We start from the raw sequence: 72089 nt of genomic DNA, 5'->3' as shown, positions 1-72089 counted from the left end.
GCGTGCAGTCTATAGCACCCACCACCTCAGGGTATTCTGCTATTTGGTGGAAGAGATGCATATTGCTGGCCAACATCTCATGGGTGCTGGGGAAATATACATGCTCACTGGCATGTGCTGTCATGGCATCCAGGAACTGGTGGAGTACCCTGGATGCTGATGCCTGTGAGATCCCCATGATATCCCCAGTTGGCCTTTGGAAGGTACCTGTAGCTAGTAATCTTGGGCCTACACAAACCTTTGTGTCCGCTGGGATGAGTTCCCTTTTGTTAGTTCTGTGTGTCAGGCGTGGCCGGCACAGCTCAACAATTTGCTGTAGGAGGTCCTGTCCACCCTATAGTGCTCCACTATCTCCAGCACATGTAGCCCCTGGTAGGTTACCCTGGGTCTGTACACTCTTCTCCATCTCCTCACTGTGGGTTAGACGACAGCATTCACATCCTCACCACCCTCAGCCTCTTCCACATGTTGTTGTATGATAACTATTGCAGCCCTTATCCTTTAGCTGTTTTGTTTATTAAAAGTTCCCTGCTTGTATAAACTGGTGGTGTAGAGTATGTGGGAAAAAACAGAGGGAAAGGTGTTTGCATAGTTTATAGTGGTGTTCCTGGCTGGGCTGGTCTGCTGCCTGTGTAATTGGCTGATTCTGATACATTTCACTTGACAGCTATGCTAGTTCTCATAGATTACCTTCCTATAGCTGTTTTCCCTTCCCATTGCCTTCCTGTTTAAGCCTGTGGGCGCACCGTGCAAACACAGTGCTCAAATGTGCACAGAGATGCTATTTCCTGGTTTACTTTTTTTTCCCTTTAAAACCTGGTGCATGGAACACACACCTGCTTAGGCAATGTAAAAAGTGCTAGGCAGCCTCAGACACACCCTCTTGCTTAGCTCTGCTAAGATAAGGGCAAATCCGAGCCACAGGGCTCCAATCCACTTACAGTATGCCTGACACCCCGCTATGATGTCAGCTAACTCCTAGGCTTGCACCAAGCTATTCCTGCTCTTACACTGTTGTGTGCTGACTAGCATGCAGGGGAAATCTGGGATTCAGTATCATTCCCCTCATTTGCATAGGATTGCCTGCTGATGCATAGTTACATGTCCCACACTGAGCGTCCCCCCTTAGCAACCACTATTCACTGGCCATGTTGTTTTCTGCCTGCCATTGAGTATAATGGCAAACTAGTGATTTTGGTTAGAATGCTTATTTTAGTTTTTTTTCCTTATTTTCTGATCAATCCGTTTGCGCGCCGCTGCCCTATGCTTAAATAGCCAATATTGGCTAAAAACAATAAAAGTTGATTTTTTTTTCTTTATGCAACTGTTTTCCATGCCACTGGCCCTATAGTTGGCCATTGGCATCCTTTCTACATGATATCCACCCTTTATTTGGAGCTGTCATGGCTCCATTTGGTAGTTTGCAGAAATGTACTTCGTTACTGGCGGAGTACATTTCTGCTGATTACACTAGTCCTGCACGGCCGGTTTCCAGCTTCCTGGATCACAAATTCACCTCATTTGCATGGATTTCTCCTGCAAATGGGGTAATTTGCATACAGGGGCTGAGTCTGTGCAGAACTAGTGCAGGAGCTCTTGTGCACTTCCATACAGGTTATTCCTGGATTGCACGGCAGACATATTGCCTGCTGGAGCTCCTGCACTAGTCCTGCATGCTGTGCAGGGCTTGGTGAATCTGAGGGCAAGTTAAAAAAAATCCCAACTATATAGTATATTTTCCATTCCCAAAGTATTTGTCAAGTTTATATTTGAAACATTCAATATCTGGAGCAATGTTAACACTCACTGGAGGCATATTTCATAAAGTCAATATAATTTTCTTAGAGAAAATTCTAGGGAATAACTTTTTGCCAGGCAAGGTTAAAAATCTGCTAGGACAATGAATGGATAAAGTATAACTCCTAATAATTCACAGAGAAATGAACCCTTACTTATTCCATAAGTTGCAATCAAGTCATCTGTACTCCCATATTTCCGTGTGTGTAAATCTAGATGCCTCAAGCTCTCTGAATGCAATAGGGACTGTAGACCTTGTGTTTTCTTAGTAAATCTCTTATGTACCTGATCCAGCACTTTAGTGTGTTTAGATCTAGTAGGATTCAAGACTAGCATAACCCATTCCATCTTAGGTCAAACTAATTTAGCATATAAAGGTGCAAGGATATCACTGTACTTGGTTCATAGGCTGGTACTAGGCTATTGTCCCTAGGCCCTATACAAGCCTAGCCATAACAATTCCCTGGCTATTTCTTCCCACACTATTTACTTCCCTTGGACTTGATATATCTATTTATGCAGCAAACAAAATTTAAACTGTCTTGATAAATATAATTTATATTATGTTCAAAAGATAAGTTGTCTGATTCTCTACCCCAAGATCTATAAAGAAAGAAACTTTCTCAATTTTAATACTCTTAAGAATATAACAGGTATCAACATTTGTTTCAGAATTCATGTTTGGCTTTATTACACTTAGTGTAGAATGATTTCACTCATCCAGACTAGCCTATACACTATATATATCAGATTTATTGAGTATTTTCTCATGCTAATACCATTATTTTAAGAAGAAAATATAACCCATCTTGGAAAGTGACAACTATAAATTGAATAAGTATGGTCCCAGGTTTGAATCCTGGGGAACCCCTGTACCAGGTTTATTAACCTTAGGAAACATTAAATAGTAGTCAGCACAAATTAGGTCCTGTCTTCTCTTTAAACTGAAATATATCTGAAGTAATATTACTCTATGGATTATGTGGAATTTCGTGAGGAATCATGACATCTTTGTAGTGTTGGTGATATGTGTTATACATTGGTCAGTTCTTTGCAATCAGTCAAATATCTTGTGACGTGTTTGGCCCTAATAAGAACTGCATGTCTTTTATTTACACGTAATAATTCTCAAATTAGCATCATGCATTTATCTAACATGTTTATGAAGTTGTGCAGATGAAATACCTGCTAGACTTGAACATCAGACCTTGTGACTCATGAATTTCATCATGATAGGTATAACAGACTTGAAATGGTGACAGAAATGTTATGCTGTCATCTGGACAACCAATGAAAATCAAATTTCTCCATAACTGCGTCTTCAAGTTTTTTTCACTATGCTGAAGAAATTCTGAGAATTTTTCGGAAGAAATAGTCTAATTTTGCTGAATGTTTTGTAAGTTATTATAGATTTCTTGATGGCATATTGATTTTATGGAAAGGTGATATGGAACTTATCGATAAATGTATTAATCATGTAAACAGTTCTACTACTATTTTAAAATTTACCTATAGAGTTGATTGGTATCGTAGAGATATTTTGGGCATATGCCCATACAATGATTTACCTCATGCCTGCTGGGGTTCCACTATATACAGGAAGAAAACATACTCTAATTCTTTCCTCCATTACAAAAGTTGTCTTCCTGCATACCAGAAAAGAGGGATAGTGAAAGGTCAACTTGTCCGACTATCTAGAATTATTAGTGATGACATTAATTTTGCAAAGGAAGTTGATATCTTGTTAAATATGTTTAAAGAAAGAAATTACCCACAGAAATTATTAAATAGGGCTAAGAATGAGATTTTTATTCTAGGAAGAATAGATTTCAACCTCTAATGTGTTATGGTGGCAATGATTTCAACATTCCAGTTACACAAACTACCCTAGAGAGGTCTGATGACAAAATAGGAGCAATGGTTATTCCCTATAATCACAACACACAGGGTTTAGCTAACATTTTAAAGGACACTTGGAGTACAGTTTTTCCACAGGATGTTAAAAGTTGTTTTGGTGGACTAGCATGCTAGAGGACAAAATATTAAGGATTTGCTTGAATCCACATATCAACACAAGACAGTGAATTTTAAATCACGAATGAGTAAATGTGGTGCTTGCAAATTTTGTAAATTCATCAACGATGGTTTCTACGTTACAGTCACCCATTTCAACATGGCGATTGCTTGACCCAGAAGAATGGATTGCAACATTAAACTAGTGGTATATGTAAAAACATGCATATTATGTAATGCATTTTATGTAGGGAAAACATGCAGACGTTTAAAAGAACATATTAGTAAGCATGTAAGAGGCAAGAAAATAAGAAAGCCACTAATGCACTTTATGTACATTCTATTTACTGTCCCACTTTTAAGAAATGTCTTTTCTTTCTAGTGGACAGAGTGATAGACAATGGAAGGGGTGGTGACTTTGACACTCAAATAAAACATAAGGAAGTCCTGTGGCAGCTGAGACTAAATGTTAATTCTAAACTAGGGCACAATGAAGTAATCTCTTTTTATCCTATTTTAAAATTGAGAGCTTGTCAAATATAATTATTTTAGTGTTTTAAAATAATTAAAATATATTTATATGTATCTTTGGCTTTTTAATTGTTATAATGTTGTGTACATGGATATATTTGTAACATTTTATGTGGTTTTGAACTTACTAATTGTTTTTAATTGGTGGGTATGCTGATGTCATTCTGTTCGAGAGATATTTAAATGTATTGGGGTTTGAGTGTTGTTATCTCTGAAGAAGCCTTGCATTGTCTTGGTGAAAGTGGTCAGGTACTTATTAAATAGCATTTTAGCCTTTACATTGACTGTTGGTCCTCCTTTAGCCCTTTTTGTTGTTTTGTTACAGTTTTCTGCAGTTGTTTACTAGTTTTCGTGAAAGCCTACAGAGAGTTTACATGTCTGCACAGTGGTGAGTGGTGAGCAGCAGCACACAATGCATATTCATTCTGTGTACCACATTTAAGTGAGGTTTCATGGCTGGCAACAGTGTTGCTGACCAGGAAACCATGTAAGCGAACATGGATAGCACTCCTGTTTAAATAAGAGCACTGATAGTCCACGGTTTTGTGCAGAATGCCACAATGATCACCAGGGCTTGACAGATAGCTCTCAATCTTTTAGTGCAAGACATGTGGACAAAGGCCAACATAATGGGGTGACAATGACCAGGAATTAGGGACATATTTGACATATTTGCCCTATAAAAATGTGCTAGAATAACCAGGGATTTGTGTTAAGATGCATGTTTTGAAGGATATGAAGTATGAAACTCAAATGTATGTAATATTGAGTTACATCAGTCCAGAGATCATCCCAGTGATATGGCAGAAAGCTGCAAATTTGATAAGGAACACGTCTGGACATTCTGTGAAAATATGGACAGCTGAGAGGTATGAATGCTAAGTATATGGTCCAAAGTCCAAACATAGTACCAACAGTGTAGAATATTGTGATATCCCATTCCTGGCATGATGTACTGAAGTTGTGTAAATGATCTGTAATGGTACATGGACTGCCATATAAATTAAACACTTAGGGGAAGTGTGTGCATTGAATAGGCATGCACAGATGAATTTTAGGAATTAAGAAGGGAAAGAGGACAGATGAAACAACCTAATGTTCAGCAGTTGAGGGCATGTCAATGGAAGATGGATGTAGCAGCAACATCAGTCACATATCTATATAGTGCAGTACAGACTACACTGTGAAAATATGTATTATGTGACTGTCACACAAGGTGACATAACGATCAGGAGGATGTCTGTGTGAGATAAGCATCCTTACATGAATAAAGCAGAGGACTGCTATCAGGGATCTGACATACGGTTGGAGTAGGGTGGATATTATGAAGCTGTGCAAATTGATTTGCCTGAATATGAGTGTAATCTCAGTAGAGGTCACCAGCAAGTGGGACACAGGTAAACTCTCATGGAAAACATTAAAAGAACCAACCACAACCATGGACAATATCAGAATAATGGGCAATTATAGGCCCATCAGCCTAACTAACCTGATCTGTAAGTCCATGGAATGCATTATCATGGCCCTTTTAAACAAGGACATTGGCAACCTCCAAATGCTTGACCCCACACAGTTTGGTTTTGTCAAAGGGAGAGCATGCCTGTTAAACTTGGCCAACTTCTTCGAAACAGTCACCGAAGCCATGGACAAGGGGAAGACGGTGTACACCACTTACTTTGACCTAGCAAAAGCCTTTGACACTATTCCCCACTCAGGCATAAATGATAAACTCTCCCAGGTAGGCATCAACCCGTATGTTACCAGATAGGTAGTTAACTGGCTCACTGATGGAACCCACTCAGTCAAAATAGGGAAAGCCACCCTCTAGTAGTAGACATGTAATGAGCGGTGTATCCCATGGATTGGCCTTGGGACCTTTACTGTTTGGGATATACTTTTCTGAGGTGCAAGCCAAAACCAGATGACTGCAAGCTGGGTGCTGTCTTAAATTCCCCTAGTGATGTGAACGTCCTTAAAGAGGGCCTTACCTAAACTAACAACTGATGCTAGTAGCATGGCCTCAAACTGAATGCCAAGAAATCCATCATTATCCCCTTTGGGAAAATGGCATCCCCACTAATTATCACATTAATAACAATGTACTAAGCAAGCAATCAGTGGTGAGGGACTTGGGCACCCAGGTTGCTAGCAACCTGACTTTTGACCACCACATTGCATTCATTGTATGGAAGGCTTTCTACATGGTGCAGCTCATAAATTATGGAATTTCATCCAGGAACAAGGAAGTCATAACTTCTCTGTACTCCTCCCTTATTAGACCCATTATCAAGTACAATGCCCCTTCGACATTTACCTTGCCAAGCACATGCAGCAGCTGCAGAGACCACAGAGGTTCCTGACCAGGAATATTCCAGGGTCTCAAACATCTGTCCTATACAGATAGGCTAAATACCTTGTCCCTCTACTCTGTCTCATTCAGGCTGCTCAGAGGTGAGCTGTGTCTGGCATACAAGACCATCTGAGACTCAGCCTTGATGGAGTTTTTGCATATCCATAAGTCAAACTCTTGCATGCAACCCACATGCAAGGCCTAAATCTGGTCTGTGACATTAATAGAACTTGTTGGCAGGATGGATTTGTGTACCAAAGACTCCCCCATCTGTGGAATAGACTCCCTGTCCATGTCAAGCAGAGTACCTCTCTAACCCTCTTTAAGAGGGACCTGAACGACTGGATGGGAAACAGAAGATACACCCCTGGGATCCCTCTTGTGTCCCTGCTGGACAGGGGAAACAGGTGCTGACTTTGAGGGAACATGGGCAAAATTCTTGGCTAGGCTTATAAGGGCCTCCTGGCCAATAGACTAGTATCATCCTATGAACCTATGAATAATACCACCAGAAATCCTATGCATCTCATATAACATATGTGATTTAGAGTGATAAGAGATAATTCTGCACAAACAAACTTGTACAAGTATTATGATACGTGCACACTCTGTGAGGGTAATAACACATACTGTCCTGGCACATTAGCATCTTCTAGAGGTGTTAGAAGGGACACTGCTATAACTGTATGTGACACTATGAGCAATACAGGCTAGATGACTGGTTTGCATGGCATATATATATATATATATATATATATATATATATATATATATATATATATATATATATATATATATCATCAGACAGTCATATTTATGCCACAAAAAGAATACCTAGGTATGGCTAATATGGTGAGTGACAGCTCACTGTGACAAAGGTCGTACACTTCAGTTACATATCAGTGGAAAATGTTTAGGGAGGTACATGAAGAAGGGTGCATTGCACTCAGTTACTATAATGATGATGACTGTGAACTATGGGGGTATTATGGCCTCTGATGTGGATGTCCTTCACATACTCAGTAATTGTGTTACATACAAGAGAGTAGTCATCACTGTGACTACATGCTGATGGATGTTCCACTTACCATCTACCCCTGGACACAGGTCACATACCTGTTGGTCTGATAACAGGGTATGATGTCCATGTTATACTGTCCACATTATATTTGGGTTGTGTGTTTGTTTTTCTGATGAAACAAATCCCCCCATGTTTTCTTGCCATTGCAGGTGTTGTCATGGCTGTGGCAGTGATCTTTGGTATGTGTTGATACTGTCTGTTTTATACTAATATCACAGCTGGAGTCAATGATTGCCCACAATCTGTAGTCCTTCAGTCACCTGTTTGGACACATGATGTGTATGTCATCTGTGATATCTATCACTTAAAGAATGGGCAGAAAAGGGCCTAGCAGCCAGCCCTGATATTCAGACCTGATCACTGGACCTGAGATATAGGTCACTTCACACATTTCAACATAGTGAGATGCCACGTATGTGATATACTGGTCTACCCACTTGGTGATATAGCTGTTTATGGCCACATCTGACAGTGTTGATTGAATACCTCAGTGTGGATTTGTATCAAATGGCTTGGCCTGGTCAAGTTCCACAAGATGATTGTGTTGTCATCATGCATGACCTCTCTGAGGAGATCTATCAGATATTACAGACATAATGTAGAATTAACAACTCACACAAGTCTGTTGCACACAACTGGGATACTACTAGTGTCCATTTAGAAAAGGGCCATGAAGACATGTTGGTCTACCTCACAGCTGAGGAGAGTCAGGATGTATCTATACATGCATGCATCAGGTGCTGTCTCCCTCAAGATGGATGTATGTTGATGTAAACACTTCAAAGCCCATGTGGAAGGTGTGTTGAAGTGTGCATTCAACCATATCAGGAAGGTGTATGTCCTGAGTCACACCATAGGTGATCTGTGATGTCATAGGCCTGGATGAAGGTAAGATAGTGCATACTGCCCATCACGATCTGGCCTGGGGTTTTGACACAATCCCTCATGCAGGTATCATTGAGAAACTCTCTCAGCTAGGGATTAACCCTTATGTTATTAGATAGGTAACCAATTGGCTCACTGACAGAACACATTTATTTATTTTATTTATTTATTTTATTTTACATTTGTTAACAGGGGGTGTCTGACTGAGCCAAAAAGGCCCTTTTTCAGCAGAGGCCCGGGGAGAAAAGCTCCACAAAGAAAAATTTCAGACACATTTAGTTATTTAGACATGATCAGTATAGCTGTTATATCACATACTGTGAAAGTTGGTGAATCAACCTGTGCCACTAGAGTTGTTACCACTGGCAAACCCCAGGGATCTGTACTTGGCCCTTTACAGTTTGGAATCTATTTTTCAACAGTTCAGGCTAAAGTATATAGCTTACTGATTCTTTCATACTGAGTGCAATCATTGAGTCCACCAATGATGATAACATACTACAGGAGGGGTCAACACAGACAAATGATTGGTGACAAAGCCACAAACCTACAAATAAATGCAGAAATGTGTCTTTATGTTGTCCTTCTGAAAACTGGAATTACATGCTAACTACAGCATTGACAACAGTTCTGTTGTGCTGAAACCCAGTGATGCAAGCACTACAAACACATGTAGATAGCAATCTAAACTTTGACCACCAAGTGTCCACATGGGTATTGAAAGCTATGTTGTGCACATCATAAGTCATGCCATCATATTCAGATCTTAGGATTGTATGACAGCACTGTACTCAAACGTTATCAGAAGACTAATAGAGTATAATGCTCTGTTTTGCATGTACCTCACCAGACACATCCAGCAGCTATAGAGACCACAGGGGATTCTCATCAAGGGCCTACAAACCATGCCATAAGGTATTTGGATAGACTGAAAGCCATGTTACATTAATCTGTATCATATAGGATGAGGTAACTTCTGCCTGGCCTCCAGTCCACAGTCATTTTTCTTTACCAGATTTTGTGTTAACTATTGAACCTACACGTTTTGGAACCTGGGCTTGTGGGGGTTGTTCAATTTGTAAACATATAGTTAAGTATTTTAGTAATATTCATAATGTTGTGTATAAACCTAGGGATACATATTGTTAGAGTCTGAGGGCATTATTCATGCCCTGAAATGTTCATGTGTTCTTTTTAATATAGGGGAGAGCAAAATGACTTTCAAAACTAGGATACAAGAGCATTTAAGGGATATAAAGACTAATAAAAGTAAAATCCTTTAGTTGTGCATTTTAATTCAAAACATGGATGGAATAGCAGTTCCTTAGATGCCACTTTTTGGAAAAAGTTAAAGCACAAAATAATTTGGTTTTAAAAAATAAATTGTTGTATAAGGAGACTGTGTTTATTTTAAGGTATGGTACACTGACACTTGCTAGATTTGCTGGATTGAATGTAGAGTGTAATTGGAAAGTTTTATTATAATATTGTATAAATAATTTCATTGGCTGATTTTTTTTAATTGAATTCAATTGTTATAGTATCCAATGATGCAATGGATTGTAATTCATTGACTTCTTGAAGGCCAGTGGGTCGAGCTGTTAGAGACTATTTTGTTTAATAAAAGTTTTTGGATCACTGGCTTACATGTTTTTTTTTTCTATTTTATGGTTCTGGTTTTTGTGGTTGTGCAGTCTCTGACCCTGCCCTGCTGGGAATAGTGAACGTCCATTAGTCAGATATAGCTGATGACATCAGCAGAGTCTTTTGAGGAGAATATGGCAATAACAGTGTCCCACATGCTGGTGAAAAAATCTCTCTGTAACATCAAGCAAGAGCACATACACACACAGACCCAGTTGACTGCAGTGAGACTAGAACCCCTACCTATCTAAGAAAAACAGACTATGGACCTCTGTATTTAAGGAAAGCAACACAGCTCAAGTGTGACTTGGAGTGTCTCAGACAACACTTTATAGCTGATGACATCAGCAGTGTCTGTTGAAAAGAATATGACAATAGCTGTGTCCCATATGCTGGTGTAAAATGATCTCTGTAATGTCAAGCAAGTGCACAGACATGCGCGTACGTGCACACACACACACACACACACACACACACACACACACACACACACACACACACAGTTGACTGCAATGAGAATAGAACCCCTAGCTATCTAAGTATGCAGACTAGAGACCTCTGCATTTAAGGCAAGTGGCACAGCTCAAGTATGACTCAGAGTGTCTCAGACAATGCTTTATAGCTGATGAGATCAGCAGTGCCTGTTGAGGAGAATATGGGAATAACAGTGTCCAACATGCTTCTGTAAAAGGCTCTCTGTAATGTCAAGCAGGAACACAAACACACACATCAACACCCAGTTGACTGCAGTGACAAGAGAACCCCTACCTATCTAAGTACACAGACCACAGAACTCAGTACTTTATGCAAGAGCCACAGCACAAGTCTGACTGTCAAAAGACTGCAGGTCAGCTTATAGCAGATGACATCAACATGACATTTTGGAGAGAAGAGAGGCCTGCATGAAATGGATTTGTAGCATGTGCAAGTATCAAAATGCTGTCAGTCTATTGCATTGGAGCAGTGACTCTAGGATACATACTTTTCCTCTTTGGTCCAGACACACACACACACACACACACACACACACACACACACACACACACACGCACACACGCACACACACACACACACACACACACACACACACACACACACACACACACACACACACACAGCTGACTGTAGTGAGAACAGAACCCTTACCTATCTAAGGTACACAGATGACAGAACTCAGTACTTTATACATGCTCCACGGCACAAGTCTGACTCTTGCCAGACTTCAGGTCAACTTACAGTAGATGATATCCATAGGCTATGTTGGAGAGAAGATGTTGTGAGGCCTGTATGAAATTAATGTGTAGGCATGTGCAACTATCAAAATATTGTCAATCCATGCCATTGGAGCAATAACTGTAGGATACACACTTCTACTCTTCTATCTAGACATACACACACAGACACACACACACACATGCACACACACACACACACACACACACACACACACACACACACACACACACACACACACACACACACACACTTGACTGCAGTGAGAAGAGGATCCCTACCTATCTACGTACACAGACTACAAAACTCAGTACTTTACGCAAATGCCATAACACAAACAAGACTGCAGGTCAGCTTATAGTGGATGACATCAGCAGGCCATGTTGGAGGGAAGATGATGGAAGGCATGTGTGAAATGGATGTGTAGGCACATGCAAGTATGAAAACACTGTTAATCCATGGCATTGGAGCAGTAACTGTAGGATACACACATCTGCTTTTCTTTCCAGCCCCACACACACACACACACACACACACACACACACACACACACACACACACACACACACACACACACACACACATACACACACACATACACACACAAAGAGCTGACCAGTTGACTGCAGTGAGAACAAAACCTCTACCTATCTAGGTACACAGACTACAGAAGTCAGTACTTTACACAAGTGCCATGGCACAAGTCTGACTTTTAAAAGACTGCAGGTCAACTTATAGTGGATGACATCAGCAGGTCATGTTGTTGAGAAGATGTTGGGAGGCCTGCATAGGTTCATAGCTTCATACGCTCACAGGAGGTTACTAGCCCAATGGCCCTAGGAGATTTACAAACCAATCTGTGTAAACATTGAGCATAGTTAAATGGTTGTTGTTAGCAGAAAGATTTTGTGATCAGCACCAACTGCCCTGTCCATGAGGGACATAGGGGCCACCGCAGGGGTAAATTTACAATCACCCATCCAGTTGTCAATGTTGCACTTGAATAGGGTCATTGAGGAGCATTGCTTCACACTCAGTGAGAGCCTATTATAGAGGAGTGTCAATCACTGGGAGATATATCTGTCTCCCCAGCATGTTCTTTGTATGTCACAGGCTAGGTTGAGATCCCTGGAGCAAGTTATTCTTGTCCCATTTGATTTGCAGATGTCCAACATTTCCAGTAGGGCAGAGTGTGAGACTCCTGTATATTCCAGGTATAGGTCACCTCTCAGCAGCCTGCATGATACTGAGTGCAGTGATAGGTCTTTAAGTCTTTCCATGATTGTCATGTTTTGGAGGCCCTGGATTCTCCTGGTCACAACCTCTGTGTTTCCTCCAGTTGCTACAAGTGTCTTGTGAGGTACAGACAGAAGGGAGCATTGTACTCAGTTAGTGGTCTGATAAGGGTAGAGTACAGAGGAGCTATGACCTCCCTGGTCTTGGTTGTGATGGCCATATTTATGAGGTGCACAATGTAGAATGTGTGGCTCACCACTATGGACACATAGTGATTGAAGCATAGATTGCTATCAATGTGTGCTCCCAAGTCTCTCAACATTGTGTTTGAGCTTAGAGGGGTGCTATATATATATATATATATATATATATATATATATATATATATATATATATATATATATATCATAATTAACAGGGGTACTTCATTGCCAAAGGGGACAATGAGGCATTGTTTGCTTTAAAGGCCAGTCCGTGAGTTTGGCACCAATCATTTTTGTCTGTGTCAGCCCCTTCTGTAATATCTTACCATCATTGGGGGACTCTATATGACTGGGTCTAGTTGACAGCCATCTGAAAACTTGGTAAACCACAAGACATTTACCTTTGCCTGGGCTTCAGAAAAATAGTTTCCAAACAGTTGAGGGCCAGGCACAGATCCTTGTGATATTCCACTGGTAAGCGGTGTAATGGTGGAGGTGCAGTACCCAACTTTGATAGTGTGTGTTCTGTCGGTGAAGGCTATCCATCTAGTAATGTATGGGTTAATTCCCAGATGGCAGATTTTCTCTATGATACGTGAATGGAAGATAGTGTCAAAGGCCTTGGATAACTCATTATAGGCAGTATGTCCTGTTATCCCTCATCCACATCATTTGGGTCAGTATCAAAGAAGTCCACTAGGTTTAATAAGGAAGATCTACCCTTAATAAAACAAAAATGGATCAGGTCAACTGTGTTGCAGGTCACCTATGTTTCTGTGGATAAGGTCTATGCTGATTCTTTCCCTAGCCTTGTAGGTAAGGCTTTTTTTAGGCTTATGGATCAATAGTTCAAGTTCTGCATGTTACCACATTTATGTACATTGAATATCACACAACATTTGATATTAATTCTGTAGTGTATGTGATATTTGTGTGGAAAAAGTACTGAGACACCAGTGTTGCAGTGCGTTGGGTGAGGCAACAAAAACATATCTATATCATAAATATGTGACATATTGTTAGATAGGGCCTTCAGTTTGTTATGTTTCCACATGAAATTTCATGTCATATACAGGAAATGGACAGTAAACAGCAGTAATACATAATAATATTTACTTTTCCATAGCAAGGTGAGCAGCAGGTTGCAGGACAGTTGGCAAAGTGTTTGTGCATGTGAGATACACATTTCCTATACTGTTCATGTTTTGAGTAGCTAAGCAGTACACAAACATGAGCTGCATTCTTAAAGTCTGAGAGTTAGTATTGAGTCTATGAAACACACCTGCTGCTTAACTGACTATGTGGCAGCAGGCGTAAATGCACTGACACATTTCTTTTTGAGCCCAGATAATACTGCGTTTGAATCCAATACTTTCAAATACTTCTAAATAAACAATGATAATGCAATGACATGAATTCTTTATAGTACATGTTTCTGTGTGTGTTGGTATAGCACAACAGGGTTCAGTGGCATTGCATAAAGGTAACTGCAGCATTTTTCAGCTGCTCACTACTGTTGTGCATTGTTGTGTAATGCACACCTCTGCCTGAGTATATTACCTAAAGAGTGAAGGAATCCATTGCTTTTTCTGCTACTTATGTGTGTTGTGTGTGATTCTATGTTTTGATCAGATTAAAAGAGTTAAAATGGGGTACATAGGAAACTGATGAAATGGGGAGCAAGCAGGGGGAAGAACAAAGGGAATGTAGTACAGTAATGTGCAGAAGAGAGGTAGGAAAGAACCATAGCTATCCATTTTTTAACAGAGTAAACTGAAAATATGTGCAGAATATTAACTGACTTTGGAATTTCACCTCCACAAAGAGGGGTGACCACAATGCAATCGTGTTGTACAGCCAATTGGACCAAATCAAGTGTATCAAAAAGACCTGTGTACTAAATGGAGAGCTATTTATGGGATTATTTATTTATTGTTTTTGTGGGACAGGTGCCCATTTTTTTCAGTAAGAGGAATGTTGGAGAAGAGATGTAGGTATGTCTGGGTCAGGTAAGTTAGGTAGGTGAGGAAGCAATTGCAAACATACAAGACAAACAAGACAAGAGACAGGGATGGTGATAGACACAAAAGGTTGGGGAACACCATGACTGGAATGAGGGAGGGGACAAGATAGTTCCATGCCCATTAAGCTTGGAGACAGTGAGACTCAAGTCCTCTTCCACTGGACTGTCATCACTGTCACCTTGTTTTCCTCATGGCTGTAGTGCTTGACATCATTTCCTCCACCTCCTTGTATAGACCATGAGGAAGAGCAACCTCACCATCTGGGATAGGTGTACATCAGTGGTGCAGCTCATGACCCTATGCACCATCCCTGGCAACTAGCTGCGGGTGATGAAATCACCACCTCCACCACTGCTCCCAGAAGGTACCACTGCAGTAGCTTCTGGAGCAGGACCACCAGAGAACACATGTAGTGCAGGGGTAGCAGAGGCAGTGCTGCCAGGTTGGATCCCAAATGTGTTGGAGGTCGGTACTGGAGCAAATGGGGGGACAGCCTGATCCACTGTGGCTTGCCTACCTTGCTATTCAGTTGAGCATTTAGTGATGTAGTACACAAGGATGACATTGAGACATTTTGATGACACATAATAGAAAATAAAAAAAGAGAGATAAGGACCGGGGTGAGAGAAAAAAAAAATAAAATTAGTACCATATGTGACATACAATGCATTAATACAACTATGCAACTCTTTTATCTTAAGTATTACATTTAGGTAATACCTCCTAATAGATACATACTGTACTACAGATTGCTGAAAGTAATCCTTGGAATGTGCATATACTGCACATATGTGTGTTCCAATTGTACAGATTACAGTTTACAGCAGGGATTTGTGCCACTGGTACAGAGTTTTTAATTTAATGCAAATATTATTGAGGAAATAACAGTATTGTATAGTTGTGAATTGTGGTATTTTAACCCATAACCTCTGACTGCAGTCTAATACCGGACTCTTATAATTGGTTTGTGCTACAGACTAATGCATGCATACTTGCCTTTACAGTTGTGATATGCATGGTCAATTTGATACAACTCTATAAAATACCAAAAAAGCTATTTTTAACTTTCAATGCTACAAATAACACTTGTCTTTTACTGCATACATAGCACTTGCTTTCCTCAGTCTCTCTAATTGAGCAACATGGGCCTGCACATTGAGCTCATGATCCCTGACAGTTGGGAAAAAAACATAAAAGAGCATTATGCAGACCAGTCTTGCCTATATTAAGCTTCATAAGTCTTACAAGTGCTCCTTAATTTCATACTAACACAGCTGTGGGATGTCTGCAGTCTCAAATTCCTCCAATCAACTGTTGACAGTATCGCCTTTTCTCCTCTCTAGGTTATTAAAATGCTGCTTTCATTGCTGTCCAGTGCACAGGATATGAGTGGCGCTGGATACAGCCTGGGCCAATGTATTCCACACCTCAGACTTCTACTGGGAGTCAGAATAGTCCCCTTGCAGAAGCCTTTGGATGTGGTGCTTTACCAAAAGTCCAATAAAGATCCTTGAGGTCTGGACACCCAACCTCTGTGCCCTAAACCTGACACCTTCCCCACTAACACCAGCCATGTCTACCAGCAGAACTAGAGCAATTGAGACTGATACTTTCCCACCAATTCCAGTTACTGCACTTACTGGTAGTGTACAAACCTGCGCAATGTGTTTGCGTGATGTTAAGCAGAGAACAGCGGTGCCAACCAGGGAAGAATGGAATATTTGCAATTGGAAGGTTTATCTGACACTTGGCCTTCGTTTAGGGGTGTCTACTGATATAGCCTGGAAATATATATTGGAAATTGGAAGGTAACGGTAAGTTGGGTTTGCAGACATGGACTTGGAGCATAAATGTAATGACCTGACACATTTGTTTTAATCTTTATATACTGAAAAAAAATATTTTTACACTGTGGGACTCAAACCTAGGCATAAAGGACAAAACATTTTCTTCCACAATGTTGATTTTCCATCTTTGCCACAGTAGAAGTGCTGCTGAGACATAGTCAGGCATCATACATAAATACAGGTGACCGTATGAGCTATTACACATGTATGTGTGTGTGACCTGACAAGGTTATTGGACATAGATCTACTTGTGTATATGTCTTACGTAATTGTAAAGGCCATGCAAGTCCACATAGCAAAATTATCCTTACAGAACTGTAGTACACAGTATAACTACAGTCATACATCTGAAAACAAAATAATGGTGTCTCATAACTCATACATATAATTCATATCAGCTCCACTATCTAAAGTGTTATAAGTGATAGTGAATTTAATGGGAAGTGGAGCAATAGTAAAAGTGCATGAAATATTATGTATTAGAACCCAGGACCATGTGTATAGCAGTCCTACACTTACACCTATTACCACAAGAATGTTGAAATAACACTTATCTATTTTTCAGTTCATTGCTATAAACTGCACTGTCACAATAATAACAAAAAAGGTTGTACACCCTGTACTAGAACCCAGAACCATCTGTACTCCAGCCCTATACTTACTACTGTTGCCACAGGACTAATTATATGACATTCCCTAATTTACTGAACATTCTTAAGGTCTATGTGATACACTCCATGCGATGCTGCTTAGTGGGTTTGTGCAATGCACAATAGAATTACTTGAATGTATCCAGTTTCTATTGTTAGCTGTCTGGCTCCTGTCTGCAGGTGTTCTGTCTGCTTCCTGGGTGGTTCGGTTGTCCAGTTTGTGTACTGTCATGTTTCATGCAAACAAGAGAAGCACAGCCAAACCTGCCATTTATTTTCCTCCTTTTCCCATGATTGTGCTAAGAGGCACATCTCACAAACATTGGTCCCCAAAAAATAAAAATAAAATAAAGAATAAAACAAGAAAGAAATGAAAAAAGAAAAGGACACATCGTTGAAATTAAGAAAAAACAATCTATGGCATACATACTAGAAAATGTTGGTTCACATGAATATTTCTACATAGATCTGGATTTGAACTCTTACTTCAATTAATCTTCAAAACACAGGAAGGGTGCCTTATCCCTCTTTGCAACACAAACAGCTTTCCAGGAAGGAACTGACGTAATTCTTTATACAATCAACTACAGCATCATCTACAGTAACATGAAAGCATACAACTGTTATTTGTATATTTATTATTTTTGGATGTAGTGCACTAAGTGATCACACAATCATTTATGACTATTGCTTGCAAATATACATCTCTGTCTTACATCTCTGTGTTTGCTGGTCATTCTTCTTTTATCTGAAGAGTAATCTGAGACATGTAGTCTGTAAGCCATTCTATATCATTGGCCTTAAAATGTGTGAGGATATTAAATGGAAATAATATCATATGCAGTTGCCAACAAATGAAGGGGAGGTTGAATGTTAGTGAACAGAACTTGTGAATTGTGTGCTGCTTACTTGAATTTCAAACCTTGCATCTGACACTTTGTAAGTGACACGCCTACTGGATGTTGGACAGCCTGCAGTGCTTTTGTGTTTTCCTTCTTTCAACCAGCAATCTTCACAGAAGCAATCCATTAAAAACAAACACTGAGGGATTGCCTGCACTATGTTTACATGAGATACATGGAGCTAAGTATTTGGAATTCAACAATTCTAATGAGTTCATCCCTCATTTGCATCTTCACTGTGCTGACAGTCCTGAATCTCTACCATGTAAAAAAGCAACCATGTAGCTAGAAAAACTGAAGGTGGGGAGACTTGTTATATGGAGAAAACAGAACAGAGGCTATTACTTTGGGATAGATCTGCACAGAGGATTACTGAACTTGAGGAGCTATGCTTGCATTTTGTCAGCTACATACTGCATATGCTGGAATGTAATTAAGAAAAATCTGAAGCAAAGGCTTTTACACTTTTGTTTGTATGCATTACTTAGTAGTGTACCAATGCCGTGGGCATGTTTATCAAAGCATTTCACAGGTATACATGACTGGCAATTCTTTAAAATGGAATGTTCTGTGATAAATCTGTAGACATGTTTCAGGGACAGTTCATTTGATAGCAGTTTTAGCATTTCAAAGATGGATTGTAAGCTAAATGTGTCATCTACCTGTTCTTTTGTGTGTGTGTGGGGGGGCAAAGCTGCATTTCTGTTATGGCATGAAAAATGATAGGTTGTTATTGTTACACTTCTTTCTTTGCATTCAGCCTGTTGTTTATATTTCAAATCTCTAGACTGTTTTATATCTCTCCAGTGGATAATACTGAGATCCTACCTTTTCTGTTTTACTTGGGAAGAGTTATTTTGTAGTAATGTGATGCTTATGTGTATTATCCATCTGTTGTCTTTTAGGACACCTAGGATTATGCCAACCAGGCATCTCAATCCTCAAAGATTACCCTTCACTAGTGCTGAATACCAGCTTATCATAGATGCTTTTAGGCAACATGGTGTCTTCCTGCTTGAAAGAGGATAGGGAGATATGTCACACAGACTGCAGATTTAGCATCCAATTGTTGACTATGTAAATGCCATGGGTGGCCATGGCAGAACATATGAGCAGGTGCTTCACAGGGCCACTGACATGATCACATCTGCATGGGGCACAGCAACTGCAGTGGGCCGTGATCAGAAGGGTACTGGAGGGGGGCTGCTACAGACCCAACACTAGCACTAAATAAAGAGTTCCTGTCCACTGTCAGGGATCCAGACAGCTCCCAGAAAAGTGCAGAGCAGCATGTCCTTGACATTGGTGCAATAGTTTCAGGGACAGGAATCATGTCCCAGGAAAAGCTTCCACGTAGGCTTTTGTATCTCAGCTGTTGAATACTGTTGAATAGCAAAACAATTAAATGAATATGTTACTTCTGTTTCACAAGAATTTATTTTTTTTGGTGGGATTGAAGATTGCTACAGTTAACATATTTTGATTGATTAGCTTAGGCTGGAGTTGTCATCCAAGTTCTTCTTGAAAGTATACTAACTGTACATACAAAGGGGTAAAAGTATTACCCCTGTGTTACTGTTAATTGTGATGATGTGTTTTCTTATCTTTTGCTTAACTTCTTCCAGGACCATCTGGTTTGCATAGGACACCCTCATCTGCAGATGGTAAGCCAAGTATTTTTATGTCAGTATTGATGAGCAATTGAAAGACATATTTTAGGGGGTGACTTTGATGTCAGGACTTTTACATGTATTGCTGTCCTGTCTAATAGTGGTAGCACTGTTGTTTTGCTAGCATATATTAGACTGTAGCAGTTTAGGTATTAATTGTTCCTGTGTTTGCTGCTTATTATTATTATTATTATTATTATTATTATTATTATTATTATTATTATTATTATCCCCTTTGGGGAAAATATCATCCCACTAATCACATTAATAACAATGTACTAAGCATGCAATCAGTCGTGAGGTACTTGGGCACCCAGGTTGATAGCAACATGATTTTTGACCACCACATTGCCTCCATTGTTCTTAAAGCTTTCTACATGGCCCACCTCATAAATAAGGATATTTCATCCAAGAATAAGGAGGTCATAACATCCCTATACTCCTGCCTTATCAGACCCATTATCGTGTACAATGGCCCCTTCAGCATGTACCATGCCAAGCACATGTAGCAGTTGGAGAGACCACAGTGGTTCCTGACCATGAAAATTCAAGGCCTCAAACACCTATCCTATACAAATAGGCTAAACGCCCTGTCCCTCCACTCAGTCTCATACAGACTGCTCAGAGGTGACCTGTGTCTGCATACAAGCCTTGATGGAGTTGCTGCATATCCGTAAGACAAACTCCACATGCAATCCACACGCAAGGCCTTAACTTGCTCTGTGACATTAATAGAACTTGTTGGTGGGATAGATTTGTGTCCCAAAGACTCCCCCATCTGTGGAATAGACTCCCTCTCCATGTCAAGCAGAGTACCTCTCTAGCCCTCTTTAAGAGTAACCTGGATGATTGGATGGGAAACAGAAAATATACCCCTGGGATCCCACCTGTGTCTCTGCTGGACAGGAGAAACAAGTGCTGACTTTCATGGAACATAGATGAAATTCTTGGCTAGGCTTAGGAGGGCCTATGGGCCAATAGCCTAGTATCATCCTATGAACCTATGAACCTATTATCACAGGTGATCCTGACAGTGGAAGTGTGGGACTTCTACCAGCTGATATCAGTGCATCAGCAGACTCTGATGATGATGATTACTAAACAGAGGCACAGTTGGTGGGTGCAGAGGTTGAATCTGATGCTGATGTTGACAAACAGCCATCCCCTGTAATTCCATCTGAAACAGCCAGTAGGCATATACCTACCCATTCAAGTGAGCCCTCAGATATTGGAAAGGTGGAGGGAGAGGCAAATGATCAGGGAAGTGTGGTTACTGCAGCTTCAGTGCCTGTTGATTCTGGACATAGCCAAAGTGTGGGCAAGGTGCCACATAGTATTCAATGTATTCCTAACATTGTATAACAGTATGTGATGCTGAATTTTTTCCTTTCGCTGTATATATTGTAAATATGTTAAATTAGTAAAAATGTTCTTAAAAAATATTTTAGTTAGGGGTAGCTAAAGAACAATTATGTGTTTGACTTGCTCATAAGGAGACTTAAAGCTAGTTTTCATTATGAAGTAAAGCAAGTAGAAAATACACTTCATAAAGCAGATTTTCATGAGGAACATTGTGTCTACTTTTTATCACACTAATTCTACATAAGTGTACCAGATAATGTATATTTTGGAGTTGCATTATGGCTCCTCTCAGTACAGAGTGTAAATTCCTGCCCCCATCCCATTAAATGAACCTTTAGTGGCATACTCAGAGTAATAATTACTTACAGACAGAATAAGGATATGTTTATAGAAATTGGAGATGATGAGAATGCTATTCAGTTTGTAAGGTCCAGCATTTAAAAGGAAACAAGTAAATAGCAACATCAGCCAAAACGGGCAACATCAGAAGCTCCAAACAATACTGTCCAAAAGGTAAGTATACACCGTTATATAAGGAAAACTCTGTGTTCAGTAGTGCTGGCTATTTCACTGTCTGAATTCAGTCACAGCTGTATCTTAATTAGTGATCTTCACCATTTTGGATTCTCCATTCCAGTGGTTTTCAGCTTCTGCAGTAATTCATTGGATGTCAACTACCAAACCCACAATGCAACTCTTTCCAAAACTGCCCTAGAAGATGGTTGAACTCTTTGAAGTGCTGGACAAATACAGCAAGGGGGTAAGGGCAAAAGTCAATAGGGTTATTTGGATTTAACACCAAATATATTTGAATGATAGTAGCCTGGCATAATTCAATAATCATAGCTGCCAACAATGCACTAACTGTGATTAACTTTCACAGTTACCTCGGGTGGATACTGATCATCCTGGGGGCAGCTTGTGTCTGCACTGTCTTGACATCAGCATGTCGATTCCCCAAAACTGCATATGAATCCTTTATGTTTTGGAGACAGCAGAAATGTATGTGGACTTTTTGTGTCTCTCTCTGCATTTTGTAGTATTAGTGGCACTGTTTGCTTTAGTTTGTATAACACAATAAAATGAAACTTTTGCTAGTCAAACACCAGCTTTCATCACTTTAGAAGAAAATTGTCAAAGTCCATTTACTAATTTCTGCATTGCAGTGGGTAATCAAGGCTAGGATGTGGTGGCATTGCAGCTTTGAAAGTGAGCTATTGCGGTCAAGGGTAGTAATTTGTAAAGTTTCTGTTGGTCATCATTGCAAAACGTGTTACAGATTTTGAAAATGTGAGCCTGATACAAGTTTGTGTTTTTTTTAACTTCCAGGCTGCACCTCAACTGCATTAGTTGCAAGCAACAGGTCATCTCCTCATATATTTAAGATCAATTGTTGAAAACTATGTGCCCAAACTCTGGAAAATATCCTATGTTACACCCATACATAAAGGTGGGACCTTCAATGAACTTAATAACTACAGACCCATTGCTTTACTCTCCCCCCTGGCCAAAATCCTAGAAAAATGCATCCATACCCAGATGCTAAACTATCTCCTAGACAGCAACATCCTGTCACCTACTCGGCATGGTTTCAGACCTGCCCATAGTACCACTACAGCCCTCCTCTGCTTCACAGACATAGTAAACCATCTTAAAAATGAAGGCCTACAAGTGTCAACTCTTTTTTTGGATATGTCCAAAGCATTTGACACAGTCTCACACCAAATCCTGCTAAACAAACTAAACCAATATCATCTATCAAATTCCACTCTTACCTGGTTCCAAAGCTACTTAACTGACAGGTGCCAAGCTGTGAAATGGGAAAATTCTCTCTCTCCTTAGCTGCCCATAACTATAGGGGTCCCACGGGGTTCTATCTTAGGACCACTACTATTCACAGTCTTCACAAATGACCTCCATACCTCCACACAGCATGCATCTATAATTCAGTATGCAGATGACACTACCTTAATCTGTGCTGCACAAAACATTCCCACCCTCCTGCAAACAACTCAACTAGTATTCTCTGATGTTGAAAACTACCTTACCAAAGCCCGACTTATCCTCAATCCAAAGAAAACTCAGCTTATGATTATAACCAGTTCTAACAAAAACACTAACAGTCAATTCACTATCTACTCCACAAATGCTACTCCAATTGCTCCAGTGGCACAGGCTAAGCTATTGGGAAAAACCATAGACTCCCACCTAAAATTTGATAGTCATTTCAACTTAACTATTAAAAAAGTACATGCCAAACTGGGGTCACTTCTATCCACCCTACTCTATGCATCTCCCATTCTGACTAATCTCAACAAAACTGAACTAAGCAAAACGGAAGCCTGCTATAACAGAATTGCTTGCTTTGCTGCAAATTGCTCATATAGAACTCATCACTGTACTGCTTTGAAACAGCTCCACTGGCTTGAACTACCCAACCTCCTAACCTACAATCAGCTCTGCCTCTGTCATTCTATTTATTACCTCCCCAATAAATGTCCTGCCCTCAAAAACCTAGTACAACATCACTCAGCCAAAAGGCCTCTTATATCATCAAGCAAACTACTACTAGAAGTCACTAGCAGCTACAATAGCTTTGGAGATGCACTATATAGTAGTTCAGTGGCTAAAAAAATGGAACTCTGTCCCTACTAGCATTCAAAACACATCATCCAAAGCCTCCTTTAAAGACCTCATCAGGCAACATCTCAAGCAAAGTTGGCAGTGCCATGATTGCTCCCCAGGCTAGTAAAAGCGGATAACATATACATACTAAATCTAGAGCACTTGATAATAGTTTTCAGTCTTAATCACAAACACTGGCTAATCTACAATGTATGTACTGTATCTGTGTAGTATGTATGCATTCTACCTATGTTCCAAATTTGAGCTGTACACCACAAATCTATTAATTACCTTTATTTTTAAAATTAATATTTTTTTTGTTTGTTCTCTCCACTGTAACTGTTTATGTGCCGCATACTGCTGTAAAAACATGCCTCTTGTAATTTGTGTGCATACTGATCATGTCTAAATAACTAAATGTGTCTGCAATTTTTCTTTGTGGAGCTTTTCTCCCCGGGCCTCTGCTGAAAAAGGGCCTTTTCGGCTCAGTCAGACACCCACGGTTAACAAATGTAAAATAAATAAAATAAAATAAATATTAGCCCACTTTTACTCCAGTGCACAAACCCATCAACATCTATTGATCCACAGCTTGGAAGTTTATTACATTATTCTTAAACTTCACCATCTTGTCCTCCACCATGGTGGTACTGTGACTGTGTAAGTGAACATGCATTAGACTGAAACTGTTCCCTCTGTACTTTTTGGATGATTAGTTCTTACTAATTTATGTTGCAGGTAAAGTTAACAAACTTTGGATGATACAGATATAGTCTATAAAACTTGCAGATGATACATGTATACTTTAGTCATTATATGTGTTTTACTCCACCCCTTTTATCCTTTTAGGGTATGAGAGCTGTTGCCATTTGTTTTTTCCCTTCCTACTACTGAGGCCAATAACTATACTCGCTGAAAAAAAAAAGTTTCACATACTACTTAGTATCAATAAGCAATTATATAACACATCGATAACAATAATAACAAGTAATATCAAACAAATAATAGATATAACAAAAATAAGAGCAGAAAAAAATTAGGAAAAAAAACAGAAAAAAAATATGCATAAACTGTTTAAGCAATAACCCATGCCTGGGTGTGGGTAATGCTGGATTTACCCACGGTTGGTGTGGTTTGGTCAGGAGGGCGAAGGCCAAGCTGTCCAAAAAAATTTACATCGTGATTTATAACGTGCACGCTGACCAATCAGCGTGCACTTTTTGGAATATTAATGGGGGGGGAGGTCATTGTATAATTGCATATATTTGACAATATGACTGGAATTTGTTAACTGAGTTAGTAAGTGTAGGTTCAAGAAAACAATAGAAAGAATGTTAAAGTATCCATTGTCTCTAAAGCATTTGTACTTATTTTCTTTAACAGATACGATTTTAATATTTTCTTGAATCGAGCTAAGTCATCAGTTTGCTTAATTTCCTTGGGAATGATTCTTGAAGAATCGCTTATGTTATAAAGACATGAAATGTGTTGTTTGTAGTGTTAGTAATAAATGTGGAAACTTCCTTTGCCATTACTGTTGTTGTTGTGAATTTATATGTACACAATGTTTTCAGATGTCCACAGACAGGGAAAGAATTTGCATTTAAGTGTTTTGCAACATGTAATACTTTTAATATTATTTATCTTGTGACCTTTAAAAAATGTCCTGCCTTTTATATAAGCAAAACACGTAGGAAACTGAAAGAGTGCATAACAGAGCCTAGGTCTGAGACACGTAGATCTGTTCAGATCAATGCACTAGCAAAACACTATTTGAGAAATGGGAACGGACACCTGTTTGTTTTTAAGGTTATAGAGGTTATTAATAGTGGTATTAAAATAGGTTATTTGGATAATAGACTTGAGATGTCTGAATACAAATGGATTATCACTTTTCATGCTGATAAAAATCCTGGTATCAATGCCAATATTAGTTTGAAACCAGTTTTAAAACATAAACAAATGTGTTTAAAGTAAAAGATGTGGTTTTATGTGACTTATAACTTTAAACATCTTAATTAATTGTGTTTTCTGATTGATGGGCAGTTTTAATTGATTTACGGAGAATGTTATTTAATGAACACTTGTAGTTTGAAGTCGTTTTAGCACTGAATAAGGATTATTTGATCTGAAAGCTTTGTGATTAAAGTTTTATGGCATTTGCAGAGTCTGTGTTGTTTGTTTTTAGTAGGATTGGATATGTCAGATTTTTCAGAGCTCCATAGTAGCAATAAATGTTGTACAATAGCTGATGGTGAATGAACAAAGGAATTTGAGATTTGTGAGGTGGGAAGGAGTTAGTAACTTTTGTGGGGTATTTTGAAAAGTAGATAGTATGTGAGGAAGGTAGTAGGTTTGTAGGTTCATAGGTGTGTACTAGGCTAATGGCCCTGGAGCCTTTGCAAACCTAGCCCATAGGATTACCCTGACATTGTGCCACTCGACCTTAGTTCCCAGTGCCTCTGTTGAGTAGAGCCACTTGAGTGATCCCCAGGGTGAATTTTCTATTTTCCATCCACTCATCAAGGTTTCTCTGGAAGAGGCCAGTGAGGTGCTCTGTTTGACATGTATAGGAAGTCCATAGCAAGGGCAGTCTCTGGTTTATGAATCTGTCCCTCCAGCACGCTCTGTTGATTGTAGTAATGAGGTTGAGGTCACTGGATCATGTGGTGTGGAGGGATTGGGATTTCTTTAGATGTAGCATTTCTAACAGAGCTGGATCAGACATGGCTTTGTATGTCAAGCAGAGATTAAGTAGGTGACATAAGACAGAGAATAGTTGGGTTTTTTTGAGTCTGTCCATATAGGACAAGTGTTTAAGGCCTAGGGTCCTCTTTGTGAGGCACTTTTGTGGCCTCTCCAGTTGTTGCAGGTGTCTAGTGAGGTACATGTCAAATGGGGCATTGTACTCGATGATTGGCCTAATGAGGGTAGAGTAGAGGGAGACAATGACCTCTTTCTTCCTGGATGCAAAACCCTTAGCAATGAGATGTGTCACATAGAAGGACTTTCTGACTACAGTGGCAATGTGGTGGTCAAAAGAGAGGTTGCTGTCAACCTGCATTCCCAGATCTCTTATAACACACTCTGTGTTCAGTGAACTACCATTGATGTGGTAATTCATGGGAACCGTGTTTTTCCCAAAGGGAATGATGACACATTTTTTGGCATTGAGCTTAAGGCCATGGTTCTGACACCAGTCATTGGTCTCTGTGAGGCCTTTCTGTAGGATGTCAACATCACCTGGGAAGTTAATTATAGTTCCCAAATTGCAATACACAAGCACATGAATGGAAGGTTTAGTGTTATGGAGTTTATAGAGAAACGGCAGCATGGGACAGAAGGGCAATATTTTGCAAAGATAGGAAAGGGAGGAGTTGATTAGACTATAAAACTTGGTCAGCACTAGAAATGAGGAGTTTCTTGGAATTTATACTATAAAGGAGTGATATAATTTAGGGATGGGAGAGTGGTTAGAGCATAGGCAGATAGAGGGAAGACTATAACAGGTTATAAAGTAAACAGGAGAAATAGGAAGGAAAAGAAATGAAAGTATGGCTGCAAGAAGATATTGTGAAAGGAAAGTAAGTGATAAGCAGGAGTGTTTTATGAATTTTGGGGGTAAAAAGGGGCACTGAAGGCTATGAATAAGATAAGGGAACAGTACAGTACAGTACAGAAAGAGAAATCTGTCTTGGGGAAGAGATATGTAAAGTTGCAAAGTAACTGAATCATTTGGCACTGGTACTGGTTGCATCCTGGGGATTACTATATAGATAGTATAAATCACCTCTGAGATTGAAGTATGAGGACTGACAGGTTGAGAGAAAGTATTGGAGATGTGAAGAAATGGAAATCGATCAATTGTATATGTAGTGTATTTGCCTGTGATGGTGACTTTAAGAAAGCAGGCAAGTGAGATGTAGAGGAAGGTGTATGAGAAGAAAATCATACAGCACTGGAAGGTCTATCTTTTGGGGGTAGAAGTAGAGGCACTATGTGAGAGGAGTAAAAAAGATGACCATTTAGGCCAGAAAGAAAACTGAACTTACAGATTTTAATGGGAGGATACATAGGAAGGGGAGTACGGAGATATAGAGAGAAACAAAAGGAATGGGTGTTGGAGGTTCAGAGAGAAAGGTGAATTTTTTGGGGGTATGACAAGAGGGAAGGACAAAGGGAGGAAGGGAAGCAGTGACACTGAATTAGAAATGGGAAGGGTGTTTGGAAATTGGGACTTCACAGTCCATGGACTGCAACTGTGGAATTCTCAAATCTGATATTTTTCTGATGGGGCTAAGAGTTTTATAGAGGAAGTAGGTTTTGTAAGCTCTTCATTACTGCACTTGTTTTATGAGTATTTTGGTTGGAATCCTATAAGTTACAGCTACTCTGTGATGCATAAAACGCAGTATGAAAAAGAGAACATTTGTGACAGAAAACAAGATTATAATCGTAAGGATACATAAATGTAACTGTATAAGATTTTTTGTATTGACAAAATGTGAAATTGTTACTAAAACCAAAAAAATATATTGGCAAAATAATATTTGCAGGACATCACCATTCTTTGTAGTCTTATTAGAGTTTTATGGAAAGAGTTATGGAATATACTTGCTGACTAATACCATGCTTGGGCTTGAAAGTCTGACATAAACAGGTTAGACTGCAGAGATCCAGTCAGAACCATGAGGAGCCCCACCTTTACCTTCTTCTCCTTTGATAATATATTTTCACTTTTTATCTTAATCATCTACTGGACACATAGTTATCAACCCACATTTATAATATATTGATTAATACCAGAATTAGCCAAAATTGTCTTAATTTCTACATGGGGAACAGAATCAAATACTTTGGCCAAGTCCTAGTAAATTGCATCAGAAGATAAATCTGCATAACTGATTCCTAAATATTTTGGTAAAAACTTATTAGGTTAGTTTGATGAGATGTACCCTATATAAATTATTTATTAAAATGCCTATGGCAGAACTTTATTTATCATATATCAATAAACATAATACTCTTTCATGTTGTAGCTAACCTAAATGTGGATCTAACTAGTGCTACAACATCAGAGTCTCCAAGTGAATGAGTTTGACAAAGTTGAAATAGTCTATTTTCAAGAGGGGGGCTGTATCTTTCCTGTAGTAATTTAAAAGTGAAACTATTTAAAAGTAATAGGGTCCTCACTTAGACTGGGATCCAATTCAACTTGAGCATTGTGGTATAAAGGTGTTCATTTTTTTTTTTTTTTCAAATATATTTTTATTGAATTTTTCAAACTTTTCAAACATACAAAGGAAAAACTGTAAGTCTTTGCGGGAAGCAGTAAAGTATAGGTATATATGTAACAGTTAAAACTATGCATTTAGAACACAGCAGTTATCTTACAGGGAAGCTTACATCTTAGAGACCAATATAAGCAGTAAAGACCCCCAATAACCTATTACAGTCAAAGTCTAGGGATACAAATGGAAAGTGGCTTGGAAGGAAGAATATATGACTGTCTTAAGAAGAAAGAAAAGCGGTAAGGAGTGAATAACCATAAAAAACAACTATTTACACCATGTACTTCTATTTATACCATATTTACAACATATTTACATCATGGATGCCAGAGGATAACAAAATGATATAACAAAATATTTAGTAAAATCAAAAGTTACCGTGTGATGGTAACAATGTCTAATAGTTATAGGGCCAGAAATTATACTGATGGAGGTTTTCCTGGAATGTAGTGTTAGAGACCCACATTTTGGAAGATTATTTAGTTTGGATTAGGTCAAAAAGTCTACACCAGTAATTCTGAAAATATTCTTTTTTCTTTTTGTTATTATTGCATAACTTATGTGCAGATATATATTTGATTGCCATTGATGTAAAGTTTTCCCAAGCTATTGTTGAGGGATTGACCCAGTTCTTGGCTATAAAATATTTGAGAAGGGCACAGGCTGTAACACAGATGTGGCAATGGATACCCTTAAGAGATTTAGGAATAATATTTAAAATCATAGTTTGCCAAGAGAATGTGTTTTTTTTTGTATCCCATTTTTTCCAACTGAGTTCTGAGAGAACACCAAAGTTTGTAAATATTCTTACAGCTCCAAAAGACGTGAAGTATATCTACATGTGGGAGGGAACAGAACGAACAGGTTAGGTTTTTATTGTATCCGAATTTCAGTAAGACTGCTGGGGTATAGTAGGAATTGTTGTTTATCATAAGCTGAGTGTAAATTAGGTTTTTGAAGGGGGTTAAATTCAGGGTATTATTAATTGCTTCGCACTTAGACTCCATAGAAATTTCTCCTTGTATACCGTCCCAATATTTGGAAAATAGAAGTGAATGATTATACTTAATGCTTGACACAAGTTTATAGGTGTTCAAAATCATTTTGTTCCGTAGGGAGAGTGATTTAATGATAGATTGTGATACTGTAATGTCTTGCTCCTTCAATCTATAGTAAGAGAATTTTTGTTTTATAAGTGAGCTAATTTGCCTTAAGATAGGATCATATTTGTTAGGAGCACCAAATAAAGCTTTGATCTCGGCAACATTTTTAGAGTTATAGAAGTGCCAAACTATGGCTTTCTTAACAATAGGGAAGTTTGTTAGATCAATCATTTTATTATTGATTTTTAAGTTAGGGTTTAGGTGAATAGGTTGGAGAATGGGAATAGTATTGTGTAAATTTAAGGAGGTCATCAGAGTTTGAAAGATGCAAATTTTATTCTTTAGTGTAGGCAAGATCTTGAACTTGTAGTCAACATCAGGTGCGAGAAAAGGGCCAGCATATGGATTGAGTTTTAATGAATATATATAGTTGCACCAGATTTGGATCCAGGTTGGGTACCAAGTTATAGCAGAGGGGTCATAGCAGGCTATTTGAATTAGACGGCTAGCATTAATGATGTCGTAATATAAATTAAAATCCGGGAGACTTAAACCGCCTTTGTTCTTTGGGGTAATTAGATTCCTGTATGATATTCTGGTTGATTTAGGGAACCATAAAAACTTTGAGATTGTGGTTTCCATTTTTCTGAAAAAAAATATTTGGAATGTTTAAGAAGATGGAGTTAAGATGAAAAAGGATTCTAGGCAAAATATTCATTTTAATGACAGCAGATTTTGATAGCAAAGAAAGACTGATGTTTTTCCATCTAGTTAGATCGTTATTTATCTGATCCCAGACTCTATATAGGTTTGCTTTTATTAGTTCTTGGTGAGGGTGTGTGAAATTTATTCCTAGGTATTTAATTGTATATTTGAGAGGAATGCCAGACAAGGGGAAGTAATATTCTAAATGGTTTGCAGGGTTTAATGGAAAAATATATGATTTAGCAGGGTTTAGTTTATAATTAGCAGCCTCAGCAAAAAGATTAATAGAATTTTGAATTTTATGAAGATCGGTGTTGGGAAGCTCAAAATAGATGTTTAGGTCATCTGCAAATGCAGAATAATTTATATTAATGTTGAAGACTTTTGGGATATGGTGATAAGTCTTTTGTTTAACCCAGAGAAGGAAAGGTTCCAGATATAAATTAAAAAGATAAGGTGAGAGTGGGCAACCCTGCCTAGTGCCATTGGTAATTTTAATAGGGCGTGATAAAGTTTTATTTATATACAGGGAAGTAGAGGCATTGTTATAAAGCATCTTAATAGTGTTGATAATCAGATCAGGAAAGTTAAAGAATTTCATGGTTAGGTAAAGGAAGTTTAGATCAACGTTATCAAAGGCTTTGGTAGCATCTAAGGTGAGTGCATAACGCGGGTGGTTATCACTTTTTAGAAACAACATTAATGCGTTTAAGGTAAGAGTATTGTCACACAGCTGCCTCTGTTTCATAAATTCCAACTGTTCAGGAGAAATGACTGTAGCTATAACTTTCTGAAGTCTATTAGCAAAAATGGTAGATAAGATTTTGATGTCAACATTAATAAGGGCGATGGGCCTATAGCAGAGAGGGTTGCACTTGTCAGAGTTTGGTTTTGGGATGAATATTGTTTTCAAATTGTTCATATACTTATCAGTAATCCCTTTCGAGATGATAAAATTATACATAGCAAGGAGAGTTTTAGAAAGGTGACGACTAAAAGTTTTATAAAATCTCCTGTAAAGCCATCAGGACCTGGCGCCTTATTTGGTTTAAGCTTTTTAATAGCTAGCATTATTTCATTCAGTGTTATGGGGCTGTTTAGAAGGATGTTTTGTGTGAAGGATAATTTTGGAACAGATAGCTCATTTAGGAATTTTTTGTGCATTTCATTTGGGGTCTGGTTTTGGGGATTATAGATTTCCGGGAAGATATTTACAAAAGAGTTAACAATATCTTCATTACTGTATAAGTTTTTCCCTTTGTATTTTATTTCATTAATATAGTTTGGTCCCTCTTTGATGTTTATGAGTCCAGCTAGTGTTCTGTAGGGGGTTTGGGCCCATTCCGAATATCTGTGAAGGAGTTTGAGTTCTATCAAGGATTGATTTTGTAAGTGAAATGAGTAAATTTTTTTTTGTATCACATGTAATTTCTTTTCCAGTTCAGGAGAAAAATCCTTTTGTAGTTGTGCATCAGTCATCTTTTGCTCATTGTTCAGGTTATTGATGTACATTTTCTCTTTTTTTATATAATAAGATGATTTTTGTATGAGTATTCCTCTGATGACCGCTTTGGCCGTAACCCATTGGATATCTAAGGGGATGGTGGATAAACAAGATTCTGCATCAGATTGTTTCAGATAATCATTAATTTCCTGCAGAACATCTTCTTTTTTAAGAATGTTACTGTTTAGTGACCAAGTGGGACTACTAACATTGTGATTCAGGTGGTGAGTGGGATTAATACAAAGTGAGACATTCGAGTGGTCGGATATACATCTAGCCTCAAGGGCAAAGTTTGTAATTTTGTTTGAAAAGATATCAGAGACCAAAAAAGAATAAATTCTGGACCAGACTTTATGCAAAGCCGAATAAAACGTGAACTTATTAGCTCTCTGTCATGGTCAAATATTAAAAAAGGGTCAACTAAGTTGAAGCTATTTATCAAATCCTGAATAGATGCAGTTACTTGCGAGGGCTGTTTCCTGTTTTTATTTGAACTATCATTCAAGGGGTCCATGAGTGCATTCCAGTCACCACCAATAATGAAAAGATGATTGGAAATTGAAGTAGTAGATTATGTATTTCATAGAAGAATAAGTTCTGGTTTGTACAAGGGCTATATAGGTTTAAGAAAAGTATAGGGTATTTTACCTGAGGGTATGAGCAGGAAAATAAACACCATCTACCATTCGGGTCAAATTTAGTATTTAGCACTTCACCAGGAAAGGATTTTTTAATTATTATTACAGTGCCTTTTGATGCAAGACTATTCCCTGCTGATATCACAAGTTTAATCCAATTTCTTTTTTTAATATTATCCCATTGAACATTTGTCATATGGGTCTCCTGTAAAAAGACAATGTTGGATTTATCCTGAAAAATCAGGTGCATAACTAGTTTCTTTTTATTGATTTCTTGAAGCCCATTTACATTCCAGGAATTCACACTAATCATCATAATTAGATTCAAAACGTAGATATATGCTAGGATAAACTAAAAAAAAAAGCCCTACCAGGGACGATGCAATTAATAAACACATTTTTTATATATGACAGAAAGTGTAATGTGGTAGTAAATCGTATTCTGGCATCCATGCTCCTTACCATAAACCTCGTGCCTAACCACCTGTCTCCCTGAGTCATTTTTGAAAAAGTTTTAGATAGATACAAGTGATCTGTTTTTAAATATTTTCCCTTATGAAGAATAACACAAGAACAGAGCAGGGAGACATAAACTAACATCAATAGTCCAAGCGCCAACAAACATTGGACAACTACACCATCATGCCACTCCCAAAAATGTTAAGGAATATTGAAAAACATATGTACATAGAATGGACAGTTAAAGGCAAAATGACGTTCGAGTTAGGAGTTAAAGGAGATAAAACAATACCACCATAAGAACATAATACATACAGCATTTTTTTTTTTAGATTATTGACCTCGAAAATTTCCATGCAAATAGGCAAGTGAGGTTGGAGTAATATAGACAATAAAAGTTACTAAGCAATTGAAACCAACACAATTTATAACCAGAGCTATTAATAACCATTACAGCAGATAGTAACGCAGGTTCTATTTATAACTGGCATAGCAGTAAGTACCATCATAACTTAATACTATGTTTTGGTCTCCTGTCTAGAGAAGGGACAGTTAACTTAGATAAGCTCTAACTGAGCATACTGCTCTAAAGGGAGATTAATGAAGGGGGTAATTATAACAAGAAAAAATTACAGGTTAAATATATACGTCAACAAACAGAATAGCTCTGAGTAATGTAAATACATTTTTTACCTATCTAGATATCTAGCTGGGTTTACTAAACATGCATCACACACAAAAATTACATAACAATAGGATTAAAGAAGGAAAGACAGAAACAAGAGCATTAGTTGACAACCTAAGCAGATAATTGAATGTTCACTAAATGCAGTTCACAATAAACTACATAACTCACATATCATCACTAACCAATAAAAAACACAGTTTAACCAGCCTTTTTAGCAAGAAAGCAAGTTTTAGCAAGCCGGCTAATTAAATCAAGCACAAGCATACAGCATATCAAGCTCACTAGCTCTGTAGATCCACCTTCATTGAGAGAAAGAACAAGCCATCCATATCCTGCACTTTCAGTATAGAATTAAAACATCATGATTCATGAATCGTGATTGAATCAAGGTGAAAGTAGTCAAAATGCTAATTTGTGTTACCATGCAACAACAGATAAATTTCAAACTTGAAGACATATTTTCAGTAAAGGTAGCACAGCTGTGAAGCAGACTAATGGATTACTAAACAGGCAATTGTCTTTAGCTGCCTTTAAATAACGTCTGACAATTGCATAGGCTTTTTATTTTACTCACAGAGTCTGAGTTTGTATCACAAACACTTTCACAATGAGCACTTAAACACACACCTAAATACTAAATAGAAAACTAAATGTGAACACAAAATATTGTTTTTGAAAAACTGAAAGTCACAGAAAAGCATGTCTGAAGTATGGCATTGTAGTTTTGCAACATGACCAGCAGATGGCAGCTACTATACAGTTTGATATGAAAGACTTCTGACAAAGTGATGTATTTGTATTGCTAGAAAAAACCTATATTGTAATAAATTCATTACTTAAACATAAGATTAGGCTGCTGAATTACCCTGACCAGAGTCCTTTATAGTCCATTTAAATTACCCCCATCCTGAAGTGTCCAGAAAGTGTTGTTTTAGATCCATTTCTTCTTCCCTAAGCTCTAATTCATGATATTAGCATTCCCAGAAATGCACTGCTTCTTCTTCTTCTGTTGCGACCTCTGACCTCGTGATGTCATCGGCTGATGTTCCTGTTGCATCCTGGGTAATGGAATGTTGAAACGGCCCTGGGAGCTCAGGGAATCCTTGTTGAGCTCCAAATAAGGCCTCAACAGGCCACAGGGAGCCTCATGCACTGATACAAATGGGCCAACATATTGCTGAAGAGCTAGAAAGGAAAATAAAAGCAACAAAAAAAGCCAGGACATCCAGATGATGGTAAAAATAAGCTGGGAAGATGACAGGGTAAGTTAGAATCAGTTAGCAATGTTAGAAAGCCAGCAGAGATAGGTTTTTGTAGGGGTATTCATCTTGGTTATACTATTTGTTAGTCTTAACAGTAATTCATAGCTTTTAAGCATATACTGTATTATCTTGATTATATTATTTTACTAGCTTTAACAGTATAGCTAGTTAAGCATGTAGTTCCTTGAAAGCTTGCATAAAAACTTTTTTTGCTTCATCTGCAGAGTGTATTAGGAACTTCTGATCCCCATAGCTGAAGGAGAGGATGGCTGGGTATTTCATCTGGAAGCGTAATTTTTTTTGATTAACAAAGCACAAAAAGGAGCTAGAGTTTGTCTTTGAGCCTTAATGGGCTGGGGTAAATCCTGTGCTATTGTAATCCTGTGACCTCTCCATGAAATGTTACTTTTCTTTTTTGCAGCCATGAGGAGTGTGGTAACATGTGCAGCATTTAGTAGCCTTGCATAAATCTGCCTAGGAACACCCTCATCTTGTGATCTTCGTAATGCTCTATGAGCTCTTTCAATAATGATTTCTTTAGCTAAGATTTTATTTTCAATAATGTGTTCAAAAATCTCAGTTAGTATGACTGGTAGTTGTACTTGGTCAAACTTTTCTGGAATGCCACGTATCAGAATGTTGTTTCTCCTACTGCGTGCTTCTAAGTCTATTATTTTTTGCTGTAAGTCACTAATAATTTTGTCATTTGTATTTACCTTGGTTTGTAATCTTGTATTTGCTTTGAATTCTCCTCAGTTTTCTTGTCAATAAGATTAATTCTGGATGTAATTTGGTCTAGATTAGAACCAAATGAATTTAATTTGTCTGAGATTAATTTGAAATCTTCATGCAAGGGCTGTAATGCTGTTTTAAGGTCATCTAGTGAGAGAACAGACTCACCTTTAGATTTAGCAGCTCCTTTATTTGAATCCTGTGTTGATTTATTTATTCTCTGCCTCTTAGCTGTTACATCCTTTTCAGGTGACATTAGAGAAGATTTTAGAAGTTATAGCATCCATGGATTCTTGTTGGTTAGCCATCACTGGGTGAATTAAAGTGTAGGTTTAGGCCACAAGGGAGTGACTTAAATAATTCTCCTTTAACTTTTTTTGTTTAGAACTCAGAACTCAGTCCTTCAGAGAAAATGATGCCACCATGCGGTTGCATTATCTTAAAATTTGAAGTAAAGAAGGTAATAGGAGAAAAAGAAACAGTACCACAGCGATCATATTCTAACCCAGATAGCTGTTCATTGATTGCTAAAGCATGTTTACTGCCCAATAGTAACAAGCTGGAACTGTTGTCATGTCTCATACTTCTATTCTACTGCAGCTTGTTTTATTTTAAAATTATTTACTTTAAAGTTGTTTTTTTTTTTCTTTCTTGGAGTTTAAAAATTTATTGATTATGGCAAGTTAGCAAAGTGTTTTTCCATTCTCTGACTATAAAAGTCATTAAATTGAGCTGATTTGTGGGAGCATTTGAAAAATAACATTTTTTATTTAAGGCAAGTAATATGGGAAAAAAATAACTCTTTGAAAGCTGCCAATGTTCTGTGATTGTTGCTGATATGTGACTACTGTGGATTTTTTCTCACCAACTCATGTGGTCTCTATTATACTTTTAAAGCCAGTGGCTGTTGGATTGCCCATCCTTAGTGCAGATTTGTCTTTGGAAACTCTTTCCAATCTTATTTTATATTCTCATATTGCTGAGCACTGGAAAATTAAATTATAAAGGCCCTCCCCTGAGTCTGTTGAAGATTTGGTTAGTCTCTCTTTCATATCTTCCATCTCCTTCATGCACATTGCAATGCCTGAATTATTAACCTCTTTTCCATCTTACTTTTAAAATATGCAACATATGGGGAAAGGCTAACAATCACTGGATAGCCTATTAACCATCTCTCATGAGCGAGTTTGGAGTTAGTGCTTCTGTTTGTTCCTGAATTTAGAAAAAGGAAAGAAAAGAAAAAAAAAGGAAAACTGACATCGTTTCTAGTCTTCCTAGAAAATACTGATCATTACTTCTTAGGAAGCATCTTGAGATAACTGCTACTGTTTTGCTCCTGGTAAGAAAAGACACAGAAGGACATTGATTTCTGACAGTCTGTGACTAAATGCTGTGTGTAGGACTTCTCTGATTGGTATGGCTGCTATTTTGGTGGAAACATTTTCATTTTTAATTCTGGTCATTTGTACAAGCTGGTTATTTATTGTGACCTGCTGCTACTGAGTGGCTCATGTGGGAGTGAATGACCTAAAGTGTTCCACCCAGAGGAACCTGCTGGGAGACATAATGGAAATTGATATGTATGTATTAGAGGCAGGAAACACAATGGTCTTCAGTGGTATCTTGTCTTCACCAAGAATGATGCCTAAATACAAAGACAAATGACTTTAACAGTTGCCTGGGATGAAATGGTATATAATGCATTCTGTTTAAAATGAGGTGGAATTAACCCCTCATACTACAACTGCCATATAGGGGATAAAATCTGCTGCCCCATCATGATTTTTTAGGTAGAGTCTTTTTACTGGACATTCCAACATAGCAAAACTCTAACTCAATTCAGACAAGTTCATGGTAGCACTACTCAATGATAGGAGTCTAAAGATAGGCAATACTTTATCTGAGGAATGATGCTGGCAATTTGTAACTAATAAGGCACTTATCTACTCTACAAACACTCCCTTGCCCATGCTTGGAACAAACTTCCCCTTGACTTACGTTCAATCTCCCACACCTCACACTTTAAAAATGAACTAAAAGCTTATTTTCTCAATTCCAGAACCTGCCCTTGCCACGACCCTACCTAGTCTTCCTTCCCTTTATGTACCCTCAAAAGGACCATACTTAGTACCTCATTACACCTCTCTCTCCAATGTGTCTACTATGCATTTGCACAATTTTATACAACAAAAAATGTTTATTGTTGACCTATTGAACTATATCAATGTAAAATTGTTACTTAGCTTCTTTTTAATTTAACTTTAACTTTATGCATGTAACCCAACATATGTGAATCGTTTTGCTATAACTGCTATTATATAAATATTGTTTAACATTGTACTTATTTTAAAATGTATTACTGGAGCTTTTCTCCTCGGGTCTCCACTGAAAATGGGCCACAAGCCCAGTTGGACAAACCCGGTTAACAAATGTCAATAAATAAATAAATGAATAAATAGAAATAAGCCAGAACCCGAGGACCTCTTGTAACTTGAATGCTTTCATACCTGTGTAATTAAAAGTGAACTCTACCTAAATGTCAGTTTTTGTTTTTTTTTCAAAAAGTGATTTTCCTTCTCTATAATTCAACAAGACACAAATCACATACAGAAAAAAGTATCCTTTAATAATTATTCCATTTGATTTATGTCTGAACTTATTTCTGTTCGTCATTCTTTCTTGCATTTGTCTCATCATCTGTTACATCACAAAGGCTACTAAGTGTGGCAGAGTAAGTAGGTTAGATCACTCATTCCAACTACAGTGCAATTATTAGTTACAGATTGCCAGCATCATTCCTCAGATAAAGTATTGCCTGGAGTCTGAACAAAAGAGAGGCTTTCAGGTTTAGTTTTCAGATAAAAAAAATCACACTTTATTTATCTATTTTCAAGTTAGTTGTCTTTCCCTTTTAATCAAACTCTGAATGCCAAAAGGAAAGACGATAGTTTCACCTCACTTTTCTTATTTTCTATTAGTATTTCATTTTGCATTTTCTACACTGTATTTTCTGTAAAAGTGCATGTTTCTTCTAGTATTTTGTTACAGCATTTTTGCATTGCATTGTGTTGCACACAGAGTTTTGCTGAGACAAGTCAATAAGTGGGAGAAGGAAGATTAACATCAAAGACTCTAATTCTAGCTACAATATTAAAATCTGTGAATGCAGCACAGACCATCTCTGCCCAAGTAACACTATTAATCACAGGGGTCAGATTTCTCACACTTCAATATTGTGCTACTTTGGAAAAAAAAATAACTTAGTTACATTTTCAAGCCTGTCATTGAAAGATTCCATAAACTGCTGTAGCAGAAATGGCCACTAATGAAAATAAAAGGAAGCAAAGTAATTAAAAATGCAGACTGATACTGAAAGCCAAAAGTAGGCAGTTACAATATTGTTGGTATTGAGAGAGAAAACCACAGTAAATGAACCTTATATATCTGACCCTCTAAAATGATATCAGGAAGGTGAAAGCATTGACTGTAAAAAAAATATGTACTATACATGGCAGCCCCCTTTTATGCCATTTTGGGGTATAACACATTAGAAAATAAAAATAAAAATAACTACTTATCATGATTACAGAAAAGTTCAATATATGCACAAAAACATATATTTTTTCAGTTTTTGTGTGTGGTTCTCCTTTAATGAGAAAGGCCTTAGTGCCTATCATACCTTCAGACTCTTAGGTGAATGTGGGGGACTGTCTGTATTTGTCACAAACACCATCAATTCAGTTCAAATTACCCATGCCCCTAAAATGGAGCTCCTAGAGATCCAAATTACTCTTAACAAATTCAGCTACTTCTTTATTGCTAGTTACAGATCTCACCAATGTCCCCCAAACATAGCCAGCTTTAAGCACCAGCGAACCCTGCGGTCGATGGGGGGCCCCCTCTTCCTGGGGGGGGCCCAAACCACAGCAACTTATCTTACCTTAATATTTTGTAATATATCTGTCAAACCAACAAAAGCTAGTGCATCAATCTTGTATACTTAATAAACCAGGTGGATAATAATGCTTATTTATATCTCCTTTAAAATTCAAAAATATCTTTGCTTATAGTAATAGTGTTTTATCAAGCAAGAGCCTTCACAATTCCATTAAATATTTTACCGACATAGTGTCCATGACTTAGTTAAACCCTGCTGGTGGACATTCTCTACAATAAAACTAACAACATAGCCCGCTTTAGGTACCTGCAATACTTGTGGCTGCAAGGGGCCCCCCTTAATTATCCATTGTGTGAGGGCCCCACAAAAGCTGCTAATGGTTGGGGAAAATGAGGAGAAAAATGTATTAATTTCATGATTATTCTGTTTAACCTGAACAGGCTGTGCTATGACCCTGTTAGGATAAAGCTGATAATGAACATAAGCAAGATAAGCACTAGAGAGATCAGCAGCCCAGTGTAACCAGTGTCCATGCACACCTAGGATTTTAAGAAGAGCTAATACTTCTCATCTTCAGGGATGGTTTTCTCTTTTTGGGAGTTTTATAAATACTTGCAGAATACCAGATACTGTAACTCTCAACTTATTCACAGAAGAAATCAGCACAATACCAATAATAGCAGAATAAAGGCTCAAAATCAGGAACACATTTTAAATATTACTCTGATTCAATGAAAAAGATAATAGAATAACACCTTTTGTATCAACATTTTTTTTGGACATTAAGTGTAAAACTCTAATGTCTGGATTTATTGACTGTCTGTAATCCCGGATGATTTACAAACAAATCAAACTTGTTACAAAGGACAACAAAATTATGTGCAAAATCAGGGAAGGTATGTGAAATCAGGGACAGTGACAGGTTTTCATTACTCATCACTGAGGTAAATAAAAGTGACTTACTCCTGCTGCTGTTTGATGACTGCTTAACAGAAGTCACTGATCTGGTGTGCTGTTACCGGTGTTGCAGAATCTTCTTCTTCTTCTTTTGGCTTTTCCTGGTTAGGGGTCGCCACAGCGGATCAACTGTCCGCTCATGATGCATTGATGAAATAATATATAATGTGTGTGTGTTTGTGAAAATGTTAGTGAGTTTTATCTGTGCATACACTCAATAATGCCAGGACACATACATTATTCTTCAGAGTGTCAGTAAAAACTGTAGCTAACAAGAAATTATATTTCAAACGTGTCATAAAATGTATCCCAGAACATTCAGACACTTAGATCTTCTAAGACTTTGGGGATCCCTACTCCCCAAACTGTATAAATGGATACAGAGGGCTCTCTTAATCATCCTTGACTGCGTGGGGGCCTCACAAACACTGTTGTTTGAGGAAAAATTAGGTGAAAAAATATATATTTTTTTCTGATTATGCTCTTTAACCTGAGCAGGGCTGTGATATCACCCTGTTAGGATAAAGCTGATAATGGCTTCTGCTCTCAACTGCACCCATTCTAAAACCAGCCCCATTCAGATGTGTGTGTACAGAAAGCTGCTGTAGGTTATATGGGGGGGGGGGTGGCGGTATTGTGATGTTATTCCTCACAGTCAGATCTCAGAGGTGTGCACATGAGGTCATTAAAACTTGTGTTTGGGCTGAAGACAGTGTGGTCATTGTTTCTTTTACTTTTCTCACATACCTCAGAGGTGTACAAAGAAGATTACTACAGCTTGTGTAGGAACAACAAAGTAGAATACGTTACTATAACCATTATTTTTTTACTCTCACAATCACACTTAGGACATATACAGGTGGCTGCCTTTGACAGTTTGGGTTGAGGAGTGAGGAGACCTACTATGTATATGTATATCAGCAGTCCTTGAAGTACATGACTGTGGCAATTTGAACCTCTGCCTTCATCCCAGTCTAACACCAGAGAGATGCATAAGCAGTCTTTTGGGTTGGGGGATTGGGAGGCAGGCAGTTCCCAGACAGGACCTGTGTATCCAGACAACAAAGGGTTGTTAGTTTATTGTGAGCTACTGTTTTGTCATCTTTGAACATTAAACCTTGGGTACAACTTGGGGACTTCCTTGAAAGAAAAAAAACCATAAAACTGAAATTCTTTTCTTATTTCCTAAATGGTTATTATGGTACTGTCTTTGCTCAGGAAATGTATGTTGAAAGGTTGCAATGAAAACTAAAGCTGAACAGCAAAACAATTTATTTACTTAATCATAGTTTCTGTTCAAGCCATTATTGGATGAAAAGGTGTGTAAAAAGAAAAAAAATCAAATGCACTTCAGAGCATGTAGAAAGTTATAGCTTCTAGAAAATGCTGAAAAGTAAGACAAAATGTGAGAAAAGGAAGAAAAAAAAGTAATGCACATGGCATGGAGAGCCCAAGATGGGGAGAGGGGATGGGGAAGACTGGAGGCTATTGTGTGTATGGGAGAGGTCTGAAACAGTAGGCCTAGGGCACTATTTCACCTACGTCCAGACCTGTACATAGAGTTTCTGCAATATATCATTGCTGCGACTAAATGCCAGTACTGTAAATATCCCTTTTTGTGAGCTGGGCCAACACAGTGTAGTACACAAGTCTTGTAATGTAAGAATATTGTAGCAAAATGTCAGTTAGTGCATACTACTCCTAAAAGTTTGCAGCATGAACAAAAAAGTTGCTTAGGAAGGGTGGCAGTGACAGGGTGATACATAAACTGGAAGTGCTTAGGGGGCCCCAACTTGACATTTGCTGAGGGCCCCCAAAATGCTAACACCGGCCCTGTCCCCAAAGATTGTTGAAATCACTTTAATACCAGTGAGGTATTAAACATCAAACCATCTATCTTTTTGCTAGGGGACTTTAGTTACCCAAGCATGGGCTTGAACATTTACATGCCAAAACACAGGTATGTTCAGTGTTTCCTAGGTTTTGTTAATACCAAGTGCATTGGAGCAAATTATAAACATACCCACTAAAGACTCTATCTTTGACTTAGTCCTTACCAATATAGCTTCACTCCTCATTCCTATTTAAAGCTGACCACAAACCCAGTATCATCTGTGTTATGCCTAGAGGTACCACTCCACCACCAATTAAGAACATTTTTAGGGACTTCACCAGAGAGCACCTGTTTCAGCTTATAGTAGACCTGTGCAAAATTCCAAAACAATTCCCAGCAAGTGGACCTAACTGAGAGAACTGTTACATTCACCTCTGACTTTTAACAGCACCCAAACAGCTTCATGGAAAAACAGTACCCATCCACCCTAAGTAATGGTAAATTCAGAAATAAACCTCCTAGATTAATAAACTGTATAACAAAGAATGAAAATAATGAGTAGTTGTTGGAGATCCTCATCCCTCTATACTAAGAGCTCATTGAAACATCATAGCAAACTGCTTAAGATTACTATTGCAAAATGTAAAGCAGAGGATGAACTAAAGTCAGTACACATAATTAGGAAACTACAGTTTTTTTCTTCAGTTATTTCAGAAAATTAAGGAATAATGTCCAGCAATGCACTGAGTTCATCTGTAATAATGTCACACTTGCGAATCCCAAGCTTATAGCCGACATATTAACAGACAAGTTAAATACTCACTTTAATTCACTTACCCACATTGCTGCTCCTATCATTCCTGAAAATTTAGTTATGCCTGAAATCTCCTTTGAACAAGTATTAGAATTCTTGTCAAAAGCTATACAATAATACTTCCATGGAACTAGACAACATACCAAGCTGCATTGTCATCAGTGTTGAGTATACTCTGTCTGAGCCTCTGTTTAAACTATTAACAGCCTGTCCACAAGATTTGTGCCTGATGCTTGTAGAACAGCCACTGTGACTCCCTACACTAGGGCACCCCCTCTATAGGTCCTGATAATTATAGGCCCATCAGCCTCATCACATTTCTCTGCAAAACCATGGAATGTATCATAATAGAAATAATTTATGCAGACATAGGCAACTTATCTGATCTAGAATCCAATCAGTTTGACTTTGTAAATAACAAGTCCTGTCCTCTGAACTGGTAAGCTTCATTGAAAAGGTACAGAGGCTATAAACAATGGTTACACTGTGCACACTGTTTATACTGATCTGGCCAAGGCCTTTGACACTCTACCCAATACTAGAATGGGATTATTGAAAAATTAGATAAACTTAATGTAAACGTCTATATTGTGTACACGACTGCAAGATGTCTGTCCAACAGCTCTTAAGATCCCAATTTATTAAAATGATTATTCCCATTTCTAAATGTAAAATTGTAACTATTTGGGTACTACAGGGTTCAGTGTTTGGCCCTTTACTGTTTGGCATTTATTTTGCAGATATCCAAGGCAGTACCCAGACGTGTGGTTGACAAAGTTGGGCAATCTTCTTCAGTCATTCATCCACTGATACCAAACAGCTCCAGCAAGGGCAGGAACATGCACATATCATGTGTACTGAAAGTCATCTCAGGCTAAATGCAAGAATGTGCAACATAGTAGCATTTAATGTGCAACATAGTAGCATTTGGCAAAAAAGCTGCTTCTACCTCATATGTTATAAGTGGTATTCCTCTTCAGACAGACATGGCCGTAAGACACATAGGTATTTATGTGAACAACTCACTGCCATTTAATCATCGTGTTTCTGCCGTAGTCAGGAAAATGTTTTATCTGCTCCAGTTAATATCCAAGGGAGTCTCATCAAGTTCAAGAAACATTATCCTACTACTGTGCTCATCCCAATTTAATACAATGCCCCATTTGGTATGTACAAATCTAAGCATAGCAATTGACTGGAAAGGCCACAAAGATTTCTAACCAAGGAAATTAAAGGCCTTAAATCATTCCACTATCTTGATAGATTAACATAAATCTCTTTTTATTCAGTAGTATACCAATTGTACCATGGTGACTAGTATATTGCTTTTTGAGCCATGAAAGACCTAATCCTATTTAACTTCCTATTTCTACACAAAACCAGTGCTATAAACATTGATATTATGGATTTAAATTTATACCAACAAATAAACAAGAGTCATTGGAGAAATATGTTCCCAAATCAATATATTCTCAGCTAGTGGAATACGCTACCAATTCAGATCAAACAAAGTACTACCTTGGCTATCCTTAAGTCTATTCTTAGTGATTGGATGGGTAGATATACATATACACCAGAGTTATCATCTATATCCCTGCTTGATTTGGGAGGTGAGACCTAATAAGTGCTTGAAAACATGGAAAGAACTTTTAAGTACATCTTTCTGTGGTTAGGCATCTTATGGCCCTTATCATCACTTCATCTTGTACAGGTCTTTGGCTAGTTCAGCCAACTTTGTCTGAATATAAATCTCAGAAAAAAAGCATAATGATTTGTGTGCTAAGGAACCATAAAAAGTCTTAAAATGGTACCTACAAGTTGAACTGTGGGGCTCATAAAAGTAGAATCATTGAAAAAGTTAAAAGAAATTAGGTATTTTGTAGAGTGGTTGAACCCTTCCCTATTATTTTGTGTTGATGGACACCCCCCCCCCTCATAAATGTATATATGTACTACTTCACACCTGTTGCAAAATAGCTAGCTTGTTAAATACAAGAAATCAGTTACACCATACACTATACAATGGAGTTATTAAACAAACTCTACTATGTGTGTTATCAGTTATCTCTGCTAGATCAGCTGGTATAAACCTATGATCACACTAAATACAATTTACAGAGTTATAATAAAGGATTCCAATGTGGAACTATCAAATTATTTCAGTTCCAGAGATGGACTGCTTAATCTAAGATCAAAAATGGTCCAGACAGGGAGCATTCCTACTTGACACTTCAAATACCTCATGGCCCCCACCATGGTAACTGTTCTGCTGATATGCATCTTATTTTACAAACTATGAATCTAAGATAATTGTTCCACCTTATCCAAGATACTGAATTTCAAAGCCTTTACAAAGTCTCTTTAATCCTCCTCTGTCTCTGTCCCTCATTCTTATCTCTGACCATTCCAGAGTATAGAATGGAATGCAGCATAAAAATGTCTTTATGTTTGGGCCTATGACATGGAATTTATTACCTTTTAGTTTTAAATGCTTCCCTCCATCCAGCCATGAACTACAAATCTCGTCTGACTACTATAACAACTTCATAAACACCTGCCACCATCCATAGAGTTTACCAGGCAACTATGGAACACAAGTAGATTGCCAGGCCTGTCTTTCATATCACAAACACCACCCACACATGCACACTGTGCACTTACCCACGGATAATTTAAAGTTGTCAGTTCACCTACTGTGGATTTCTGGAAGGTGGGAGGCAGCCAAAGTACTGTAAGAAAGCCACACAAACACAGGGAGGATATACAGGCTCTGCACAGAAGGCAACCCAGTTGAAAATCAGACTGGAGAATTTCTTACTGTGAGGCAAAAATGCTGCTACTGACTGTGCCACTGCGCTGCCAAAATGCTTTCTAGGACTGGAAAATTAACTCCTAAGTTAAAAAATACTTGTACTTAATGATGCAAAATGCACCTGTAACACAAATGTAACACAAGCAGGCTTATGTTAAATTACAGGTGCTGTCTGCTTGCCTATCTGTAAGTAATATATTTTTCTTTGTGTTCTCATTTGCTGCTTACTATGGGAAATTTGGTTAAATTGGTAAACTTTAAGCGCGCGCTCATGCGCGCGCACGTGTGTGCATGCGTGCGCGTGCGTGCGTGCATGCATGCGTGTGTGTGTGTGTGTGTGTGTGTGTGTGTGTGTGTGTGTGCGTGCGCGTTTGTGTGCCTGTGCACATGCACATGTGAGCATATGTATAAGTGTCCTGAATGAAATATTGGGTCTTGGATTGCTGAATCCAGAATCATATAATAAAAAGACTGAAAGTTTAGAAGAGTGCAGTCCTCCTGCTCCCACTTATATAGCTGCAAGCCCTCCCATCTTATATATACCATTTCCAGGATTGCTATACCTTGAAGAAAAGGATTATTCCAAGAAATGAAATTTTTGGATTCAGTCTTTTAGTCTCCACAGTTTGGGACTTGGAAGTTCTTGCTTTGATATTTTAAATGTTTGCCACATATAATATATTGAAAATGTAGATCTAAAAATCTTACTTCAACCTCATGCCAATGAATTTGAAGAACTGGATTTTACTGTTCAAGTTCCTGCTTATGCCTTTCTTTACATCAGTAAATCTTATACTATTGTAAATTTATTCAGTCAAATGACACATTTTTTTCGGTCTTTTCTGGCCTCTTTACTTTCTGACCTTCAGTTCTTCCATGGCTAGACTGGCTCACTCATTCCTTTCTTGGTAAGAGATGGTTACTGTAGGCCATTGTCCAAAATGCAGTAACGTACTACTAAGTAACTTATGTAACCAGAGAACAAAGCATACCTCCCTCAGTAAGATTTGACAGTTGACAGTAAAGTGTGTACTGTTTTTATTATACAAGAAATAATATTGTTATTATTCAGAAATGTAGAACACTTCTGCATTGTGCATTATTTCAGGTATCTCTCAGTTTGTATCTTCGTCTGTAAAATGCTAGTTGTCAATAAAAGGGGAACTTGTCAGATAGACTAAACAAGCAAATACAGAATAGTCTTTTAAATTTCCAAGTTTCCCAAAGAAATCTACTAAAGTCATCAAGTACCTAGGTATACACGAAGAAACCAAAAGCCAGACTTCTGCTGACATTAACAAAATTAATTCACTCTGCTAGCTGTGGGTAGTTTTCTTCTAGGTAGTATTAGAACATTATTAGAAGCTTCATAAAAAAAAACATCTCTGGGGATTTGATTTCGACAACAAATTCACCTCAGCATCTTTTAAATAAAATCTTAAATCTCTTTTCTTTAGACTAGCAGTGTGTATGCGCTTTTGCCCTCTAACCTTAATAGCACATAACATTAGTCAAGAAAAGTGTTATGATTACCCTATACTTGTTCACATATCCCCTCTAGTACTTCATTCTAAGTCTCTAAGTCTACAGCTATCATCTTTGACAAGTATTATTAACTTCAATATTATACAAGTTATCTTCATAATTTATAGCAGACATCTGCACTAGTTTAAGACAATCTGACTGCATTTTCAAAGGTAACTAAAGAGTATTTTATTCATGGTACTAACCATAAAGGCATATTCTGTTATTTTACTTGCTTAGATTAGTTTTAAAAAGATTGTGGTCGAAAAGAAACTTTTATTGCCCAGTCCGTCTACCTGTCATAAATAAAATAAATAAATATGCTTTATTATGTGCAAATACTGCACTCTTAAAAAAACAAATTTTCACTGTAGTATTAACCATAATCTTCTAGGCCATGGTGGTGCAGCGGTTAGCATTGTAGCCTCACAGAAAGAGGTTTTCTGATTCGATTCTCAGCTGGAGCACCTTCTGTGCGGAGTCTGCTTGTTCTCCCCATGGTTGAGTGAATTTAAAGACATGCAGGTAGGTGTGTGCATGTGTGGGTGTGCCTCGACACTGTAAAAACACACTGCCAATCTTTAGTGGCCCGTTGTTTTGCTGTGGTGACCCCTAACCGGGAAAAGCCAAAAGACAGTTTATTAACTATGATCTTCTCAGTTTCAGAACTGTTTCTGTGAATTCAGACAATATTTCCCAGATAAGTTAAAAACATGAAGCTTGGTTGCTACAGTACATAAACCATCATACATTTGTGGGTGGCTGCGGTGGTGTAGTGGTTAGCATTGCCACCTCGCAGCAAGAGATTCTCTGGTTCGATTCTTGCCTGGGGTGCCATATGTGTAGAGTCTGCGTGTCCTTTCTGTGGTCATGTGGGTTTCATCCCACATTTCAAAAACATGCTGTAGGTGGATTGGCCCTAGGTATGAGTGTGTGTGCCTTCTGTGAAAGGTTGGTACTAGGCTGTCAACTCAACACTGTAAAACTCCACTCCCAATTATTCTGCAAACTGTTTTTCCACTGTGGTGGCCCCTAACAGGAAAAGCCAGAAGAAGATAAACCATAGTGCATGTGTATTACTTATCACGAGTCACATTCCAGTAATGATACATAGGACATATCTGTTTTTTATTTAATAATTATGGGAAGAAGCGCTATAAATATAAACTGATTAAATAATGGCCACAACAACTGAAAATAAACTGCACACATATAAAACATTTACTGTGACATTAGCCAAAATCACACTTTGAATCCTGGGTTTAAGAAACCCAGACAAAAGTCTATACAGCAGAAAAGCCAAATTAGCCAAATGCCTAAGTGGGATGGTGTGCTGCAGCCGTTTAGAGAAAAAATATCTATAAATTCCAAGACAAAGCAAGCTCTAAGGTCTGCATTTTTGTAGCAAAAAGAGTAATGAATTTATGATGTCAGTGGCCACATTAAGTAAACATATCTAAACAGCAAAACTAATATTTTTAACTTGAAGCAAGTGCACCATTACTTACAATGATGTTAAATTATGGTCAAGTCTCATGAGATATGTAATCTAAACACCGCAGTTTTGCTGCAGATTTTCTAAAATCCCACTAGTCTGAAGACAAACAGAAGAGGAAATAAGCTCAGATGACATTATCAAATCACTTAAACAATTCCAGAAAAATATATATAAACAACAAGGAAGAGATGAGTTGTGCCTGGTACCGTAAAACAGTATGTGTTATTCGATCATTTATAGGGAAGATAAAAATGTTGTGGAAAAAAAATGTGTGAAATGTGTACTGCATCAATGACATGAATTCTTTACAGTACCCTACAATTTGTTCAGTAGGTTTTTGGTGGCTTTTAAATACATCAGCTCAAATAGATAACATAGTTTGGCAAGTGGTTGCAATGTCAGAGACTAGATACTGGAGAAGTATTTTTTATGCGTGTACAACAATGATCCAGGCTCAAATGGTAGGTATTAGAAGGAAACACTCACAATACATTTTTTCTTTATTTTTAACTTTAGGCTTCACTTTATTAGTATTTGTGATGAATTATCAGTAGCTCGAGTACTTTTAAATTAGAAAGATCTTGATTCACCTTCTACAGCATTTCTTTAACATGCACTGTTTTATATTATTTTACTGTAATGTAAGAGGAAATGCCTCTTTCTATTATCAGAGTAAAACTGTGTTGAGTAGACATTATTAGATGGCTGCACAGATGGAACAGTTATGGAAATAACTAGATAGGCCATTAACATTGAACAAATATTTGCATATATTTTGAAATACTCCAGACATATTAGTATAGTTCAGTTTCACTCAAACTACAAAACATATGACTCTGTATCTATATCTGTATTGATATTTTTGCCTGTGTCTATAGCTTTATCTATATCTGTCTGTAGATGCCTCTTCAGCTAAATGTATATGATATATGCATTTTCTTTTCCATTGAAGTTAGCCTAAAGAAACATGCTCCTAAAGATTAAGAAATGTAAATATTCTGATGATTGCACAGACTGAGATCCTTACCAATTATTATTACTTTTTTGTGGGGGGGGGGCTCACTGTTTAAACTACTTAAGATATGTTACTATAGTTTAGTTTCACTCAGTCAACAAACTACCAGCTATATGTAAATCCTACCACAAGTTTCTTAAAACTGATACCTGGGCTACCAACTCAGCAAAAGCAGTGCCGTTACACATGTTCCTTCATTATTAAAAGTCAGATTTGTGTATTGGATATGCCACCTTTTCATTAGTATTTTGGAGGCTGGAGCAGGAATAAACAACAAGTAATCAAACGTGTCTCAGTATTCCTGACTTACTTCCTGAACTACTTGCATCATTTGCAGATGGCAGTACTGCAAGGTATAACAAAATATGGGTCTCCTTTAAAAGGGTTTACTGTTCTCCTTTCCTATCATGAAACAAAACTAATGAAAAAATGCATCAGTGAAAAAGACAGAAACAATATAAAGAACCAGGCTTCCAAGTAAATAACAGGAAAAATTGTATGATTGTACTTAGTTTGTATTTAAAAGTCATGCATGTGTATAATACAAGTATGAAAGAGAAATTTGTGTTTAAATATCATGCATGCGCATAATGCAAGTATGAGACAGAGAAATAACCTTTTTTCACATTAAATTAAAATTCATCTGAAAAAGGATTTGACTTCTGTACCTGCATATGCAAAATTTTGGCCCCTGGTCTGTGCTGATGAAATAATAACAAATATCATCAGGTTTTGTTTTCTGTTTACTAATACCCTAATCTTCAGCACTGTTAGCAAACATCCCTCTTGTGTTATGTTTCCTATGAGTCTGGAATTGGATTTGTGCAATCTATCCGTAGTCATTATCAGAATGTGCTTTGGTGCATGTTTATGAGGTAGGATAAAATTTATTAAAAATGCTTTGAAATTAGTATTGCATTGTGTGTGCATCTGTTAAACAGCATGTGAGTGCTAAATATAAAAAAAAATGATAAAAGATCTATAGACTTAATCCCCATGTTGCAATGTAGTATAAAATGTTTTATAATATATTTTTAGCTATTTAGAATTAGACTGACATCTGTTTTTCTCATTTGTCTGACTAAATCTGCTTCATGTTTTTATATTATGTCATCAAATCCTTCTCTATCACAATCAAAGCTAGAAAACAGTTGAAATTGTTGCATTCTAGTTCAAGCAAGAATTATTTATACAAATTACGTAGTAAAAGGCCATGTTACAGCATTTATTTTGTTATGCTGTATATACCAGATTTATTTTATTTTTAATTATTCATTTACTCTTTGAAGATTGGGGTAGTCCCGCTACATGCCAAAGCCTCTTTTCAGGACAGACTTGAGGTGGTATTCATGATGACCAGTAGAAATTTGGCCAGGGCACTGGGATACTTTCCCTATTCTTTTAAGTGCCATGGGATCTTTTATATCCACCTGAGCTACCACCAACTCTGGCTGATGGGACCTTAGTTTAATATCTCATCTGAAGGTCAGATGTTAGCAAGTGACCAAATGTGTTCTTTACATTTGACTAGCTTTCCTGCCCTATTGGCTCGAACCACTTTACAGCTGCACAGAACTACATATCAATGAGCCTGTAGTACAGTGTGGCTCATACCTGCTGATATATGAATCAGGGCTTGCATAGTGCTAGTAGTCATCAAAATGGAGTGCATAGGAAAGTAGAATAGTTCTGTTATGGGGATAGTAAGCATTATGCAGGATGAGTGGGAAAGTCACACCTTCAAAGTGCATATGAAAGAAGTAGTCAACATCACAGAAAATGTGTCTATGCCATCATGGCTGGCCTTAGGCATTGGCGAACTAGGTGAATGCCTAGGGCACTGTACAGGCCAGCCTTGTAAAGGGCATGATTTGTATTTATCTATTTTAATTTACTTTTCTCATTATAGGATGACTGCGGTGGTGGTGCTGTAGTAGCTTTGTCGCCTCACAGTAAGACGTTGTCCTGTTCGATTCTCAGCTAGAGCGTCTTCTGTGTGGAGACATGCGTGAATGGGCGTACCTTCGTTGAAGGTTGTGCTTCAGGGCCAGCAACTCGGCATGTAAAAATCTACTGCCAATCATTAGCGGATCGGAGTTCCACTGTGGCGACCCCTACCCGGGAAAAGCCGAAAGACACAACAACAATTTTTCTCATTATAGGAATGCTGGAAGGGCACCAAAACCATAGGACAGGGGCCCTCCCACTTTTATAGCTGCAGGATGTCCAGGAAGCTTCAACATTTAAAAAAATAAAAAAAAGCTTCACTCCATGGTAGTGGAGTCTTCTCCTTTAAGGAGGAACATGCATGTGTCGCATGCATGTGCGCCAACGTTCTGCAGTCGCGTGCAGAATTTAAACCAGCAGTTCAGTTAAGAGAGAGGTTAAGTCTACATGTGTGTGTGTGACCATTCATTTTAAAAAGAAGGTAAGTGCATGTCTGTGTCTATGTGTACTTTAAACTAGGCTTCTGTATGCGAGAGAAAATGTGTGTGTGTGTGTGTGTGTGTGTGTGTGTGTGTGTGTGTGTGTGTGTGTGTGTGTGTGTGTGTGTGTGTGTATGTGTGTGGAATTTAAATTAGTGATTTTGTTTGTATGAGAAATAAAGTGTGTGTGTTACTGTGTGAGAGAGTAGGTGTGTATATGTGAGAGAGAAGGTGCATGTCTGTATGTTGTATGACAGAGTAGGAGTGTGTGGAATTTAAATCAGTTAGTAGTTGCTGTATTAAAGAGGAAGCATGTGTGTGTGTATTGCTATGTGAGAGAGTAGCTGAGTGTGTGTGTGTGTGTGTGTGTGTGTGTGTGTGTGTGTGTGTGTGTGTGTGTGTGTGTGTTACACACCTCTCAACTGTCCAGATTTAGCATCGTAGTTTTTGTCTGATTCTCATAAAATTTGTGGTCCTGTGGTAAATCACAGAGAACTGAAGTCATAAAATAATAATTTCTAAGTTAAAAAGTGCAATGTTTAAAATCTATCCCTATTTTTTCGACTATTGCTTCCACATTATGTTAGGTTTTGTCCAGATTTCTTGCAGTAAGAGGTTGAGAGGTATACATACCTCTCAACTGTCCAGATTTTTGCCTCATATATTTGGTCTATTCCTCATAAAATTTGTGGTTTTCTGGCAAATTACTGATGATTTAAATAACTAAAAGGTCGAGAGGTATGGAGGCATGGTATGTAATGCCCTAGTTCCCAATTATTTGCTGCATTTTAAGGTGGGATAGGAGTTCTGCATTTCTTAGTGTGCCCTCCTTTGTATAACATGCCTAGTAACTATGAACTTCTGGATTGTTTCTCAGTCTTTCCCTATTGCAATATTACCAACGTACCAATTTTTTCTTTAGTGTAACATAGGCAATTAATTCTTCAAAGGCAGCAAGCACTGAATTTGCAGATGAAACACTGAACTATAAAGTTGTTTGCCAGTGACAGCCTTTTCATTGATTATAAATCTCTTTAATGTAGAATTATTTGGATGAATTTTACTTCTGCAGAGATTGTGCTTATTGACTGATACTAGTGGATTGTAATGACAAAAGTTTGACTGGCCTTTTATGGTTGAAATGTTTTAAAATGGGCTGTTTTGTCATTATTGGGTCATGCATTTTATTTCAGTGCTTAATGGAAAAATGCTCAAAGCTACAAATTTAAAACATACTCTGACAAGTGGAAATGTTTTCAATGGCAATTAGCTGCTTTTTGTTTATCAAATGGCACACTGTGTTGTAGAATTTGAAAGCAGTGTTTGCAGCATAATTGCCTTTGGTGCAGAAGGCTGTGGATTCTGCTCCCACACCATGTAAATGGAGTGTTGACATTGCAGTCTCCATATGATTTCTGATTATTTGATGCATTATGGGAGGCGGGGGGGATAATGGTTCTACACTCCTGAGTATGTCCTCCTTTGTATGAGATACCTAGTGACCATGAACTTGCTGGTTTGTTAGTCATTTCCTATTGCAATATTACCAACTTACCATTTTTTTAATATAATATAGGCAATTAATTATTCAAGTGCAGCAGGCATTGAATTTGTAGATAAAACATTGAGATGTAAAGTTGTTTGCCAGTAGCAACCTCTTCATTAGTTACAGATTTCTTTAATGCAGAATTATTCAGATAATTTTACTTCTGCAGAGATTGTGCGTATCGAGTAATATTGGTGGATTATAATGACAGAAGTCTTAAGAGTGGCCTTTTATGGTTAAAATTTTCTGAAATAGGTAGTTATTGGCTCATACATTTTGTTTCGATGCTTATTAAAAGAATGTTTAAAGCTTCAAATTTAAAACATTCTAAAAAGTGGTGCTGTATTATACAAGGAATATAATTTAATACAATCACAAAGATGAATCAAAGAACAAATACATATATGCATGGCCCTAAAAAATGTGTGCAAGGAGTCTGTGTTTTGAAAAAAGCCAAAGGTAAACTTTATCCCACACTGGCCAGATGTATTTTCTATGAATGTGGGTTTTCATACCATTTCAATGAATGTGAGTTTTGCCATTTCAATGAATGTGAGTTTCAAGGGCAGAAAAGTTTACTGCTCATGTTAAGCCTATTTTCATTGCAAGACTATATTGTTTGTTTAGCAAATGGCTATCTGTATTTGTGCTATTTTATTTCAATGCAGGTTGGGAGCCACTATTAACTCCCCAAGTGATGTTGACATCCTACAGAAAGGTAATAAATCCAATACGCAGTTCGAATAACAATAAAACACTCAATATTTATTAACACAAAAAACAACCGGTAAGCGCTTTCATTCACAAAGAACTTCTTCAGACCTGGTTGTTCATCATACAAAATCCACATTTATAGTTTGCTCAAGTCACATGATCCAAAACATTAGCAGTGTTTTAACCCTTTCTTAAATAACACTGCTTTAAAGTTTTCCATATCATTCATACCTGGATCTGCACCCGTGTTTAGCCTCACTTGCCAAGCATATTCTTTCCAGTTTAAATCCACTTATGCATCCCATCTCTTGTCTGCATTTGAAACTTGGTCAATAACAGTAAAACTAAAACCTACTTTAATAGTGTTATGACAGTTAATAACATGTCTTGCTAGGGCATTAGCTACATCCAGTTTTTCAACTGCCCTCAGGTGCTCATAAATTCTGCGATGGAAACTACATATATTTCTTCTATGTAGAATCCATCGCAAGAATTACATAATACTAGATACACAATTAATTTAGACTTGCAATTATAATTCCCCTTGATATTAATAGTAATGTCCCGAGCCTTTACTACTATTTTATTCCCCAGTACCAAAACCTTACAATAATTGCAGTCTTCACATCTTGACATCCCATTATAAATAATAGGAGTATTAAATTTTTTGGTTTCTAAAAAATCCTTAAGACTTCTGCTTTTTGTGACAAAAGTAGGACTCTCATATAAAAAAAGCACCTAACTCTTGGAAATTCTTCAAAAATTTCCAATTATTTGTGATGATCTGCTTAATACTGTACATATCTACTGAATTTTCCAATGTACAACTCAGATTATAATCTGCTCCTTCACTATTTCTTTCAACATCCTTTATTGTCCCTTTCTTCCTCACGGCTTTCATTTTATCTATTGCTTCACTTATTACCCCAATAGGGTAACCCCTGATTAAAATTATTTTTCTCAACATCTCACATTCTTCCAAAAAATACTCCTACAAAAAGGCCTCACTGAGACCAACGACTGGTGTCAGAACCATGGCCTTAAGCTCAATGTCAAAAAATGTGTCATCATCCCGTTTGGGAAAAACCCAGTTCCATACCTCTCAACCTGGAAATATCAAAAATCTGGGCAAGGCTCATGAAAAATAGGTACAAATCTGTACGCTGATTAACATCTAATTTGCATACATAATTATGTAACCACACCCACGCCAATGGAATTGTGGGATACCAGCTTTCAAACACAAACTGAAGAACAAAGAACCAAAATATGGCACGAGAGTCCCCCTGCAGCCATTCCAATGTCCCATTACCTGGCTATTTTGTCCCATTTACCATAAACACTAATGTGTGCATACTGATTTACTTCTACAATTATTATTTGGATTTTATTTTTACATTTTGCAGCACAACAATGCACAAACACTAACAGACATCTGCTAAACAACGCAATACATCTCACCATGAAAATAGACTTGGCATTAAAACTTCTCTGCCCTTGAAACTCACATTCATTGAAACAACATTGAAACCCACACCACATCAAAAGAAAATGCATTCTGGCCAGTGGTGGATAAAGATTACCTTTGGGCTGTTTTCAAATCATTGGCCCCTTGCACACAAAATAAGAAACATACATCTGTTCTTTTCTTTGATACACCTTCCTGACTTTAAGATGTATTCCTTGTATAATACAGCACACTTGTTAGACAGAGAATTTTAAATTTATTGTTTGAACATTTTTCCAGTAGGCTGTACTGTAGGCAATGAAACAAAATGCATGAACCAATAATGACAAAACTACCCAAGTCAGAACATTTCTGTCATAAAAGTCTACTTCCACAGTAATGATTTTGCTGACAATTTTACACTGCTTGGTACATATACCAACATACAGAATCATGCATTTGCAACAAACATGTGCCCATTAAACTGAGTAACCACATACATAAAATGGCAATATAAGAAATTAATATTTAAACTTGTCTTTCACCATGAAATATTCTTGCAGTCATTAAATGTATGGAATGCATGCACTGTGTGGGATATTAAGCTCATTCAAGCAGCTCAGATTCATATTTATAATTTGTGTGACTTTGTCTACTCCATAATTCATTAAAATGCCTAACTCCATATTCTTCAGTATATTCACATATATACTCAAATGCATATGGTGAAATGTACTAGTTCTGATGTTTTATAGAGAGAGAGAGAGAGAGAAATGTATCTGAACCAAATATGAATGCTACATCTCTTTAAAAGATTAGCCATGGTGCTGAAACTGTTCTGCTAAGTGACAAGCATGAGTTTCCTTCATTTCTGAGGAGAGTTCCTTATAACAGTTTAAGGTCAATTAGTCTTGCTCACTTACTTTCCTACTTTGGATGGACTTGGATTGGAATTGTTAAGTGATGAATTTGGAGAGACAGGCAGGAGGAGATCATTACAAGTGAAGGCTGCACTGACTTCCATCACGAGAAGATCCCTGAAAGTGATTATGGGCCTAAAATTCTACAGATTGAGGTCATTAAAAATTTGTCTGCAAATGTTGTTGTGATCTATATTACTGAATGGGTAGCCATTCCATTCATTGATGCAATTTCAGTATATAACATCTGTGGGAAAGTATGGATCTTTACTTTAGATTGTGCTGCATCACAGGAATATTCAAAACATGAGATGTGGGTAACATTAAATGGGACATTAAGGTTCTCCCACAATGCAAGAGCCCTATCTGGGTTCAAAGAATATCTTCAAGGTCTCCAAGTATCATTCTTTGCTCATGACACATTTAACTCCTTCTGGGAGAAAGCATTTGGGTATGTGTGGCAAGGTGACAACAGCAATCTTAGTAAAATAAATACTAAAATGGACAGTGGGATGCCACTCTGTAAAGGTGATAAGAATGCATCTGATTTAAGTGGCTCACTTTTTGATATACTGAACTACAGACATGCCTACAAACCTTATAATGCAGTGTATTCCCTTGTGCAAGCCCTGCAGAATATGTTGTCCAACAAACAGCAACAGGCAAATGTATCAAATATAGATATTTTGGACGTTCAACCATGGCAGGTACATCGTTCCTGTTTGCAGATAATTTACTTTGTCAGAAATCTGCTTGTTTGTCATCTTGTTTCTCTGTATACATTATATAACATTATATACACACACACACAAATGCTGCAGGAGGGGCTGCTCTGGGGGCCGGTCTATTACCCTGCCTAGAGCCTTATTTGACCATGATCCAGCTCTTTTATTTAAAGTAGGAAATACGTACACAAAGGTAGTTGCAGTTTAACTACATTTAAATAATTTAAGGAAATGACTGGTGTGGCTTTCCTGGTGACTGACCTACCTATGGATGTGACTCAAATAGGGGTGTTTCATGAGTATGGTGTAGGTGGGATTTAAGGGGCGTCAGAGCACTATTTTGCCTGGGCACCATTTCGGCTAAGGCCGGCCCTGTGTGCCATATGAGATTATGTGTACTCATGCTTGCAATGAAGGGCCTAATCACTGCCAAAGGTGCAGAAGAAAGCAGGCCAAGGAGGGCAAAAATAGCAAAGGGCAAACCCAGTTCATCATTTAAGTGAGGAGGAAAGATGGATACATCAAAGAAAGAAAAGGAGGAACAGCAGTGGAAACTTGCGAGTAGCCATAAGATATTACTGGATGTGAAAAAGGAAGGACACTTTTTTTATGTAGGAAAGTCTTTTATGCTTTATAAAAGAAGAGAAAGGAGGCTGGGAAAGATAATGACAAACAGTTGTAGATGGAATAGCAGGAAAAGGAAAGGTCCAAGAGCATACAATCAGACATAAAACAATCATAGTCAGACGAGGTGGTGTTGACACGAAAGAGTGTGACAATGTACATAGCACACACTGATAGATGGTTGACAATTGGTGAGGAGAGTACTAAATAACGCACAAGGCATGAAGAGTGGCACAGTCCGTGGTGTAACACACAGGTGGATGACACAGTACAGTATACAGAGGATGCCACAGCATCCCAGAAGCTGAGTCACAGAGACAGCAGGCACTCTACAGGATGTGTCTCTAGCAGCCTGAAAGTTGGGGCCTGCTTGCCATGTGGCTCAACCAGTTGTGCCATGTGGCAGTCCACAGGTGGGAGGCAGGCATCCAGCTACTTGTGCACCTCAGACATCACCAGCATAAGTAGCTGATGTCAGGTGATTGCAAGGGACCCATATCGGCCACTGTCAGAAACAGATGCCTCAGTTCCCCTTTCTGGGTAGTGGCCACGGATGCTACCAGTAAAATTTTTATTTTCAACAGGTATCCTCTGACTCCCCACTGAGAGGCAAGCCTGGTGTCCAGTGGCACCCCAGAATCAGAATCAGTGCTACCCCTTTCTGCTTCCACTACACCAGGACCTGCAAAAGGAAGGGAAAAGAAGCAATGAACTCATTAGTACAGATGTATGTTGCACATAATTTGGAAAGCTGTACAGTGCAGTTTCACACGTGGTATGTGCACCCCATCACCGGGAGAGGTGTTGCTGCCTCCTGAGGCACCTTTCCATAATCTCCTTCAGCTCATCTGCTGTTGTAGGACAATGTAAGCAGAAATTAGTACAACGTTAGACCTGGAAAATTCAAGACCAAAAACAAAAACAAAAATAAAGAAGAAAAGAATTTTACTTACAGTAAAACTCTGGCTATCTTTCTTTTCATTCCGGTGGCAAATCAGGTCAGAGTGATGCCACCAGAGGTCTGTATAGCAATGCCTCCATTACTCACTAGGGCAAGTCATCCTGGCAAACTTGTGTCAGGTGCATCAACCCTGTACAAAGGGTCATCATAATGCCCTAGCAAGTACTCATGGAAGTTTCTATAGAGGTAGAACAAAAAACCTGGTCTCCCTTAGCCATCACATGGGGGCCATGCTGTTCCCAGCACCTGAAACAGCTATGGTCACTCAGAAAAGTCCACTAGAGGAGAAAAATGGTTACAATGGGGAAAAGGGAAAATTTCCTTTTGTTGGCCACCTAGTTACTTCCCTGTGAAATCCTTCGGCATTCTGGTCGATTGTGAAAGTCAGGTTTCGGTGATGTCATCTCAGTGATGTTGTCATCAATAATGCAGTCTTTCATTGTTTTGAAGTAAACCCATAGATCACATTTAGGAAAGGAAGTGTCTATTGTCAGTAAAGATCACTCAACCCCAATTGAACAAGATAATACCGCTGACAACATAGGAATTCTGGATACAAGTATTCAGCAATCTGAGGAGTCAGAGAATATAGAAGAAAATAAAAAAAAGAAATAAAGAAAGGAAGACGTTCACGACAAATAAGAAAGAAAAATTAATTAATGTTTATAAAGCAAAGAGAATACTAAAAAGGACACTGTTTTGTTATGTAACACGCAGATTTCAGGGAATGATAACATTTTTGTACCAGAAAACCTTCAGTCTACACAAAACGGCATCATTTTTTCCAAAAGAGATGGTGGAAAAAAGAGGCAAGTGCAGGAGAAAAGCGAGAAATCAAAATTGAATGTAGAAGGATTGAAGAAGATTGCTGTAAGAAAAAAGAGGAGAAAGACAGTAGCTGGCAGCCTGGCTTGAGCTGTGGATGTACTAAGCCAGTTAAATGAGAATTGTGTGCTTACAAGTGTAATAAACAGTGAAAACAGTGGATTAATAAGATTAATGGTGATGAAGATCATTCATTTCTAACAATTGATACAGCAAATGTAATTGAATTAGAAGCTGAAGATTCTTCAGATCTGGTCATAAAATATATTCTTGTAATCGGAGGTTCAATCATTAGAATAGATACTTAAATTTTTAGCGAAGATAATGAACATTGAATAGTGCTATGCTTGCCAAGAGCAAAAGTAGATGATGTGAGCAAGACCTTAGAATGCCTTAATGTAAGGAAATATGGATCTGTTTTTATTTATGTTGGTACAAATTATCTCATCCACAAGAACTCTCTGACTGTTAGTAGGGAACTTGAAACTTGACAGCTCTCTTAGACAGCTTGCACAGGAGTTAGGATGTATTTTTCACAAATCACACATAGAAAGGAGAGTCAGGTCACTGTGAATGAGAATGTTTTGCGATTAAATACCTACATGAAAAAAATGTCATATTTTAAAAAATGGAAAATGGAATGGAAATGGAAATGGAAATGGAAATGGAACTGTATAGAACATCCGGGCACACATGGTCAGACAGGATGGCATGCACTTGTTAAGATCAGGGTAGAGAATTTTTGCAGCAGATATTTTGCTATATTTGTCAAACACAATGCAGGATTTTTGCCAAGTCAAAGATGTATCAGTTCACAGATAACAACATTTGATGCATCTCTGATGGTTGTTAATGCCAGGACCATTAATAATTTTTTTATTAGAAAATGTATGTTCCCATAAGATTGATGCTGTTATTGTTTGTGAGTTTTTCTAATCATATCAACCAATTAGTTAATGATAGTTATAGAGCTGTAGGTTGTATAAAAAGATTTATAAAGTCTAGGAAATCAGAAATGATGAAGTCATTGTTTATTAGTTATATCAGATCCAAACTTGTGTACGGAATAACAATAAGAAATAACAATATGGAAATTTTATAAGAAAACAAGCACTAGTAAACTGGTAAGAGTACATTTACAATGGAAATATACAAAGGATATCCATGGATGAGAAAACTTAAGTTATTATGAAAGACTAAAATATGAACGTGTACAGTGTCTCATATATTTAAGAGGAGACCTTATTCAGGTATATAGGGCATTTAGAGTCAATTACCTCTGGGAATGTTTGAGGTTATCAAAAAGTAATAGAGAATCATCAGACAGCCTATGTAAAAGAGTATGGTGCATTATTAATGCAAAGTTGAAAGCCAAGTTAATCAATACAAAAAAAGGCAACCCCAAAGATATTTGAAGAAAAATACAGGTAAAGTCATCCAGATATGGAAAATTTCACAATAAAAAATAATATCACAAAGAGGGAATGTAGAAAAGAAGATTACTAAAGTAGAAGTTAAAAAAATAGAAGCTGAAGTTATGGAATGCCTGTGAAGTGAAGAATTTGGTTTAGAAGGTTTGACACAGATTACATCACAGCATGATGTAATAAGTCCCCAAAGTAAAGAGAAACAGGAAGAACAGGAGACATCTGAAGAAGAAATATGGACATGGGAAAGAAAAAGAGATTTAATACAGTGTAATGTTTATGCAAAGGAGAAAGCAAACTAATCAATACAAAAAGAGCAGCACCAAAGATATTTAAAGAGAAATACAGGCAAAGGAATCTGGACATGGAAAACTTCACAATACAAAAATAAGACGACAAAGAGGAAAAGAAGAAAAGAAGTTTAGTAATGGAGAAGTTAAAGAAATTGAAACTGAAGTTATGGAGTACCTGCGAAGTGAAGGATTCCGTGTAGAAAATCTAACTCAGAAAGCAACACAGCAGGATAGAGCAATAGACATCCAAATTAAGGAGAAACCAATGGAACGGGAAGCAACTACTCAGTTGCCATATGAAGATATTTTGGAGCCTTTGGCAGGAAACTAGCATAAATGTTCACTTGAAGCTGGACAGCAAGGGAAGGAGCAGGAAACTGTGGCAACTCTGACTTAGTCAATGATGAGGAGTAATAGGCTAGTGAGTTCCCATATGACAGAGCAACGGATGACACAGGATGAAACTGAAGAGAATGTGCCACAGGAAGACGCAACAGAACGTTCTATAAAATGGCCGCAGAAAATGGAAAACAAAAATTGTGCCCTCAGTTTAGAAGAAAATGAACTAAGGGAAGAGTTGCTTAATTTAATAGAGATAGACAGACATATTATGATTAATAAAAGACATAGACTGCAGAAGGTCAATAAAACCCAAAAAGTCAGAAGTTTGATAAAACAAATGAACACAGCAATTAGGACTGTTCATAGAGAACCATGCAATGTAATAGAAGTAAACAAGATATATTACTGTGCAGCTAAATTAATAACAGATAAAATTCCATCACAAGAACACTGCGTAGTAAGGGAAAGGAAGAGGAGAAATCGAATACCATCATGGAAGTATCGGCCAGAGAAAACTATAAAGCAATTAAGACAAGAAGTGTCACTGTTAGAAGAGTATAGAAGAGGGAACAGATAAAAAAAAAATACCCAGAAAGATAGACGTGATAAAAGCAATGTCCAGTATTATAACAGATCAGGATTTGCCATGCCCCATCACAAATAATAAACTAAAAATATCAGCACAGGCAGAAAAACTTAGAAGATACACAGATAAATATAAAGGAGAGGTACAAAATAAGCAATTTATTGATGACCCAAAAAAGTTTTATAGAGAACTGGGAAACAAGGTAAAAAGAATTGAAAGGCCACCAAAAAAGAAGAAATAGATACATTTTGGAAAAGTATTTATGAAGATTCTGTGGAAGATAACAAAGATGCTAAATGGACAGAAGAAGTAAAAGAAAATATTAGAAATTCAAAGGTACAGGATATGAAATGGGATGAAGTAACAGCCATAGAGACTGGAACAAAGTTAAGAAAGGCCACTAACTGGAAAACCCCAGGCCTAGATGTAGTACCAAACTTCTGGTTAAAAGTATTAACATCTTTGCAAGACGATTTAACTATGAGTAAGAACTATTTATATGTGCACCCTAAACAGACACCAACCTGACTAACAACAGGAAAAACAATGCTTCTACCTAAAAGTGAACCTGCAAGCTACCCTAAAAATTATAGTCCAATAACTTGCCTTCTGACAATGTATAAACTATACACTGGAAATGATGCCAACAGAGTTTATAGTCATTTAGAAGAAAACTCAATTATGGCAGTAGAACAAAAGGGCAATAAAAGAAAGTCATATGGAGCAAAGGATCATTTGTTGTTAAATAAAGTCACAGTGGAGAACTGTATAAAGGAGATGAATCTACGTATGGCATGGATTGAGTACAAAAAAGAATTTGACAGTATCCCACATTCATGGATAAAAGAGTGCTTAAAAATGTATAAGATACATCTTACACCGATAAACTCTACATCATAGCAACCATGAAACTGTGGCAAACCACTTCGCAGTTAAGCCATGATAAAGGACAAATTATTATTCCAAGGATAAAAATCCAAATGAGGATATTCCAGGGTGACTCTCTGTCCCCACTGCTCCTTTTTCTTGCCCTTAACCCATTAATCTGTCTGGTTAAGAGATTAGGTCATGGCTATAATTTGGTTCCCAAAAAGCAACAAAGTGCAAAGACTTCTCATCTTCTCTTTGTTGATGATTTAAAACTATATTGCTCATCAGATGAGGAACTGAAAGCACAACAGCAAGTAGTTCATAGGTAGGTACTAGGCTATTGGCTCAAGGGCCTACATAAGCCTAGCCAGCAAGGTTCCATAGCTTATGCCACCTAAGAAAGTTATTTTCCTGTGCCACTGTCGAGCAGAGACACAGAAGTGATCCCCGGGATGTATTTCCTATTTTCCATCCACTCATCAAGATTTTTCTTGAAGAGTGCTAATGAAGAACTTTGCTTGACATAGATGGGTTGCTTGTTCCAGAATATAGGAAGTCTCTGGGACAGGAATCTATCCCTCCAGCATGTCCTGTTTATTGTGATGACAAGGTTTAGGTCCCTAGAGCGTGTAGCTCAGAGGGATTGGGATTTCTTTAGTCCAACAGCTCTGGGTTTGACATAGCTTTATATATTAGGCAGAGATCACCTCAGAGTAGGCGATATGCTACGGAGTAAAGCTGGAGTTTTTTGAGGCGATCAGTGTAGGGCATTTGTTTGAGGCCAGTAATCCTCTTTGTGAGGTACTTCTGTGGCCTTTCCAGCTGCTGCAGATGTCTTGTGAGGTACATTCCAAAAGGGGCGTTGTACTCTATAATGGGTCTAATGAGTGACGAGTAGAGGGGAACAATGACCTCTTTTTTCCTGGATGAGAACCCTTTTATGATGAGGTGTGCCACGTAGAAGGAATTCCTGACTACTGTGGCAATGTGATTATCAAAGGAGAAACTACTGTTCACCTGGGTCCCAAGGTCTCTTATCACGCATTTGGTGTTAAGTAGATTGCTGCCTATGTGGTAGTTCATGGGTACAGAGTTTTTACCAAAGGGGATGACACTGCACTTTTTGGCATTGAGCTTGAGGCCATGGCTCTGACACCAGGCATCTGTCTCAGTGAGAGCCTTCTGTAGGATGTCCACATCATTTGGGGACTTGACTATGGCTCCTAGTTTGCAGTCATCTGTGAACCTCGTTAGCCAGAGGCCTTCTGTGTTAGCCTGCACTTCAGAGAAGTGGATACCAAACAGGAGAGGTCTCAGGACGGAACCCTGTGGTACTCCACTTGTCACTACTTTGAGGTCAGATTTGGAGTCTGCAACTTTTACAGTGTGGGTTCTGTCAGTGAACCAAGATAGGCTGTGTAAATCACCTTACCCTCATCCATGGCTTTGGTGACTGCCTCAAAGAAGTTGATCAGGTTCAGAAGGCATGATTTGCCTTTCACAAACCCGAACTGGGTGGAATCCAGAGTTTGGAGGTTACTAATGTTTTTGTTTATGAGTTCCATGATGAAACATTCCATGGCCTTGCAGACCAGGCTCGTCAGGCTAATAGGTCGATAGTTCCCGGAATCAGTGGTGGCTCCCCCCTTTGTAGAGTGGGATAACTGTTGCTGTGTGCCATTCAGTGGGCATAAAGCCTGATGTGAGGCTATGATTGAACATGGTGCTTAGGTGGGAAGCCAGTTCGCTCTGAAGTTCATGTAAAATGCAGCCTGGGATGTTGCCCGGTCCCATGGATGCTGTGTTTTTGGCTTTAGAGAGTGCTGCTTTTACCTGTGAAGTTGTGATTACAGGGACTCTGCATTCTTCCTGTATATATATGGGCCCTTTAGAGAGAGGGGTAAATTTAGCACCGAACCTATCTACCAGGATATTGGCAATATCAGTTGGTTCTGTAATTTTCATGCCTTTGTGCTGTAACTCAGAGCAGATCTGGGTGTTGCCATCTAGATTCTTGACATAGCTATAAAATGCTTTGTGGTTGTCCTTGGATTTAGTGGTGATTTTGTTTTCATAGCTAGCTTTGGAGGATCTTATAAGGGATCTCAGCTTCTTACTGAGGCTGACCAGGGAGCTCCTCTAGTCATGGGATTTTACTCTCTTTTGCAAAAGTTTCTTCTTTCTGTTGTACAGTTGGTTTATGGCAGGTGACAACCAGATTGGCTTTCTTTTTTTGGAGGATAGCGTCTTGGTTCTGTTTGGGATAGCATGATCCATGCACTTGTGTAAGTGCTTATAGAGTGCATTTGTGTAGGATTCAGGAGTTGCAACTGTATTGTCCATCTGCATGGGTGTCATGAAATTCACCACTTCTGTCTTAAGAAGCATGAAGTTGGCTTTTACCGTGGTTTCTAGATGATATAGGAATGTTATTTAGTCTTGATAAATATGCAAAAACAACCTTTAAAGCAGTAAAGTTGCAGCACCAAGAAAACATCAGTTTGGGACAAGAATGTGATATAAAAAAACTTGCGAGAGGGAATGTATAAATATTTGGGAACTGATGAAGAATCAACAATAAAACATGAACAAATGTGAATAAAACTTAGTAATTACTTAGCATATTTTAGAAGACCTAAATTAATCCTGAAAACAGAGTTGACATGTAGGAACAAAATTCAAGCTATAAACCAATTTGCTCTTCCTGTCCTAACTTGACTGGTCACAAAGGGTGTTGGATAGATTACACATTAAAACAAGAAGGATGCTTCATACTCATCAAATGATTTATAAAAATCAGTGCATACCAGGATTATGTATTGCCATTCCGAAGGAAGTATGAGCCTTCTTGAAACTGATTACATGTATAGATCTACAATTGTGGGACTGCATACATATCTCCTGACCTCACAAGACCCAAATATAATGAAAGTTTTGAAATATGAGGAGAATAAATTTAAGATGAATTCCCTTCTTGTCCTACCAGAAGCATATCAGCTTCAAGGAAAGCTTAGTTTGCTTTTATTTTTTGTATTTTGTATTACTTTACTGCCTTTTTATATTTTGAATACTGTGGTTTGTTTTCTTTACCTAGTGTTTTACTTGCATTCTGCTCTAACAGCATATTAAAACTTCAAAAGAGACCACAGCTCTGTCTCTTCTGAGTCAGGCAGAAATTAGAACTGAGTCAGGCAGAAATTAGAACTGATCAATTAAGGACTCATTCATAAGATAGAAGAGGTCACTTAAGGTTAATCATTTGTGAACTGAGGGGGTGGAGCTAGGAACTAAACCTTCTTTTTAAGGGGTAAAATAAAACATTTCAGAGCTTTACCATAAAGGCTCATCCAGACTCTGCTACACTTTGCTGTCAAGGAGAGGTTAGTTTGCTTTTATTTTTTGTATTTTGTATTACTTTATTGCCTTTTTATATTTTGAATACTGTGGTTTGTTTTCTTTACCTTATGTTTTACTTGCATTCTGCTTTAACAGCATATTAAAACTTCAAAAGAGACCACAGCTCTGTCTCTTCTGAGTCAGGCAGAAATTAGAACTGATCAATTCATTCATAAGATAGATGAGGTCACTTAAGGTTAATCATTTGTGAACTGAGGGGGTGGAGCTAGGAACTAAACCTTCTATTTAAGGGGTAAAAGAAAACATTTCAGATCTTTACCAGAAAGGCTCACTTTGCTGTGAAGGAAAGGTTAGTTTAGTTTTATTTTTTGTATTTTGTATTACTTTATTGCCTTTTTATATTTTGAATACTGTGGTTTGTTTTCTTTACCTTGTGTTTTACTTGCATTCAACTTTAACAGCATATTAAAACTTCAAAAGAGACCACAGCTCTGTCTCTTCTGAGTCAGGCAGAATTTTTTTCCTGCCCTCCCACCCAGTTACAGTTGTCTTGTTAAATACCACTGTCTTTCTAGTTGCCAGCCTCTTATGTTAATCTGACCATATATCTATTTTTTTCTCTACTTTCACTGGCCTGTGTGAATAATCATAAAATCATCATTTTTGAAATCCCTCCCCTTCCACTATTTAAATTTTTGGCCATCCTACTGTATTCCATAGTACCAGAATACAAAAGTGACCACCCCTTTCAATCCATCTTGCTGTTTTAAAAATAGTAACTCTCCACTAAACTTTGACTTTTAAACAGGTAAAACTTAAGTTACCTACTTTCACATCTAACTTCTCTAGTGCACACTGCAGTGTGCATTTTTTTTCATCTTACCTTTAAGCATCCCTTTGACTAGCATTTGCTCTAATACCTGCTGGAAAGCACTAGGAAGCCTTAAACTGATTCAAGCACTCAACTCTCCTTGTTAATAAGGAGAAATTAATAGTAGGCACTAAACAGCCTATAATTGCAAAGTACCTTGCTAAGGTAAGGGAAAACAACTCCTGTACTTTACAAAAAAAAAGCACCCAATTAGGCATGTCCAAGGGTCAGCTTCCGGTGATTTCTCCTGTCCACCTGGTGAATCTTGGCATACTGGGGCAATGCAGCAATTGCCTCATGTACACAGACAACCCTCTCCTCCTACCACCTAACACTACAACCTGTGAGAGATGCACTTACATAGCCAAAATAGAAGCAAGGCTCTCTCCACCCAAGATTGTGTTAGACAGTCAAGAGGAGGTTAACACCCACACAACACCTCAAGCAACACATAGCCCTTCTAAACTCACACCACCAACACCCACATATAGCAAAACTAAATCCACATATGCAGAGGCCCTTAACTGTAACCTGCCCAAGCAACAACGACCTCTGAAGCTGAAAAGCAAACAAACACCAATCACAACCAAAGTGTCACATAGTTCACAACACCAGTGTGCCACCCAGCAACAGCCCCTAAGGCAAGACAATGTACCTAACACTTTAGTCATAGGTGACTCTACAGTCTGGCACAATGATGTCCAACTCACCAGATTGAACAAGGAGAAAATTACAGTCAGCTGCCTGTTGGGTGCCAGGATCTGCCACATAACGTATGCACTCAAGCCACTCCACAACAAGTACAAATATGACTCTGTCATTGTCCATGTTGGAGTGAATGACTTGAGATGTACCTCCCTGGACTACATGAAAAGAGACATGGAAGAGCTCTCAGATCATGTGGCCCAGGCAGGTATGCCCTAGCCCTGAGTAGCATCCTGCCTTTGCCAAGAATTATACCACAATATAAGGACAAAATGATTGACTTCAACAATTGGCTAAGCTTCTGGTGTCATTCAAAGGGGATCCAGTATCTGTCTGCCTGGGACGACATGATCGACAGACCACGATGCTTTGCCAGAGATAGTCTGCACCTGTTGCCCCTTGGATTCAGGTGGTTACTGGCTAAGGCTCTTGCCACCCCTATAGTGCCTTTTTTAGGCAAGGTTCAAAGGACAAAATCACCACCGTAACAGGTACAAGCATGCAAAATCTGAAGGTAATGCTACTCAATGCTAGAAGTCTAAACCTCAAAATGCACTCTCTCGAGGCACTCCTAAAAATGGAGAACATTGATATCTGTGCAGTAACTGAGACCTGGTTCAAGGCTCCAGAGAGCACCCATGCAATACCAGGCTACAACTCTTACCACACTTTTTAGCCACCAAACCAGGACCGAAACACTAAAGGTGGAGGAGTGTCAATATTCACCAAGGATATTCACAGCACCAGGCTAGTTGCCCAACACAATGTGTCTGAAATTCTCCGGGTGCAACTAACACTAGGTAAGACTGCAATCCAAATAGTGTCTTGCTACAGATCCCCCACCATACCCCAAGATTCTCACTACACCTTTCTAAACATACTGGAAAATATTAAGATAGAACCAAAAACCCTAATACTGGATGATTTTAACTACGCTGCCATTAACTGGGAAAACTACGCATGTACCAACACCTTTGCCCAATGGTTCTTGGAATTCATAAATTCCAACGCCCTGGATCAACTAATCCATAGTTCCACCAGGGGCTCCAGTATCCTAGACCTGGTCATTACCAACATGGGAAATCGATGCTCCACACCTATGGTCACCCCCTCGTTAGTCAGGTCTGATCATAAGCTAATCACCCTTAACATCCACATCCCCCCCCCCCCCAGTAAGGAAACCTCCATAAAAAACTTCTCCAAAGCCAACTTCATGCTACTCAAGTCAGAAGTGACAAACTTCATGAAACCCATGCAGACGGGAACTGAAAGTTCAACTGCTGAATCCTACACTAAGGCACTGAATGAGCACATCCACTCATGCATGAATTGTGCCATCCCAAATAGAACCAAGATGCTCTCTTCCAAAAAATGGAAGCCAATCTGGTGGCCTCCTGCCGTAAACAAACTTTACAACAAAAGGAAGAAACTGTTGCAGAAAAGAGGAAAATCCCAGGATACAAAAAACTTCCTTACCAGCCTCAGTAAGAAACTGAGATTTCTCATAAAATCCTCCAAAGCTAGTTACGAAAATAAAATTGCCAAAGATTCCAAAGACAACCACAAGGCATTCTATAACTATGTCAAGAATCTAAATGGCAATGTTCAGATCTGCTCTGAGTTAAAACAGAATGGTATTAAATATACTGATCCCAAGGATATTGCCAATATCCTGGCAGATCGATTCAGTGCCAACTTCACCCCCTTCTCTCCCCCTAAATGGCTCATCTCAATACCGGAAGATTGCCAAATTCCAGTAATAACGGCCACACAGGTAAAAAACACAATCTCCAAAGCTAAGAATACAGAATCCATGGGACCAGATGACATCCCGGGCTGTATACTTCATGAACTACAATATGAGCTGGCACCTCACCTAAGTGTCATGTTTAATCATAGCCTCACCTCAGGTTTCATGCCCACTGAGTGGCGCAGAGCTACAATTATCCCACTCCACATGGGGGGATCCACCTTGAATCCCAGAAACTACCGTCCCATCAGTCTGACGAGCCTTATCTGCAAGGCCATGAAGCGTATTATCATGGAACTTATAAACAAAGACATTGGCAACCTTCAAATACTGGACCCCACCCAGTTTGGGTTCATGAAGGGCCGATCTTGTCTCTTGAACCTGACTGACTTCTTCAAATTAGTCTCCAGAGCCATGGACAAGGCTGATTATGATGACAATGTGTCCATGGCTCTATCTGATAAAATAATGGCATTATAAGCAGCAGTAACACTGGAGGCTTCAAACACATCCTCCACATATGAGTAGACTAGAAATGGACAGGCTAAAACCCCAACCTCACCAGCATTTTACTGACTGACGTTGTCTTCAGTCGAGATGACATTCGTGATCTGCACTGCCTATCATGTGATCCTACTGTTCCTACACATCACGGGGGAGTGGAATGTTTTCAAAAATATGAAAATGATGGCAATATACATTAATATCTCCTTAATTGTACTTCAAAGTGGTCAAGTATCAATGCAATTGTAGCAAGATATGTGATTTAAGATGAACCCTTTTTAATAGCTTGTATGTAGGATGGTTTGGGAATTATTAATATAAATATGAACAGACAATACCAGATGCCCAGAGATGTCACTAGGAAATCCTTGAAAACACCTGGAGGAGGCATCACTAGGGTTTTATACAT

Source organism: Protopterus annectens, chromosome 6.part0, assembly GCF_019279795.1.
Source record: "Protopterus annectens isolate FY-2018-M chromosome 6.part0, PAN1.0, whole genome shotgun sequence".
Taxonomy (NCBI): Eukaryota; Metazoa; Chordata; order Ceratodontiformes; family Protopteridae; genus Protopterus; species Protopterus annectens.
Note: the sequence above shows the minus strand (reverse complement) of the source record.